Consider the following 69,704-nt stretch of genomic DNA (forward strand, 5'->3'; position numbering starts at 1 on the left):
TGGGAGGAAGAATTCTCACTGTATTCCCGTGGTGTCTTTTTTTAATTTTAGAACCATATGAATGTATTACCTACAGAAAAAAAAAAGGCACAGAGAAAGTTTTAAAATTAGTGTGTACATATGTGTATTTTTCTGAGGAGGATCAGAGCATTCATAAGGTCCTCAAAAGGGACCGTGATCCCAGAAAGCTTGACTATGCTTCCCTTGTGCGCTGTGTGGCTGTGGGAAAATGCCTTCCCCTCTCTCAGTGCCATCCATCAGAGGGAGGGTAACACTCGCTGCATACACGTTTCGAAGACGGACAGTGTACGGGAGGGTAAGGGCGTACAAACTGTGAGGTGCCTTAACGCCACCTCTCGTTCTCCCCACAGTCCCCTGAGGGTTCGGTTGCACCCCCTGTCCTCCCAGCAGCTCGGATGGAGGCCCTGGCTGGCCTCTGCCTTCCGCTGGGAGTCCTCCAGGCCTGAAGGCCCCTCTCTGATTGCCCTCCTTGCTCTCCCTCCTCCAGCCTCTACGTGCCCACCCCGTGCAGTGCCCAAGCTCATCTGGCTGAAACACCACCTGGCCCGTCACCCTTCCAAGCAGTGACGAGCCAACTCAGCTCCTGCTCCCCGTGTCCCCTGGGTGTCTAAGAGGCATCACAAACTCGGCATCGAGAAGACCCAGCCATCGCCCCCGCCTCCTTCTCCACCTCCCTCTGTGACCTCCCAGGGAGGGGTCCACTCAGCCTAGCGCCTGGGTGTCACCCTTCAACCCTCTCCAAAGCCAGCCGGCGTATCCGTGTCGTGTGCAACTAACATTTAGTGTTTGCTGTGGGCCGCGCGCCCCGGCCACTCCTCTGATCCTTGAGACCCTGGAAGGGGAGCCGCTATTTTCATCCCAGCTGAGGGCTCAGGAGCTCCCCTAGGCAGGAGAACCCCCAGGACTGGGGCCTGGACACTGGCCCCACACCCAGTCCATGCAGCCTGCAGAGGGCTCCCTGCTCTGAGCCACGTCACTACCGGACACTCCACCGCCTCCTCCTCCCTGCACCTGCTGCCTCCTCTCCCCCCGCAGCCCATCTCCACGGGCCGAGGACCCACGGTCTCCTCAGCTGAGAGCTGAGGGTCTTTCCTGCTCCTCTGACCTCAACCCTTCCACCCCCACCCCACCCCCAGCCACTCGGGCCTTTCTCCTTGTCCCTTGAACACCCCAAGTCCATCCCTAACTCTGGCTCTTTACACTGGCTGTCCCTTCTGGTTGGACTCCTCCAGGACTCCACCGCCCGCACCTTCGCACCATTCAGGTCTTGATTCAAAGCTGCCTCCTCCAAGAGACCCCCAGACGCTCTCCGTCTGTCTGTCTGTCCGTCTGCGTCCTGACCTCCTCACAGCACTGATCCCATTTCATTTGCAATCTCCTTAAGTGCAGGGACCTTGAATCTCTGCCTCACCCCTGAGCCCCAGACGCTTCATAAACATCTGATGACTGACAAAGAAACAAGATAATTTCAGTCCATCATGATTCCCACAAAGGCCCTACGCAGGGTGATGTGACAGAACGTGACCAAGCAGGAGCTATTTTTGTCACCGTAGCCAGGGAGAACCTCTCGACAAAGGTGGCCGCTGAGTGGAGACCAGAAGGAGACCTGCGACACTGGAGTGGGGACAGGACATCTGAGCCTCGGCCTCCGCCTCACCCTCCCGTGGACCACTGGCTTCTCCTCTGCTGACCCTCAGGTGTCCTCCCCGGGGGTGACCAGGGCATCTGGGCTTCGTACTCAGTGTCCTCGGCCCAAGAGACAAGCTCCAAGGACTGGCAGGGAGAGTGGCGCAGGGCCGAGCCGGTGCAGCCGGCCGCCTTAGGAGGGTCAGACAGCGGCAGGAACACTCAGCCTCCACTCCCACCCCAGCATTCCAGCTCACCCACAGCCAGGGGAGATGGCTGCTGTCAGAGTGCCCACTACGGGCAGCCAGGTGCGAGGGGCTTACTCATCATTTCTGCCCACCTGCCCATCTGGCTCCTGAAGCCAGAGACTCTGAGACTCCATTCATTCGTTCGTTCATTCATTCATTCATTCATCACCCTAAATATATGCTGAGCTGCAGTGGCATCTGCCCTCCTGCCTGGCACGTCTCTGGCAAAGCACAGTGCCTGGTCTCGGAGGGCACTCTATAAATCACTGTGGAATGAATGAACACCTACTGAGCACCTACTACGTGCTGGGGGAAGACACGTGGGCAAGGCTCAGCCCTGCTTTGCTGAGCTCCGAGTGTGAACACGTGAGGATAGGAAACGAAGGGTCTACACAGCAGAGGGCTTAGAGAGAAGGTCCCCAGGAAGATGTGGGGCAAGCAGGGAGCACAAAAGTGAAGCAGGGCTGGGCCAGGGCTGGGCTGGGCAGAGAGCAGGACCTAGGGCCTGGGGTGGGGGTGGGGGTTGACAGAAGGCTCCGGGCCTGGAGCTAAGTGGGCTGCTGGGCAAGGGATGGAAGGTCTGAGGACAGAATAGCCGCATCCTAGAATTCTCTGTGCTGATGTTTTTAGGAACGGAGTATCCTGGGAAAAAGGAATCTGCACCCCCTATCAGGGGCGACCCCAGGATTTCTATACAGAGCAGTAGCTTTTACGCTTTTTGACCAAAACCCAGAGTAAAAACAAACATATTGTACATTGCTATTCATTATATAATGTATAATTGAAAAGCTGAAACAAAACAAAAAAATAATACTTACTCTCACTACATGCAAAGTGCTTGCTATTTTGTTTTTTAAAAATAAGTAGTGAGCCCTTGCTGGTTTGGCTCAGTGAATAGAGCGTCGGCCTGCAGACTGAAAGGTCCCGGGTTCAATTCCGGTCAAGGGCACGTGCCTGGGTTGTGGGCTCGATCCCCAGTAGGAGACGTGCAGGAGGCGGCCAGTCAATGATTCTCTCTCATCTTTGATGTTTCTCTCTCTCCCTCTACATTCCTCTCTGAAATCAATAAAAATATATTTTAAAAAAATAAAAATAAGTAGTGAACTCACTAAGTCAATTTTATAACCACTGATGGGTCAGAACCTACATGCAACTTATTAATTTATTTATTTAAAATATTTTTTATTTTTTTAAATATGTGTTTATGATTTCAGAGAGGAAGGGAGAGGGAGAGGGAGATAGAAACATCAATGATGAGAGAGAATCATTGATTGGCTGCCTCCTGCATGCCCCCCACTGGGGATTGAGCCCACAACCCGGGCATGTGCCCTGATTGGGAACTGAACCGTGACCTCCTGGTTCATAGGTCAACGCTCAACCACTGAGCCACGCTTTTTATTGACTTTTAGAAAGAGAGGAAGGGAAAGGGAGAGAGAAACATCAATGTGAGAGAAACATCAACGGATCGAGCCACACCCTGAGCATGAGCCCTGACGGGGAATCAACCCGATGACCTTTCCATGCACGGATGACACGCAACCAACTGAGCCACACCGGCCAAGGCGGACCTGCAGGCGATTAGGAGCTGTGAGCAGATTGAAATGGGGATCTAGGGCTTGTCTTGAAGCCTTGACCAACTGTGCTCGGACCATGGGCTTCTGGGGGCACAACCACGGGAGGAGTTATTGGAGGTCACGGGGAGTCCTTGCAAGAACAGGCTGCTAGACCCTTAGGGTCACAGGATGGCTACGCTGTGGCCCAGGCAATGGGAACTCTGGGTTCTGGGTCCAATCCCTTCTCCTGAACCTGTGTGAAAACCTGCTGCTGCTCCCCTAACAGGGGCTACTCAGCAGTTGCTTGCACACCTCCAATGACAGGCAGCTCACCCTTCCTCAGGTAGACTTCTGGAGGGTAGGGAGTGAGGCTCTGCCATGCTACCACTGCAGCCGGTAACCGTAACTCTCTCCGTGGCTGGCTGTCCATTCCCTCCCCGTCTCCTGGCCTGTCATCTCAGGGACCCGGGCCAGCCCCGGCATGGCCCACTCGGTACCCCATCCGGTTCCTCTCTTCCCTGTGGCCCTGTTCCTGCCCCAGGTCTGGGGGGCGGTGGTGCTGAAACCCGCCAGAGGCTCTTTCCAAGGTCAAGTGGCGCAGGATCTGCAGCTGCAGGGCCTGGCGCTGGCGCTCAGCCAGCCCTCCCCCCACCCAGCAGGTCAGGAGGGCTGAGAGGGTACAGGGCAGGACTCATAGCCAGGAAAGCAGGATCTGAAGGTGCTGGCTGGGGAGTGTGGGGGCTGCAAGTCTGGAAATCTGCCAGGAGTTGCCACTGAGTGATCGGGCCACACAGCAGCTTGTCAACAACTGACCACTTTCCACACAGGCTCCTGAGATCTTCCCAGCAGATGCCAGGGCACAAGCCCACCCTCATGGCTCAGGGCAGGGAGGCTCAGAGGTGAAAGGCTGCCCAAGGCCACACAGACATTCAGGGGTGGAGCTGGACTGGCACCAGACCTTGTGTTTCCCACCCACAGGCCTCAGCGGGGATCACTAAGGGTGGAGGAGCTAGCCTGGGGGGCGGGGGGCAGGCGGAAGTGGCCACCCTTCCTCTCCAGAACAGGCTGGGTCCCTCAAGCCCCAGAGTGCAGAGCAGAGGCCAAAGTGGGAGGCAGGTACCAATGAGCAGAACCTTCTAGAGACAAGTGGGCTGCCCGTGACGACGGTGAGGTGTGGAGGGGTGTGGAGGGCCTGATGCCCATGTGTCAGCGTGCGACAGCCCCTCTGTCCCCCATGTCACCCATAGTAGCCAGGGCCACTCTAGTCTGTGCCTGCCGCCTCCCCTGTATGGCCTCATGGAGCTCCTGAATCACTGAACCCCACTCCATCTGTCCCCCAGGCTGAGCAGCACCTTAACTCTCACAGGGCAGAGGGCTCTGGGCTCTGAGGCCTGCGGTGGGGTTAGGAGAGGAGCTGCGGGTGGGGGTGGGGGTGGGTGGGGGAGAGACTGCTGAGAAGTCCCAGAGGCCAGCACCGAAACCTGACTCCACCACCAAGTCAAGGTTGAGCAAACTCCCTCCCCCACGCCTCAATCTCCCCATCAGGTGAGTGGGATCAGGCCATCACAGCGCATGTACCCCTCCTCCCCATCCTTGCAGGCCAGGGGAGCCAGGGCGGCTCTAAGAACAGGAGGAACAACAAAAGGAAAGAGCCAGGCACATCTCCCTGTCACCACCGTGGTCCAAGTTTCACACAGGAACTAAGAAAGGTTCTCAGGGGGACAGTGACCCCGTCAAGGTCGTGTGGGAAAAGTCAGTAGCTGCGCTGGGGTTCAGTTCCTAATTCAGCTGCACAGCTGCTGCCCCTTCCCCTCCTTCCATCTGGGGGTTTGCCCAGGAGAGGGGGCTGATGGGATTCAGCACTTCCCTTCCTCCTCCAAACCCGGCCATATAGGGCATGTCTGAGAGAGAGAGAGGGTGTCAGCAGCCCTGGGGGAGGAAGAGCTCTGGGTTCCAGTCCAGCCCCAGCTCTGCCGCCGCTGCTGGAACCCTGGGCAGTCACTGTGGTCTCTGGACTCAGTTGCTCCATCTCCCATCAGAGGCTGGAGAAGAAGCAGACGCAGGAGGAAATCGGGGCCACTGGGTAAAGCCGGGGAGAGTTTTCTCCATCGTCCCAGGCCCACGGGGTGCCTCTGCCCAACGCACCCCCTATGCCCTGCCCACTGGGCCACCCGAGCATGCCTAGACCAAAGCTCCCAGCTGCTAGGTCACCATGACAATGCCTTCACCCTACACAGCTCCAGCTGGGGTCTGGAACACCGAGGCCCACTTTTTCAGTGGCCCCTCTCCTTGACCTGCCAATGCCCCTCATGGCACCTCCCCTCCCCCTGCCCACTGAGGCCAGATGTTCCTGCTGCTCGACTAGGCTGGTCGACAAGTGGCCAGGTAGCCACGGGAAGAGGGGAACCCTCGCAGGGAGAGGAAGGGAGCCCCAGGCTAGAAGAGATGCACCTCCCCCCTCAGGAGGACAAATGGGTCCCAGAATGACCGGAACTGGGAGCACAGGTGGAACAAAGGGTATTTGGCCCCTTCTACCTGCGGGGCCTTGGAAGACCCTTGCTTCTCAGTTTATGTACTTATTTTATTTTTTTTTTAGAGAGAGAGAGAAGGGAGAAGGAGAGAGATATAGAAACATTAATGAGAGAGAAACATTGATTGGCTGCAACCTACATGCCCCCTACTGGGATCAAGCCCGCAACCAGGGCACGTGCCCGAGACCTCTTGGTTCATGGGTCAATGCTCAACCACTGAGCCACACCAGCCAGGCGAGCCTCAGCTTTTTCATCGGAAAAGTGGGAGTGATGGTCCTCAGAGCATGGCAGGGAGGATTACGTGAAATAATGAATATAAAGCCCAGCTCAGCCTGGCACACAGGGGGTCGTCCCCCACTCTGCAGCTGGGTCACCCAAAAACCTCTTTGTCACCCCAGCCACCCATCAATATCATCATCTAGCTGAGTAACTCGGGTGTGAGTGTGCGTGTGAGTGGGAAAGTGTGAGTGTGCAAGTATGAGCGTGTGAGCACATGACTGTGTGTGTGTGTTGGGAGGAGACAGGGCACGGCATACAAAGGGAAGGGAAGGGCCCCGCCCCCAGCATTCCTCCCACCCGTTTGCCTGGCTTGTGCGTCCTGGAAAGAATAGTGGTCTGAGAATCAGGCAAAACCCGCCAGTTCAAATCCAGTCCCAGCCGCTTTCTCCGTGTGCCCAGCCAGCCACTCCCCTGGCTGGACCTCAGTTTCCCCTGTAAATGGAGAGAACAGCTGAGGCCCAAGTCTAAGTCGCCACTGGGACCCGACAGTGGGCCACAGGGGTGGAACTGGTCCAGGCTTTTGGGAGTTGGGGGCGAGACCCAGAGCAACCTGGAGCGTGAGCCCCCCTACCCCCTGCGGTACCCCACCCACCACCCCGTGAGCGGTGTGCGCGCCTGCAGGAGCGTGCGCGCGTGTGTGACTCAAGGTCTATTCATAGCCGCGCTCCACCAGCTGCATCGTCACAAGCAGAGGGGCCTCAGCCCATATTATTATTTCAATTACCATCTGAATTAAAAGTTTGAGCAGCGATCAGCCCACGTAGCCAGGGGAAGAGGGAGCAGGAGAAGAATAAAGATGAAAAGGAGAAGAAGGGCTGGGCCTGGACATCCCCCCAGACCCCAAGGAGGGCTGAGGGGCTGAGGAAGATGCAAATACCAGCCCCCAGCTTCCTGCCCACCCCTTGCCCAGGGCCCAGGATCCCCGTGGGGACGGGAAGAGCACTTTGGGACAGCAGCCCAGCAGTGGCTGCTTTGTGGAAATAACTCATAAAACCTGATTCTCGGCCACACGGATGGGTGGACCAAACTAGAAAGGGCGAGAACCGACCTCAGGTCACACAGGAACCACACCCAAGGTTGCTGGCTCCACGACCCTCTCAGGCAGGCCCCGCCCCGTTTCCCTGGCCTCACCGGCTGTATGACACAGACCTCTGTGGGTGGCCCTAGGGCAGGACCAGGGAGGACAGAGGCGAACCTGCTGTCCCTGCTGTTCCCCTTCTTGTTCTCCGGCTTGATCCCCTCCCCACAGTCCTAGCCTCTCAGCCCTCTGCCAGACCACCCTGAAATCTCAGACCTCACACCAGCACCAGCCCAGATGCCCCTCCTCACCCACTGTTGCGGGGGACAGAGCCCTGGCCCACATCCAACTCTCTGGGTACTTTTTGGGCAGGCCATTCTGTTTCTGAATCCCAGTCTTCCCATTTGTAGAATGAGATCTCCCTTGGGCGTGTCTTCAGGATGGAGCCCCAGACAGTCCTTGAGGGGGTGTCACGCTATGGGGGCGACAGACCATCTCCTGCCAAGATCCAGGCCAGGGGAGGGACGTTCTCCACTCTTCCCAGACTGGCCTGGACTCAAATCCAGGCTCCTCCACTTCCCTGCTGTGTGACCTTGGGCCAGTCACATAGACTCTCTGAGCCATGGCTCCCCCATCTGTGACACTGGGACATCAATTCGACATTGTGGGGGTGCTGGGAAACGTAGAATGAGCAGGGATTTGCACAAGCTCCTGGCGACGATGTGTTTCCTTGCTGGAGAAACAGGTAACTGATGGAGCTGCTTCCCAGAACCTCCTGGGATTTTGGAGGTGGAGATGTCATTCAACCTCACCCAGAAAGCTGGGGTCACCGGGTCAGGATCCCTGGCTCGTACTCGTCTGGTTCTGCTGGAATAGCTCTGGTAGAGGGGTTGGGGAGCTCACTATTTCACAAAGCACCCACAGATGCTCCCCAGCTCTCTCCCTTCCACTCTGGGAATCTTCTGGAGGGGCCACAATCTCCCAGCTTCACCCCAGGGCAGCCTGCCCTGCCTGGGACTGCCTGCAACTGGCTTCTCAATGAACCTGAGAGGGAGCTTTTCAAATAGATCAAATGAGGGAGGGGTGGGATTAACGTCCAGGGATGGAGGGGGTGGGGCCAGGGAGCAGGAAGGGAGCCAAAGGAAGAACTGGGCCTTCAAAGCTCCTGGGTCCTGTCCGGGCGGCCACTGTGCTCCCTGGGGTTGGGCATCTGCCTGTCTATCTCCACGCAGGACTGGGAGCCAGGAGCCCCTGGTTCAGGCCCCGGTTCTGCTTCCTCCACCCCCTAAACCATCACTGTGACCTTGGGGGGCTCCACGTCCCTCTCCGGGCCTCGATTTCTAGTTCTGTGAAGTGGGGGCACCAGAGCAGTGATTTGAAGCACCAAGCCTTGTGTCTGAATGGCCACACTGTCCTTCTGCCCCGCCCCCCGCCTCGCATGCTAGGAGCACGGGGCCTCTGAGTGTCTATGGTTTCGGGGCCAGAGACCCTCTCTTTTCTCCCTGTACCCCTCTTGCACATCTAGTGCCGTTGCAGGTTCTGCTGTCCCCATTTCACAGGCGAAGAGATGGAGGGATAAGGAGGGAAAGTCACTTGCTCAAGGTCACAGAGAGCAATTCAAACTTCAGGACTCCTCGGTGCCCAGGAGAGCAGCAGAGCTCAAGGGCGTCTTCTTTCAGGAGAGTCACCAGGATTTTGAGTGGCCAGCTGTTCTCTATACAGATGTAGACTCTGCATGGGGTGGGGGCGGGGACTGCCCAAGGTCACACCGAGGCCATGAGAAACCAGGGTCCTGAACATAGGCTCGGGCTTCCCGGGCCCCACCTCGCCAGGGGCATGGCAGCATGTCTGACTCCTGCCTCAACCCTGGAGTCTCCCTAAATTAGAGCCCTTGCCCTGCCTCTAGGCTCCACCTGGCTGCTCCCAGAAGCCTCCAACCCCTGGGACTGAGGCAGGAGCGTGAGCAGGAAGTCAGGAAGGCAAGTTGCGGGGTGGCTGCCTGTCCCGGGCCCTCTGGCCCTCCCTCTCCTCTCCTCGTGCAGGAGAAGCTGCAGTGATGTAATGCACTCGGCTTTGGTCCTGGTGCCAATCTCAGAAGAGAGACGACAGATTGCGTGAGCCAAATTTGGCATCCTAGGGGGAGAGGCACGAAAAGTGGAGACGTGGAGGAGAGGAGCGGGGAGCCTGGGGAGGTGCAGGAGAAGCCCCCCTGCCCAGCAGACCCCAGAGGCGCTGGGCCTCCTCCCACTCCGGCCTCCCCCTCCCCAGCCCAACTGCACCGGAGGCCTCCCCTCCTGACTCAAGAGGCCCCTGCAGCCCTGGTGCTGCCAGTCCTGAGCCTCCCGGCCCAACACACCGTTCCAGCTCCGTTTCCCATCGCCGCTAGTCTCTTGGTTACCATGTTGCTGGTTGTCATGTCGCTTACATGTCCTCGTGACTCAGTGGTCCCTGCAGAGGGGCCCCCTCCTCCTCACACCCCCCTCAGCTCTCGCCCCCGCCTCCCCCAGATCCACATTAAGAACCAGCCCGCCCTGTAAGCCTACGCTGTTCCTCCTCCCCTTCCCTCTTATCCTAAGCTAAGAAATCTTTTCACAGCATCTCCTACCGCTACTTCATTCTCTTCCACAAACGTCTGTTAAGAGCCTACTATGCCCCAGGCTTGTGCAAGCTGCCTTCAGAGACATGGCATCGTCTGTAAATCACTCAGCAACCCACTGAAGTCACTACCATCATCCCCATTCTCCAGTTGAAGAAACTGAGGCTCAGAAAGGTCAAGACAGCTACCCAAGGTCACCCAGCAGAAACTCAAGGCCGGCGCTGTCTGTTCCCAGTGACGCCAAAGGTTTTTTGTTTTTTTTTTCTGGGGAAGGAGCTTCTTTTTCAAGGGTAACCCAAGGGACCCTGAGGAATAGTTCCCAAACCCCAGATCTTCCCTCTAATTCCTGGACCCTCCTCTCCTTGGTCAGCCCTCTATTTCCGGCCACATTTCCCCCTCTCCATTAGCTGTGCATTTTCCGAAAGGTCAAATGAATCCTTACTCCCACTTGCCCAGCCCATCCCCAGCCTGTGAACAGCCCTCGGCTCACTTCAGCCCAGGGGCCCTCCTTGGAGGTCAGCGGGGCAGATGCAGAAGTTGAGGGTCAAGGAGCAAGTGACTTATCCAGGGTGCCGGTTCCTCAACTAGCTAAGCTGGTTTCTAGGAGCCTGATTGGAGGACACGCAGGCCCACTACCCGGTGTAGAAAGCCCCAGAGAGAGCCCCTCCTCCCAGTAGAAAACAGTCGAATGTTCTAGGCTCAGTCTTCCAGGCTCTGGTTTGAATATGTATGGGTCATCTCTACCGCCAACAGCCTTTGCTCCTGCCATGTTGCACTCCGGTCCTTACCCCACTGCTCCCTTCAGCCCTTTGCTCCCCTCATCCCAGTCCAAGCCAGGGCCATATGGGGTTCTCAGGCCCCCAAAGTCCTGGCAACAGTCCCCCAAAGCCCTGGTGCTCTGGAGATCACAGAACTGGATGTGCAGGAGAAGCGGAATAGACATTTTACACGCATGCACACACACACACACACACACGCATGCACACACACGCACACATTCAGGGTACAGCTCCCTCTCCGGGCCTTGCCAGTGTGACCTCCTTCCCTAAATTGCCTTTCCCTTCAACCTGCTGCTTGACATCCGATTGCTCTTGAGGCCCCCACCTGCCAACGTGCCTCTGGTCCCTCCACCACACTCCTGCCTGCCCATCTCCCTGCATCCTTCCCCCATCCTGGAGCTGGGCACTGGGGCAGAAGTGAGTGATGCTGGTGGTGGGGACTCAGCATGTTGCAGGGGAAGTTTCCCGGCTCTGGGGTCCATCCAGACCTCTCTTTGCTCGGGGTTCCCCCTCTAGGGAGGAAAAGGCAGCCTGTGCTCTCCCCACAGCGGGTCTCTACACTGTGAGATGTGGAAATGCCTCATTTACTGGGTCCCTGTCCCCTCACCCGGGGTCGCCTGGCCCAGAGTCCGTGCTCAAGACCCGAGAAGTGGGATTTGTTCTGGGTCAGATGGAAGGGCCCTGGGCCAGCAGGCTGCGGTGGGATGAGGATCGCAGAGCTCCTCCGCCCCCTTGCCAAAGTCACCTGCCTCGGAACTCCTCTGGAACCCAGGGAGGCAGCTGGAGGTGGGTGGAGGCAGGGAAGGGTCGTGACCGGGGCAGGAGGTCAAGGCCCGTTCAGCTCCCCCACCCCCACCCCGTTCCTGCCATCCACCCAGACCTCGCCACTGCCGACAGACAGGACAGAGCTCGCCAGCTCCCGGGAATTCACAGGACCCCGGGTTGGGTCGTGGATCAGATACTGAGCGCACCGGCCGGAGCAGCCGGCCCAGGACACAGCCTCCCCCGGGGCGGGACCGACGACGGGCTGCGCCGGCGGAGCGCGGGCAGGCTTACCGCGGGCCGAGGTCCGATGGCGTCCGCGAGGCTGCGCGCCGGCTCTACATCCCACGGCGCTGGCGGCGGCGTCCCGGCGGGGAGAGGGGAGTCCCGGCGCCGTCTCCCCGCGAACCCGGCGGCCGGCCCCGGCCCCTCCCCGGCTGTCGGGGGGTCCTGTCCGCGAACCTCCGCGCGTCCGGCTCCGCGCGCCTCCGCACGGCCCGGCGCTCCCTGCCCGCCGCCAACTTTCAGCGCTGCCCCGCGCCGCGCCCTCCGCGCCGCCGGGGCGTCAGCATCGCGGGGCCCGGGCCGGGCTCAGCGCGGGCTCCGAGGGCCCATGGCTCCCGCCGCCGGTCGCCCCCCGCCCCCCGCGGCGCCTTCCCCGCGCTGCTCTCGGGCTGCCCCCCGCCCTGCGCCTCACTCCCGGCCCCGCTGCGCTCGCCTCCCGCCCGAGACCTCCGGGGCGGACGGCCGGGCTCCGCCGCCGCCTCCCCGCCGGCCCCGTCTCCGCCCCTCTCGGTCCCCGTCCCCCTCCGGCCCCGGTCTCTGTCTCCCGCGCTCTCGCCGTCTCTCCCTGCGGGTCTGTCTCCGTCCCGCCGTCCTCCCCGCCTCGCCCCTGCCGCCCCCTCTCTGCCCCGCGTCTCTCCCCTGCGCGTCTCAGCCGGTCTCCCGCCCCGTCTCTGTCCTTCTTCGTCTGTCTCTCCCTCGCGCTCTCGGCGCGCCCCGCCGTCTCGGACCCAGGCCCCGCCGCCGCTGCGTCCGCGGCTCGCCCGGGAGCCCGCGCTCCCGCCGCCCGCGGCGCCGAGAACTCCCAACTCGGCTCACGCCGCCCCGTTTGCGAGACTTTCGCCCCTCCTCGCACGTGACCCGCACCCCGCTGCGGGGGCTGCACCGCCGCCACCACCCCGCCAGCCCCGGAGCCCCGACGGCCCACGGGGCCCGGCCCGGCCCTTTCCCTCCGCCCTGGCGCGGGGGGCGTCAAACCCCCTCCCACCCGCCCGTCGCGCGGGGCTGGGGGCTGCGTGGCCCCGCTCCTGCCTCAGATCCGGTCCGGGTTTTCCTCCTGCCTCCCGGAGCGCTCCTCCCAGAACCCATTCCGATCTTCCGCTCCCGGGCTTTCCAGCCCCCCAGGGGCAGGTGGAGAGGGTTCCTGTGCCGGGAAGGGAGTGGGTGGGACAGGGTCGGTGCTGGGTTCCTGGGCGCCGGGCCGCTCCCCTCCTGAAGGACCCTATGCACCCCGCTCCTGCTGGAGGGGCCCTCACAATCGCCTAGGGCAGCACCGCCCATTTTACAGACTGGGAGACTGAGTACCGAGGTCACCAGCCTGCCACCCGGGGAGGCAGAGTGGTCCAGCCCCGTGTCTCTTGTTCTTTGCATCCTCATTACTTCAAAGTGTTTTCTATGGGAGGGTCGTGCTGTTCTCCTTACCGCCCTGACTGCGCCCCAGGTCTGGGTTCCACACACTCTGGACTGTGGGGGCAAGTCCCCAGCACCCCTGCCCCTGGGGAGCCAGCCGCTTCCCTGGCCATTCACCCCAGCCCTCCGAGGAAGCAGGTGGGAAGCGCTCCTCCAGGGCAGTGGGATGAGAGCACACCTGCAGTTAGACAGCCAGAGGAACTCCCCAGGAGCCGGGCCATCTCCGACCACCCCCAGTTGAGAGAGGGAGAGACTGAGGCACCCCGAAGTCGGACTGAGAACTTACTGAATATGAAATCTCCAGCTCCTTCAAGCTGACCCCGGAAGATGCAACCAGCACAGGAGCCACAACACATGAACCACCCTGACTGCTCCCCTGCCCCCAGACCCTCCCCACCCGAAAGGATCTAGTCCCGACTTCTGGGGTGATGCACAGCCAGGCCCCACTTTACCCCACCCCCATATACCTCCACGTACACCCTGATTCCCACAGATTCCAGAACACACCAGCTGCTTCCACACCTCTCTGCCTTTGCACATGCTGTTCTTCCTGACTGAAATGCCCTTCCTCCTCCTCGGCCCAGAGAATCCCTGCTCTTCTCCAGGCCCAGGCTCCATGCTACCTCCCCCAGGAAGGCCTCCTGACACCCCCTGCGGAAGTCACCCACCACCCCCTCATTCATTCACCCAGCACTGGGCACAAGTTTGGTTCTTGGTAAGTGAGCTTGGGAGTCAGGCCAACCTGGGCTCCAAAGCACTTCGGAACTTCACGACCTTGAGCAAGTGTTTTATTTAGCCTGTCTGTACAACAGGGGCCCTATCAGCCCCTCCCCTCAAAGGAGCAGATCCAGTGATAGATGCACAAGCATGCATAGCTCACAGCAGATGCTCAGTAAAAGTGACCATCCCCTCTCCGTCCTCCCTTCGCCACTGTGCAGACCTCCATGGTGCATGTCCCATCCCACGCCCGGCTCCCTCCGTGCCCAGCTGTGCTCTCATAGGCATGCAACCAGGACTGAAGTTCCGTTGAGTGCATCTTGGTATGTGAACGAATGGGCAAACTCGAGCCATCTGAATGCTGGTCCAGCAGCAGGCGTGTGCCTGGTACCCATCACACCTTTCCAGGGATTGAGAGTAGGAGAGTGCAGGTGAGGCAAATGGCCTGGCCTGGTGTTGGCCCTGAGAGTGTGGGGTGCAGGTGAAAGAGGGGGGGTGCAGGTAGAAGGGGGAGATGGAGACAGGGGTGTCTGTAGATCGAGAGCATGTGTTCCTAATATTAGGAACACAGTTTAAGGAGGGTGGGGACTTGCGGGCAGTGACTTTGGGGAGAAGGGAAGGGAGGCCTGGTGGCTGTGATGTCACAGGAGATGAGAAGACACATCTGATGGTGACCTTGCTGTCTGGGGCGCAGCCTGGCTCCCATTGCTCATCTCCTGTAAGGAGGGTCCTGTGGAGGCTGAGGGTGGACTGGGAGGAGGTGCGGAGAAGCAAAAAGGGCAGCTCTAGGCAGGAAAATATCATGGGCCCCAGGAAAGAGTCCCTTCTCCACCATCTAACCTTATGTGACTCCGGGCAGCGCACCTCTCCTCTCCAGCCCCGGTTTCCTCATATGTAAAGGGAGAGGGTAATGCCCCCTTTAAGGGCCTGTGCTGAGGATGATTAAAATCTAAAAGAGGAACTCACCACTGTTCAGCCCATTTTGAGTAGCTCTACAGCAGCGGTTCTCAACCTGTGGGTTGTGACCCCTTTGGCGGTCGAACGACCCTTTCACAGGGGTCGCCTAAGACCATCCTGCTTATCAGATATTTCCATGACGATTCATAACAGTAGCAACATGACAGTTATGAAGTAGCAACGAAAATAATTTTATGGTTGGGTCACAACATGAGGAACTGTATTTAAAGGGCCAGAGGGTGAGAACCACTGTTCTACAGGCAGAGGGTAGGGATGTGAGGCAGGTGTGCAGAGGCTGTAAGGGTGGGTGAGGGGTAGGCTTGGGTGTCAGAACCTGGGTGACCCTGGGCAAGTTGCTTGTCCTCTCTGGGCCTCAAAATATCATCTAACACAGAGGCATCCCCTTGGGTCGAGTCGAGGACAAGCACCCCTGATGCACACCATTCACCCGGCACTGTTCTAGGCGTTCACAGCCACTGCCTCCTTTAATCCTTACAGAACCCTGTGCCACAGGCACTGTTCCCGATGGGAAACTGAGGCACGGGCCCTAGTGTGACACGTGGTGTGGCCTGGGTGGCCAAGGACAGCGCTCTGGAAGGGTGAGACCTGTTGTGAAGTTTGGTGGAGAGTGATGGTAAAACCTTTATCTGTGTGGCCAGAGCTTCCTGCTCATCCTCCATTCTCATCTGAGCAGGGCGACCCTCTGAGGTAGAGACTATGACTAGCCCTGGTGCACGGGAGGAAGCTGGACTGCGACATGGGGAGGGAAGGGCCTTGCTCAGGGTCACTCAGGAAGTAAGCACCCGTCTGAGCCAGGATTTGAACCAGCTGCTAGCTTCTGGGGAAAGGCCATCCAGGCCAGCAGAGCACTGTCTAATGCTCACTCTGAGAGCCCAGTCAGGCCTCCCTGGTCCCACAGGGCCTGAGAGCACTGCAGAGGGCTGGGAGGACTGGAGAGGAGAGGCGCGCCAGGAAGGTGAGCCAACTGCGGAGGGAAGGGAAAGAGCACCTCAAAATGTCAGTCACAGAGCTTAGAGGTTCCTGGACTGGAGAGTTCCTTAAAGTCCGGCCAGCCTATTCTACAGATGGGGCAAACTGAGGCAGCTCAGCTGCTTAGATTAGAAATCAGAACAGGACACAGCTGGCCTATCTCAGGACTCTAAAGTCTGAGCAGCCTTGAAGGGCGAGGACCAGAGGCAGGGAAAGGGGATGTGGGGCCCAGGGGATCAGGGCCCATCCTAGCAGACTGTGCCCTGGGGGCAGAGGACTGTAGGGGTCTCTCCCACCCTCCGTTCCCACCCTCGCCTACCCCCCAGTACTCAGTAGTCACCAGGGTGGAATATTTTAGCACCTATAGGAAAACTGCCACAGACGGCCTGTGGCAGCTGTTGCTAAGGAGACGCTCCCAAAATAGCCCCCCTCCGCCAACCTTTCCCGCTGCTGCTCCTGCTGTGGGGAGGGAAGGAGGGTGGCACACAAGCCTTGGCCCCAGATTCACCCACCCACCCTGGCTCCCGGGGCCCACACCTGCCAAAAACCTGGGCAAGCCAAAGACCTGAGCAACCACCTGGTCTGCAGAGGGGGCGGGAGCGAGCCTGAGATGCCTGTGGCCTCAGCCACCGTCCTCAGCTGGGGGAAGAAGGTCACCCCATTGAAGTGAGCTGGGAAAGAAAAGAGCTGGCACCCCAGACCCCAAGCACACGCCTACACATACACAATCACAGAGCTCACAGTCTTACATGTCCACGGTGCACACCACCAGCACCACCCCACCAATGCCCACCTAGACACGCACATACACCATCAGAGACACAAATAGATGCATGGGTAAACACATATGCCACAAATACACAACACACACCTGCCAGCGCACACCACCCAGCCATAAACACACATTTACATACACATACACATACACAAATGTGTCTCAGGTACACACACCCTCCAACATATGCATGCCTCCAACACACACACACACACACACACACACACACACCAATGTATATGCACAGCCTCACAGCACAGGAACACACAATGTCCAAACATGATGTTTGGGTGATGTCTCTGAACCTCTCTAAGTGGATGGTCTGGGGACCAGAGGATCCCTGTGCCCAGGAGAGCTGCCTTGGGCCCATTCCTTGGGAACTGAAAAGTGTGTGTGGGGGGGGAGGGGGGAGACAGGGGGGCGGGGGGGGGGAGGGAGGGCTCTCACCTGAAGACTGGAAACCTCGGTGCATGGAGAGAGCTCTGAGCCCAGGTTCACTGTGCAGCTGGCTGGCAATGAGGCTGCAGTTGGGTTTGGGTGATGATGAGGGCAAGAAGGCAACACGGTGGCAAGGTGATGGTCGTTGACACGTGCAAAGCACTTCACAGTTTGTAAGGCGCTTTTACACATGGTATTTCACGTACTTGGTGAAAGCTACTCTGAGGGGTGCTGTTCCCATCTCCGAGACCCAGACGGGAGAGGGATTTCCAAGATCACACAGCAAGTTACTAGCAGAGCTGGAAGCGGAACCCAGGAGGCGCCAGCATCCAGCCCTACGTGCGTCCACCTGGCTGCGCTGTAGGAGCTGGGAGGCTTTGCCTCCTGTTCGCCCTGTAATCGTGGCAGCCACGCCAATGGGAAAGCTGAGAGTGAATGCCCAGGGCTGTTCAAGCCGCAGTTTGTGGCCACAGCCCGGGGCTGGGGAGCGGTGCCTGCCCGATGCCCTCGGAGTGCCCGCGCAAGGACGAAGAGCGCCTCGTCGCTCCCCTCCGCACTCGGTCAGCCGCGCTCCAGCGTGGCTCAGGTTCACGAATCCGGGTTCCGGGTCTTCGCCGGCGCCTCGTCACTCGGGAGACGCGGCGAGCGGCGTGCGGTTGCCTTGGGAACCTCGCCGGGGCCGCTGCGCCCGGGCGCACGGGCGCCTGACTTGCTGCGCGGGGCGCAGAGCCTGCGCCGCTCGCTGAGAGTGGCTTTTGGAACCGAGAGACACCTGTCGCCCTCGGGCAGGAGCGGGGGCGTTGTGCTAGGGTTGTTAGGGTTTTTCCTTTCCGTTTATTAGGGAATAACTTAATACATACATCTTAAGAGTGCAGATGGTTTTACAGATATAAAACCCATGTAACCACCACTCAGATAAGACACAAAACACTTCCAGCGCCCCAGGAATTTTTAATTGTCCTTAATTTTTAATTGTCGGCCACAGACTATTTTTAATTGTCCTTTTTGCACTTCTCCGGGAATAGGGAATAAACCGGCGAGGGAGGATCGCCTCCGAGGACACAAAATTTCTGTGTCCTCTCCCAGCGCTGCGCGGGCCTTGTCGGTGGTGCACAAAGCACGGTGGATACTGAGCTAACCTAACACCCTATGAAGTCAGTACTATACTTGGTTTACACCCAGGTTACCGATGAGAGCACCATGACTTATTGAATAAATTGTGTAAATAGTGGAGCTTGAGACGCCCAGGAAGGTCTTCCTCATCTAGATGTTTGTCTCCCCACTACCCTTCCCTAGTCGTTGGCCTCTTTTATTTTTTATTTAATCTTTTGGTCTTTTTAAAAAACATTTTTGTTGATTTCAAAGAGCAAGGGAGAGCCCTAACTGGTTTGGCTCAGTGGGTAGAGCATCGGCCTGCGGACTGTAGGGTCCCGGGTTTGACTCCAGTCAAGGGCATATGCCTGGGTTGCGGCTGGATCCCCAGTGGGGGGTGTGCAGGAGGCAGCCAATCAAGGATTCTCTCTCATCATTGATGTTTCTCTCTCTTCCTCTCCCTTCCTCTCTGAAAATCAATAAACATATATTTTTTAAAAAAGAGAGAGAGAAACATCAATGATGAGATCCTGCAACCCAAACCAGGGATATGCCCTTGAAAGGAATCAAACCCAGGAGCCTTCAGTCCGCAGGCCCATGTTCTACCCACTAAGCCAAACCAGCTAGGGCGGTTGGTGGCCTCTTTTAAAGAGTGATACAAATAAAATGCACTGGGCGCCCTGGCCGGTGGCTCAGTTGGTTGGACCGTCCTCCCATGCACCAAAAGGATGCGGGTTTGATTCCTGCTCAGGACACATACCTAGGTTACCGGTTCGATCCCCCGTGAGGCCCCTGCAGGATCAACTGATAGATGTTTCTCCCTCCTCTCTCTCTCTCTCTCTCTCTCTCCATCTCCCTTCATCTCTCTCTCTAAAAATCAATAAAACATTTTTTTTTTTTTTTACAAAATCGGTGGAAACATAGCCTCAGGTGAGGATTTTTTAAATGTGCTGGGAGAGCGGTTCGTATCATATCTCTGCGCAGTTGTGTGTGTAGTTCCTTCTACTTGGGACTCTACTCTCTTCCCCAGGTTTTGTCCTTGAGGCAAGCAAACTCCTACTCATCCTTCAAAACCCACCAGGGCATTCTCTGAAGCCTTCCTAACGGAAACCTTCCCTGGCGACTCCCCCCAACCCAGGGTAAGACTCTCTCCTCTGTGCTGCATCCAACACATGCACCAGCGCCCACCTCCCACCGTGTCCCAAGGGCTCCTCCTCCTCGAGGCGCCTCTAAGCTCAGCCCGCAAGGCGCCTGGCACACAGTGGGTCCTCAATAACTGTGCTTGGAACTGAAAGCGGAGAAGAGGTTTGGGACCCTTGGTTTCCCCTCTCTGTGCAAATGGGGCCGCCGGGGGCCCTGCCGCCTGTCACTCAAAAGGTGCTGAGCTTCGCGCGGACACCTGGGCAGGACGGCAGGAAGGGAAAGGCTGCCCTCAGCCCACCCCGGTTCAGGTAGGGAATGGACTCGCCCGCGCCTCGCGGGCTGCACCTCGGGGCTGCCTGGGGAGAGTTCATTCCCCCCACGGGGGAGCGGCCCCTCGCCGAGGCCAGAAGAACCTACAGCGGCCCCTGGGGACCCGGAGGGAGACCCGGGAGCCCGGGCCCACAGCGCCCCCTTCCCTCCAGGCCCCTCCCCTGCGAAAGGCACCGATTACGTGGAGGTGTGTCGTCAGGATGGTGACTGACGTTCCAGCCACGCTTTCCTTCCACACAACTGGAAGCACTTGACAGGATGTTGAATACGGTGGGAAAATATGCAAAGAGCGAGGACCAGGAAGGAAAAAAGATGGCACGCACTTCTTTTGTGTGTGTGTGTTTTTAATATTAAAAAAAAAACACAAAAGATTTTTTAAATATTAAAAACCAAAAGAAGTATTGTGATCTGACTTTGAACATATGTTTTGCTTTACTGATTATTTTTTAAAAAGAATCCTTGCCTTTGAGCTGAAGGAAATGTCCCTCTGGGCTTCCCCTCCATGGAGCTTTTACCGCAGACACATTTTAAGTGTCAGGAACGTGAGGCGCTGAGGGGTGAGGGACTTGCCTGGAACCACCTGGCAAAGGGGAAATCGTGTGTGATGTGCAGGTGGCTGGGGTGCCGGCATGGGCCACAGCCAAGGGCTTCTAATGAGGAGGCCTTTCCCTCTACTCCACGGAGAAGGGGGGGGGGGGTGTTTGAAAAATGCTCTACCTGGAAGATGGGCTGGATCTGAACAAGGCAGGGCTGATTACTAAGGACAGACAGGGTGGCAGAAGTGTGGGAAGAGATCTATGCGACCTGAGGAAGCAAGAGACAAGTTTGAGCCTCAGTTCCCTCATCTGTAAATTGGGGGAGATGAGCTCGAGGGCTTGAGACATAGGGAGTATCGATTCCATAGGGAAGACTAGATACAAAGAGGCCAAGGGACCAGTCAGCAGTACTTCTGTCTTCATTATCCCCTTTAACAGATGGGAAAGTTGAGGCCCAGAGAGGGGCCATGGCAGGCTCAAGGCCACTGCGGCCCTAAGATCTTGGCCCTGGGGCCATGCCGCCTGGGTTCTTTCCCCTCTGCCTCGCCCCTCAGACCTCCCCTGGCCTTGGCCTGTCCCTGGGGGCTCCCCTGGAGAAACAGGGAAGAGGAGGATCCTAGCCCTGCTCCCGCTCCTGCTGGCAGTGGGCGTTGCTGCTCGGGAGGACAGATGTTTCACCAAATGGCAAATGCACGTGCTTCCCTGGTTTGGGAGGAGGTGGGCGCTGAGAGGGAGATGCCAGCCGGCTGGGCAGAGAGAACTGTAGCCACACCTGAGGTACTTAAATAGTCACCGCCTTCTCTGGGCACCAGCAGGAGGCATCTGGGCGGGCAGGGCTGGGGGAGGGGGAGGGGACAGAGCAGCTCATTCAGAACCAGTCACAGCCCCAGGATGAGTGCCTGGATCCTCCCCCCCAGAGGGACTTGGACCACCCACCTGGTCTGCTGAGGCCTCAGTGGCCATCACCAGCAAGGTAAGGACTGAGAGCCTGTCACCGGTGCCTGCTGAGGCTGAATGGAGAGAACCTGGTTTACTACTTGACTGCTATTGTCATCTCAACCTCTGTGCCAGGGCAGGAGTCCCCACTGCAGCATCCCTGGCAAATGGGCCCTCACCCCCTGCCCCCCACCTCCCATGACCTGGAACTCATCACCTCCCACGAAGCCCACAGTGTGATGTGATGAGTCGATGGCATGACCCTGAAGTCAAACTGCGTGTTGGAATCCAGGCTCCACTGTTCAGTGTTTGTGGGACCTTAAGCAAACTACGTAACCTCTCCATGCCTCAGTTTCCCCAGTGCAAAGTGAGACTAATAACAGGACCTCCCTCGTGTTTAGATCAGTGCCTCCCAAGCTTTCCTGTGCACACAAACCACCCAGGGATCTAGTTTAACCAAAGATTCTGGTTCAGTAGGTCTGGGGTGGGGCCTGGGATGCTGCCTTCCCAGCAGGTGAAGCAGGTGTGCTGGTCCTTGGACCACAGTTTGAGTCTCCGAGGACTGTCTCGTACCAGAAGTCAGGATGAGGGGGCCATGAAGGGTCATGGGTAGAGGGGGTGGGAGGCCAGTAATTTAGGGAGAGATGAAGGTCTCCAGGGGGAGAAGGGAAAGGGGTGTGTGGTAAGGCCCCTTGGCTCAGGTGGTTCACTCCTACAGAGGCAGAGACCAAGGCCCAGAGAGGGTGGCTGACCTGCTCATGCCACACAGCACCGGGAGGACTCCTGCCCACCTGTGGTCATTCCTCCACCGCCCCGCCCCTCCCAGCTCTCTGGCCAACAGCCCCCAGCCCTGGAGTCTCTTCTGGCCTGTGCTCCTGTGTTCAGCTTGTCATACCAAGAAGGAAACATTAGTGAGGTCAACCTGACTCCAAATCTAAGAGCGGTTAGATACCATTGTCCTCGCCAACGGGTCAGGCCAAGGTGGCTACTCAAATAAACAAGTGTGTGTGCGGAGGGGCAGGCTCCTCACCCCAGCAGGCCCAAGGAGGAGGTGTTCAACCCCGGGTGATGACAACAATAGCCGTGGGTCACAATAGATGGGGTGCCTCCAACCCGAGAGGCTCAGGCCAGCACTGGCGTGAAGCCTCATGTTAGGGCTGGAGAGCAACACAGTCCTCAGGCCATTTGTGCGCTTCCGGCCACAGGAGAACCAGGAGCAGGAAGAACTTGTGGACACCAGGAGTCAGACCTTATAAGGAACGGAAACTGCCCTAAAGACACCCGATCGCACACCTGCATCCACCCCACCCCCAGCCCAGCTCAGCCCCCAGACCACAGGCGACAAGGGCTTCCGGCCAGCGACTGCACCTAAGGATGGACTCCTGCTCCTGGCGGGGCCATCATCCACCCCATGGCCCCTTGGCCAGGTGCTGGGTAGCCCTCCCTTTGGAGATCCCATCCCCCAGCCCCTTTCCCTTAAATAAATTCAAATTTTCTTAAACCACCACCCGAGATGGTTCTTTAGCCTGCCCGCGTGCACCACCCCCTTTAACCTCTCGCTCCCGGCCCCGGGGTCACTAGGGGCCACTGGCCTGCCCACGGCCACCTCCTGGGGGACCCCGGGTTCTGGGAAGGCGGAGCCCGGACTCGGCGGCCACCTCCCGGGGCCTCGGCGGCGCGGAGCCCTCGTGGGCCCAGAGCGGAAGCCCCCGGCCGGCCGGGCCGCACCGCCCGCGGGAGCCCAGGCTCGGGGGCCGGGCCGGGGGCGGGACGTCGGGCGGCGGCGCTTCCTGGCTCCCGGGCGGCGGCCCCGCCACGTCACCGGCCGGCAGAGCGCGCTGCGGAGCGGGCCGGGCCGGGCCGAGCGGCGGCGGAGGCGGACGGCGCGCGGGACCGAGGGCCGCCGGGGACGTGGCAGCCGCCTCGCCCGCCAGAAAGTTTCCCGGAGTCGGCGGCGCGCGGGAGCGGGCCGGGCGCGCCGCGCCATGAACGTGTTCCGCATCCTCGGCGACCTGAGCCACCTCCTGGCCATGATCCTGCTGCTGGGGAAGATCTGGAGGTCCAAGAGCTGCGCGGGTGAGGGGTCCGGGCGGCGGGGCCCGAGGGGGGCCCGGTCCGGCTCAGGGTGGGGACTTGGGCTGGGGGTGGAAGAGTTTCCGGAGCTCAGCTTCCAAAGATACTGCCAAGTTGTCCCTGTCAAAGGGCGCCCGGGAGGTGATGGAGGGAGGGTGGGCTCGCGCCTTCACACGCCCCCCCCCCCATTGCCACTGCTAATTGGAAGAGGGGGGACAAGGGGGCGGTGACACCCCTCTCCCTCCAGGGATTCCCTCTGCTCCCGGAGCAGGGCGTCGAGGCCATTGTTCTCTCTGCCCTCGCTCAGGCGGGGGTGGGAGGGGAGGGTGGGGGCAGGAGGTTGGAACAGGGTGGCCCCCAACTCCGTCTCCTCTTTCCTTCTCCACCCCACTCTCTCCTGCCCCCTCCACCCCCTCCAGTGCCCCCCTGTCCCCGCACCCCGCCTGGGTGTGGCACAGGCGTCGGTGATGTGGCAGGAGGGCCCAAGCCCAGCCCAGGTGGCCACGGAGCTGCCCCTGAGCAGCAGCCTGCGGCGGGCAGGAGGGGCCGCTCTTTTGCCCTGTAGTCCGGCTGCCCTGCTGGAGGTTCGGAGGAGGTTCAGGGCTGGACTGGTGGTGGCCAAGCAGACCCAGTGCAGGAAGAGGCTGCCCAGGCCTCCTGCCGCCATCTTTGTCTGCTAGGGTCCTGCCGGCCCGCCCTGGGCTTGGCACTGGGGTGAGGAGATGCAGAGATGAGGGTGGGCTTCCTGTGGGGGCCTGGGGGGCAGAGGGCCAGCCCTGAAGGCTTCCTGAAGGTGCAGCTCTGTGCGGGGTCCTGGAGGACGGCAGTGTTACCAGGAAGGGTGTGCTGTGTGGGGGACACGGGGTGCAAAAGTCCAGAGGTCACAGAGGGCGGGCACATCCCTGGAGGGGCGAGCAGCCCAGTTGGGGGTGGTCTGGGAGGCGAGTCTGGAAGGAGGGTGGTTCATATGTGACAGAGTCTTGTTTGTCAAGCTAGTGAGTTGGTACTGGGGAGCCGTGGAAGGCTTGGGAGCAAGGGAGGGCGCTCAGAAGGGGACCTGAAAGCTGTGCAGAGGGTCCAAGAGTGGAGGCAGGGAGAGCAGCGTGGAGGCCACCAGCCTGGGAGGGGTGGGTGCTGATGGGAGGGTCACTGCAGAGGGAGGCATTCCGGACTGGGAGGCCATTCGGGTTTGGGGTTTCTGGAGAGATTGGCACTCACGGCTCGCACTCGGGGGGAAGGGGGCCAGGAATGCTGAGAGGGGAGTTTGGGGTCAGAAGGTGTCAGTGATGGGAAGAACCAAGCTTGGACTTGTCCCTGCACTTCCGTGGAGGTCTCTGGGCTGGGTGTGCAACCATGACCAGGGCGGGGGCGCTGTTCTCCAGCCCATTCTGCCCGGCACTGTGCTAGGTCCCTGGCATACAGCACGGGCTCGGGCTGGATCCTGGGCTGAGGAAGCGGACTTTCTAGCTGTGGGACCACCAATAAGCAACAGTAGCGACTGAGTAAATGACCCGGTCTGTTAGGGGAGAGAAAGGACAGCCTGTGCGCGCCAGAGAGTGTGTGAGGGTGAGGTGCCCCCATCCCAGCCCTGTCAGCCCTGAGAGCATGGCCCGGTGTGACTTCGCTGACTCAGCCCTGGAGGCAGAGGAGACGGGCTCGATTCTTGTCTGCCCCTGACTCAGGGTGTGACCTTGAGACTCGGTTTTCCCATCTGTCGATTGGGAGGGAGGGCTGCACCTGGTCGGTGGCCCCACTGTGCTGAGGTGCCCTCAGGGACTCTGGCCAGGCCCTGACTCGGGCTCCATGCCCCGCTTGCTTTGGTGGAAATGACACACTGCTCTCAGAAGAGTGTGACAGCCATGGCATCCAGACCACCAGGGCCCCCAGCACTGCGGACAGTGTGATGCAGCCCAGGACCTAGCAGGCTGAGGATGGCGATAGGGGAGGGCTGGGGGAGGCCGTGTGAGCGGGGTGGCCAAGCACCCCCACCAGGCTGCTTCCTGGGCCTCCTAGTGGGGCTGAGCGCCTCCAGAAGGCCTCTGAGGGCTCAGTGAGATGGCTTAGCAACAGGCACAGCCCAGAGCTGTCAGTATCGCCTCCCCGGCGGGCTCGTTCCCACCCCGTTGCAGTGCCAGCCCCCCAGGAGGCACTCAGGTTCCCATTGAATCAGTCCTGCCTGTAGGTGTGAAGGCGCCCATTTTACAGATGGGGACTGTGAGGCCGGCCTGCCAGGCTGTGCTGGTAGGAAAGCTGGCACATGGGCTAAGTGCTCTCTGGAATGTTAGGAGCTTCAGCGGTGTTCATCCTCAGTCATTAAAAATATTCCTCTCGCCGGGCTGGCGTGGCTCAGTGGTTGAGCGTCAACCCACGAACCAGGAGGTCATGGTTCGATTCCCGGTCAGGGCACATGCCGAAGTTGCAGGTTTGATCCCCAGTGTGGGGCGAGCAGGAGGCAGCCAATCAATGATTCTCTCTCATCATTGATGTTTCTCTCTCTCCCTCTCCCTTCCTCTCTGAAATCAATAAAAATATATTCCTCTCGCCCTGCTGGTGTTGCTCAGTGGTTAGAGTGACAGCCCACTCACTGAAGGGTCACAGGTTCGATTCTTGGTCAAGGGCATGTACCTGGCTGAATTGCAGGTTTGATCCCCAGCTCCAGGGGCACATGTGGGGATCAAAGGCAACCAATCGATGTTTCTTTCTCTCTCTCTCTTTCCCTCCCTTCCACTCTCTTTTAAAAAATCAAAGAAAAAAATATCCTCAGGTGAGGATTAACAAATATATATATCTCCCTCTCTCCGAATTGTCCATCACCAGAGGAACAGTCAGATCAGGCACATTCAGGCGCAGGAAGGAACCAGAGCCTGAATCAGGTAATGTCACTTCTCGGTGCCCGACACCCCAGTTGTTCCATTACATTTAGGATAAAATCCACAAGTGTCACCGTGGCTGGAGGGAGGGAACGAGGAGGAGAGATCAGATGTGGGGCCAGGGAGGCGGCCCGGCAGGCCCTCCTGAGCCATGATGAGGATTTGGTTCTTTATTTGAAGGGCTCTGAGGGCTGGCTAAGCAGTTGGGGGTCACTGAGGCGGGGGCCTGGCTGAGTGAGGGGCAGGGAATGGGAGCCGTGGAGCTCAGAAGCAGGGAGGCGGGGGACCAAGGGGAGAGAGACTGCAGGCTGGGCTCCTGGTTTTCTGGCTGGAGCGTGGAGGGATGTGGTGGCATTATGAAGGGGAAACAGGAAAAGGAGGGGCTCCCGGGGAGACGATGAATTTGGTCAGGCGGGAATACATAGGTCAGAACTCGGAAGAGTCCGAAGCGGGAGTGTCCCTGCCATGGGGGACGGGACGGGATGGGAAAGGGACAGAGAGGAGAGGGGGGGTGGCAAGGCTAAGGTGGGAGGAGGACAGGAGCAGCCAGAGCCGGTGAGAAGCCAGCGGGGCGGACAGTGATTCAGGGTGGACGTGGTTCAGGATAGAGTGGGAGAGTGGACAGACTTGACCTTTGGATGCAGAAAGGTGGGCCCGTGGACGGGTGTGCTGTGGTGGGCTCCACACTGGTGTGGGCTTGAGAGAGCGAGGGAAAAGGGGGGCCGGGCTCCTGCTCCCCTGGTTCTGGAACCGTCTCCAGGACGTACCAAAAGTGGCCCATAGGGGCCCAGGAAGCACGCCAGCTTCGGTTCCTGGATCGGATCCCGGAACAGAGGACGGGGTCCGTGTGAAAACGCTGAGATCCAGATAGAGCCTGGAGTTTAGTCGGTGCTCCCCCAGCGTGAATGTCTTCGCTTCAGTCAAGCTCTGTGGTTATGCAAGATGCAAGCACGGGAGGAAGCCGGGGAAGGGTGTGCGGGAACTCTGGCCCTGCCTTCCAGCTCTTCTGGAGATCTGAGATTATTTTTAAAATAAAAAGCTCAAAGCAAAGAGGCCGAAGCAGGTGAGGAAACAGCATAGAAAGTGGGACTCCAGTTTTGTCCCCTCGGTGCACCTGTGCGTGTCCTGTGTGTGCACAACACAGGAGCCGAGAAAGGCAGGCGGAGGATTTGGGACGCAGGTGACGGCTGCCTTTTAGCTTACAGCTTTGTGTACATGCTGATCTTTGTTTTACAAAGAGTAAAAATAGTCCTAACGTTTACGACGGGAGAAAAACAGGCTTTTTTCACATTTTTGGATTTGGAAAAATAAATAGAATGTTCCCCTGGCCCCGTGCCTTCCCCCACCTGCTCTGGTCTCCCTGGCGAATCAACCTTGTCGAGTCAGTGAGTTGTTCTTCAACAGACAGCGCTTTGGGGATTGTCCGTGGGGCTCTGGGGGTGGAGCACAGAGAATCCTCGGGGCCCCCTCCTTGCCCTCCCCCACCCGTCCCCCTCACACCACCGACACCGTTTCCAGAGCAAGAACCAAGGCAGGCCCACTCGGGCACTGGGGACTCAGTGTTCAGTCTCTTTGGAGGTTGGGAGACAGATTGCAACCTAATGAAAGGAACAGAGACGCAGGTGACCCGGCAGGCAGGGTGTTTCCCGCTCTCCGGAGAGCACAGCGCCTGCACAGGGCGTCTGCACCAAAGGAGACGGGTCACTCTGGAGGCCTCTCCAGCTCAGGCTCGGGCTTCTCGGGTGCACGTGGGCCTAGACGTCTGTGTCCTCACGGTCTCCTGTCCCCCTCCGACCACAGGCATCTCTGGGAAGAGCCAGATCCTTTTCGCGCTCGTCTTCACTACCAGGTACCTGGACCTGTTCACCAACTTCATCTCCATCTACAACACAGTCATGAAGGTGAGGGGGGTGGGGGGCCATGGGGGTGCCTGCGGAGGCCCCCCACACCATGGGACTACGCTGGGGAACTCAGGCTCTGGAGCCAGGCAGACCCGATTTGAGTCCTGTCTTAGGAAGAAAGGCGTCGTGGGAGGGAATCCTCCCTTATCTGGCAGGGCTACTGTGAAGATGACATGAGAGAGCATATGTAAAGTGCCTAAAAACCACAAGCTATTTAAGCAAGGTGAGTTCCCTTTCTCCTCCATCATCAGAGATGCCCCTTTGGGATCCCAGGCATCTTGTTCCTAGGACTGGGGGAGGAGCCTGCTGTGGGTGCGAACTTGAGTGTGAGGGCCTGAAATCACTGTCTCTTTAAATTCAACACACAAGTGGTGCCGTTTCTTCTCTGCCCAAGGGTCTGACTTGTGCCCTGCAGACCAGCCCTTAGCATGGCTCCTGAGGTCTAGGAACTGTGAAGAGGTCAGGTTCCACATTTTTGTGACACGAAGAAGTGATCACCTACCCTAGCTGGTTTGGCTCAGTGGCCAGAGCGTCGGCCTGCGGACCAAAGGATCTAAGTTCGATTCCGGCCAAGGGCACGTGCCTGGGTTGCAGGCTCCTCCCTGGCCAGGGCCCTGGTTGGGGCGTGTGCAGGAGGCAACCAATCGATGTGTTTCTCTCACATCGATATTTCTCTCTGTTTTTCCCTCTCTTCCACTCTCCCTAAAAAAAAATCAATGGAAAAATATCCTCGGGTGAGGTTTGGAAAAAAAAGAAAAAAGAAGTGATCACCACGTCCGTGATTCGTTCGCTCATTCCAGCTTTTGTTTTGTGCTGGGTCCTGAGTTAGGGGCTGGGAATTCAGAAGTCAGCAGGAGCCCTAACCGGTTTGGCTCAGTGGATAGAGCGTCAGCCTGTGGACTCAAGGGTCCCAGGTTCGATTCCGGTCAAGGGCATGTACCTTGGTTGCGGGCACATGCCCAGTAGGGAGTGTGCAGGAGGCAGCTGATCGATGTTTCTCTCTCATCGATGTTTCTAACTCTCTATCCCTCACCCTTCCTCTCTGTAAAAAATCAATAAAATATATTAAAAAAAAAAAAAAGAAGTCAGCAGGACCCTCTTATAGGAATTCCCTCCTAGGGAAGACACTGTTACACAGACATTTACAGAACATATGATCATGGGCAGCAGTTAGTATTTTTAGCTATGGTGACAGAGTATGTGTGCCTCATTCTGGTGAGAAAAGACTTCAATGAAATAACCTGAGTTGTTTTTTTTTGTTTATTTTTAAACCTCACCCAAGGATATTTCTTCCATTGCTTTTTAGAGAGTGGAAGGGAGGTGGGGAGGGAGGGAGGGGTAGAGAGAGAGAAACATTGATGTGAGAGAGACACATAGATTGGTTGCCTCCTGCACAGCCCCAACCGAAACCTGAGGTCAAACCTGTGACCTTTTTGTGCCCAGGCTGACACTCTTAATTATTTTTATTGATTTCAGAGAGGGAGAGGGAGAGAAACATCAATGATGAGAATCGTCAATCGGCTGCCTCCTGCACGCCCCCTGGTGGGGAATCCAGCCTGCAGTCCAGCAATGTGCCTTGATGGTGAATTGAACTGTGACCTCCTGGTTCATGGGTTGACGCTGGACCACGGAGCCACACCAGTCGGGCACTAGAAATAACCCTTTAGGCCAGTGTAGTCCCAGACCAGCAGCAGCAGCAGCGTCACATAGAAACTTGCTAGAAATTTAGACCCTCAGGCCCACTCAGACCTACTGAAGCAGAAACGGCAGTGAAGGGGCAGTCAACTAAGTGATTTTGATGCATCTCCAAGTTTGAGAACCTCTGGCCTAGAAGGTTTGAGGCCAGATCCTACAATCATTACATGCTGGAGGACAGGTGCTGCTAATTAGAAAGAGAACGTTTCCAAAGGCGCAGTGACCAATGGGCTCAGGGGATGTTAGTCCTTGTGGAAGAATGCTCACAAGTCACTGATGCGCACCTAAAAAGCTCTGGTTTTAAAAGAGCCCTGTGATGCCACTGAGGAATCCTCCTGCAAAGACCAGTCCTGGCCTTTTGCCTGGGCACCTCTGGGTCCTCACCGTAGCACTATCAGTCCCAATTAGAAGCATGAAGTTACTTACAAGGGTCATTAGCTTCAGGTTCTAGGCTACTGGACCGAAGAGAAATTGCAAACACATTTCACCTCTTCCACCTTAAGGCAGAGCACTAGCCATGAGGCTGGGTAGGTCCCAGCTCAGGGTGGCTTTGAAGCCAAGTGGCTGGGAAATGACTTCATCGATGCCCCTGTGTCTCTCCCCCTTTGCAGCTGGTTTTTCTCCTCTGCGCCTATGTCACAGTGTACATGATCTACGGAAAATTTCGGAAAACGTTTGACAGTGAGAATGACACGTTTCGCCTGGAGTTTCTTCTGGTCCCAGTCATTGGCCTCTCCTTCCTTGAGAACTATAGTTTCACTCCCCTGGAGGTAAGCAAGGGGCCCCGGGGACTAATTCTCAAAGGTAAACATGCGCCCAATGTCCTGCCCTCTGGACTCGTGTCTGGGCCTGTTTTATTACTCATATTGTTCAGCGGGAGGTTTAGAAATGAGCAACAAGCTGTCCATACCGCCCCATTTGAAAACGGCACATTTCCCGTGGTGTTCAGGCACAAAGCCTCACAGCACCACCTAAGGCCCAGCGGGTGGTTAGTGGGCACCAGAGCACAGCCCAGGCCAAGGTTTCAACTCTGTAGTCTGAGCTGTAGCCCAACAACCTGGGGCAGCAAGCACCTCGCGAGATTCTGATGCTGGTGTTCTCAGTCTACATTTTGAGAAGCCATGGCCTCGATCAAGGAGAGTTTATACAATAAAATTCTGCAGTTAAAAATACTGAGCTATAGAAATGTTCACGCTGTTGGGGGGAAAAAGCTTCTTTAAAGAGGTTGAATGATATATATTAAAAATTATTAAGAACATGATTTTTTACTTCACTGTATTCTCTCCAGTAAACATATTTTAGAAATTCCTTTAAAGAGATGGGCCTCTTCTTGGTCTTGACCAACCTCCTCTGGACACTTATCTCGTTGGCTCAGATCCTCTGGACTTTCTCCATCTACCTGGAGTCGGTGGCCATCCTGCCCCAGCTCTTCATGATCAGCAAGACTGGAGAGGCTGAGACCATTACTACCCACTACCTGTTCTTTCTGGGCCTGTACCGGGCACTCTACCTAGCTAACTGGATCAGGCGGTACCAGACCGAGGGTTTCTATGACCAAATTGCAGTGGTGTCTGGAGTGGTACAAACCATCTTCTACTGTGACTTCTTCTACTTGTATGTGACCAAAGGTAGGTGTTGGGAGAACACAGCAGTGTTGCTGGCACCTGCCATTCGTATTTGAGTGGGTATGGAAATGTGAACAGAGGCAAGTCTCTGCCCCTCATGGTGCTTATTTTAATGGGAAGACATATATTTTCAGGAAATGGTGCTATGAAAAAAATAGTACAAAGGGGATATGCTGTATGTACATTGCTAACCCTGTGTATAGGGAAGACCGCTATGAAGCAAGTTTGGAAAATAAGGAACAGCTTATATATCCTATATAAGCCCCAAGGCAAGAATCTGCTTAGGGAGAGACCAAGATGGCGGCGTAGGTAAACACCGGAGACCGCTGCCGCAAACAACCATTTCAAAAATACAACTAAAAGACGGAACGGACATCACCCAGAACCACAGGGAGGCTGGCTGAAGAGAGACTCTACAACTAGAAGGAAAGAGAACAGCAAACCGAGGCTCAGAGGAGGCGCAGTGTGGAAAATACAAAGGTACCGAGGTGCGCGCGAAAGCGGGCTGGTGGCTGAGGGCGCGGTTGTCGTTTTCGGTCGGGAGTGAGTCTCAGACTCTGGGCTCCAGATCCGGGCGAGTCTCTAGGGACCCAGACTCAAACGGGAGAAGCGGGATTATCCGGCATCAGTTGGAACCTGAGGGCAGCTTTCTCTCCGAGGTTTGCAGCGGCTGCCGGGGTTCTGAGAAGCAGAGCCTCTGGGAACGGGACTGAGAGCGGCCATAACTGCTCCCTCCGCCCGCCCTGTTGAGCCCGCCCCGCCCAAACCCTGCGCACAGCCATTTGCCGATCGCCTCAGGCAAAGGCTGGATTAGCGCCTCCCCAGAAGGCAGACGTTTTCCACACAGCTGATTCCTACAGCCAGTCGGCCTGGTGGTCAAATCCCTCTAGTGTTAACTACAACAATTAAGGCTTGGCTAGAACAAGACTGCGCACAAAGACCACAAGGGGGTGCACCAAGAAAGCATAAAAGATGCGGAGACAAAAAAACATGACAGAAATGGAGGATATGGAGCTAAGAATCGCAATTTTGAGGGCTTGCTATAAACTTGAGCAGAGCCTCACGAAAACTAATGAGACCCTCGATGCTACGATAAAGAAATTAGAAAGTAAGCATACACGGACTGAAATAAAGAATATTATACCAAATAGCAGACCAGAGGAGCACAAGAATCAAACCAAAGATTCGACAAAAAACACCCAACTGGAAAAGCAAAATGAAAAAAGAATCCGAAAGTGTGAAGATAGTGTAAGGAGCCTCTGGGACAGCTTCAAGCGCACTAATATCAGAATAATAGGGGTGCCAGAAGATGAGAGACAGCAAGATATTGAAAACCTATTTGAAGAAATAATGGCAGAAAACTTCCCCCACCTGGTGAAAGAAATGGACTTACAGGTCCAAGAAGCGCAGAGAACCCCAAACAAAAGGAATCCAAAGAGGACCACACCAAGACACATCATCATTAAAATGCCAAGAGCAAAAGACAAAGAGAGAATCTTAAAAGCAGCAAGAGAAAGAGACTCAATTACCTACAAGGGAATACCCATACGACTGTCAGCTGATTTCTCAACAGAAACTTTGCAGGCCAGAAGGGAATGGCAAGAAATATTCAAAGTGCTGAATACCAAGAACCTACAATCAAGATTACTTTATCCAGCAAAGCTATCATTCAGAATTGAAGGTCAGATAAAGAGCTTCACAGATAAGGAAAAGCTAAAGGACTTCATCACCACTAAACCAGTATTATACGAAATGCTGAAAGGTTTCCTTTAAGAAGAGGAAGAAAAAGGTAAAGATACAAATTGTGAACAACAAACATGCATCTATCAACAAGTGAATCTAAGAATCAAGTGAATAAATAATCTGATGTACAGAATGAACTGGTGATTACAATGAATCAGGGACATAGAAGAGGAATGGACTGACTATTCTTGGGGGGGGGGGGGGGAAGGGGAATGGGAGATGCAGGAAGAGAATGGACAAAAATCGTGCACCTATGGATGAGGACAGTGGGTGGGGAGTGACGGCGGAGGGTGGGGTGGGAACTGGGAGAAGGGGAGTTATGGGAAAAAAAGAGGAACAAATGTAATCAGAACAATAAAGATTTAAAAAAAAAATTACAGGCATGAAGACATAAAAAAAAAAAAAAAAGAATCTGCTTAGTACAAAAAGGCTAGTGGGGTCCAGATCTATAAACTTGGGGATGTCAGAGGTCAAGTGTGTCAGTCACACAGGGACATATAGGCCAGGGTGAGGGGTTTGCTGTGCATTCTGATTACAAAGGGCTGCTGTTGGAGTCACTTAAACCAGCGGTCGCCAACCTTTCAGACCTCATGGACCACCAGTTGGCAACCACTGATTTAAACCGATCCACCAGCTGCCAAAGCGGGATAGTTTAGGGGCAATTGCAATGGTTGGGAAGAAGTCATCAGTGGAGAGAAGTGGACAGTTCTCTTGGGAGTAGAATGAGGGGCTGCTGATGGACTGTTTGAGATGTGGACTAAAGGAATCAGGTGCTAAACTTAATGGCATAGGGGAGTGGTGGTGGGAGTATCAGAAACCAAGATGGGGGGGTCAGTGAGATGTAGTTAACTTGCAGTGAAGTTCCCCTCTTGGCTTTTTCATCTGAACAGCTGTGAACTGGGCATTAGAGATACTAAGATTATGCACAAAGTTATAAAGGAGTCCTCTCATCAGTATGTGTTTTTTTTTTCCTGAAAGAACATAATATTCCATCTCTCTTATTTTCTTCTAGTCCTTAAAGGAAAGAAGTTAAGTCTTCCAATGCCAATTTGAGGGCCCTCAAAGAACAAGGATATGAAGCCAACTATTTGAGATGTTCTACCGAGCAACTTAATACAGGACTCAGACCAAATGTTAAAATTAAAGCCAGAAAACTGCTCAGTGTGCATGGATTTCAGCAAAGCACTGATCATTCTATCTAGAAGACCTCATCAATAATACCTCCCTTACAGAGGTAACACAACACTTGGGCCAATTACATAAAAATGGTGCCATACAATGTCAACAGGAATATCAAACCTTAGTTGGCCAACTCACAGATGGGTCAAATAAACTACGGCCTCTCAGGCCCTCGTGTGAGGCATGCTACGGCAATCCCAATCTGGAAAGATGTCCCTCTGAGTACAAAGCACCAAATTTACAAGCTCTGGCAAGACTTAGTTTCACGCTCGCCTTTAAAATCAACTCAGGTCTTACTGTGGCTCATTGTAGTTCCACACCCAGCATACTTTAACGCAGTTACAATCTTAGGTCAGTACTGTTGGCACGACGACCATTTACTGATGAGGAAACATACCCAAGCCCTTTACCCTACTAGGTCTTGTTTTTTGCTTTGTGACTCAAATTTGCATTAACACCAATCAATCCCACCTCCCTCTCACATTTTTAGGTGCTAATAACTAAGGCAATTTCCATCCCCAACCCGTCTTGAAGCAAATAAAAAAATGTTAAGAGGACCACCATTGGCTATAGTCACAATTTTTAAGTAATAAAAAGCTCACACTTTATTGTCAACAGTGTTTATTTATACCTACAAAAGAAAACAAGATGGTATCAAAAGGACAATTTACAAACTAAGAATAGTAACATAGCTCTTAGCATCCTGTGCCTGGACATCACACATCTACAATCTTTCAAGTCTTAACGCAACAGGAATGTGTTCAGAGACCAGCAAGGACATGAATAGAGAGCACTGATCCCAAGCAAAAGCCACCAACCTTTGAGATGACAGAACTCCACACAATGAACTGTTGAGGGATTGGGGAGAAGCAGCCCCATAGCTTAATGTTGAAATCCTTTCCCTAAGTGAGTTTAACCATGACCGCAAACCTAGCATCAAATGAGATCCTGTTGCCTGTGCTCTGAAGCTAAGGCTGACCCTGAATTGTGAGCATCAGGCATAGAGACAGAAGGTTACTCTGGATTACAGGAACAACCCTGCTAGGTTCCAGCTGTGCTCAGGCCACAACAGCTTTTGGGATTTGGAACATGCTATTTTGACTATGTGATTACAATATCCCTGGTGAAAAAAAGGGAGGCAAGCAACAGACAAACTATTTATTGCTTGCTTGCCCAGAAACCTTTCCTAAAAAGGGACGCTTCTCAGACCTGCAAGTGAGTATGACAGCCCCTCTGGTGGCACCTGTTTTGCAAAAAAAAAAAAAAAAAAAAAAAATCAGAATTCTCATGTAGAAATACCTACGATCGACTGGTCAGTGCTTAAACAAAAATATTTTTTTTAGGAGGGCAAGAAGAAAACACTTTGGTTTAAAAGCACAGAGCAGTTTTGCCATGTTTCTCCTGTGCCTACTACCCTCTTTCGGCCTCAACTTCTATTAAGGGGGGAAAAAAGAAGTTAAGAAAAAAGAAAGGAGTAGGGGAGAGGTGTAGGGGTGGGCAAAGATCTCACATGCATCTATTTCAACTTATGCTCACAACCTACCTGTACGTTGTATATTCAACCATATTTTCAGAACCTCTCAGAAACAAAACCCTTCTCTCTCCCTTAATTTCAAAAGGAAAACAAAAAACCTCAAGTATTTAGATATTTGGATCTTACAAATGAGCACGCACTCAGGCCTTAGCCAAAAATGCAGTGGCCCCTTCCCCCTTCAACTACACTGTGAATGAGCAATACTGATGACAGCATTAATTACGTCTTACACTAGATGACAGGTTTCTGACTCTGTCTGATCTCCCTGTACTGTTCTAGTGAACACGAGCGCAGAAAAGTCTTTCCAGGCCTATTACAGGTAGTCTCAGTGAAACAGTCAATGTTATTATGAAGGGGACAAACTCACCTACCTTCAGATGGAGGAAAAGGAAAAGGACTTAGGTTATAGTCCTCGGTACCTTTTTGTAAGCACTACCTACCTGTAGAAAGCTGAGTGCAAAAGGATGTCAAGGAAAATTTGCACCCAGAGCTGTTACAAAGCACAGCAGACAACAGAGTATGAAGAGAGTAAGAGTTCTTTCTTAATAAACCCTTAAGATTCTTTATTCAAGATAACTTGGCCAAAAGGGCTGAGTAGCTGGCAAAGAGTTGCTTTTATTCTAGCTCTATAGTTAAAAAAAAAGAAAAAATTGCCCACTGAGTATACTGTTTATAATTAAAGGTGGTTTTTACACTGCAGGTGAATGCACTTAACTGGTTAATAAAGTAAATTTCCAGTGAGCATTTATGTTCATTCTGCGAACAGCAGCTATCTGGTTGAAAAATGAATTTCACAGATGGTCCCTGTTTATATGGGGAAGAAAAATAGGCAGCTTCCACCCAGATGCTGAGATGCTCCTTTTAGCCATTGCAATAAACACTTGGGTTTTTAATTTAAAAGATACACTTAAAATACTCAAACTTGGCAATTCAATTTCTAACCTGACACTAAAATGATTATTTTTTAGTCAGTGGGAAGGGGGAGGCCAGATTGGGAGACAAAACCAATTAGGAATTTTTCAAAACTGTGAATGCACTTAAAAAGCAATCAGCCAAAAGGACAATGGCAAAGCACTGTCTTAAAAACTCATCAGGCCTGAGGAAGCCTGTTCCAGCTTGGGAGACATTAAAACCGCTCATGGAAAACACGCCGGGAACTCTCTCTTGGTTTAACTCAGTAATAGGAACAATTTGAAGCACAGACGCCATCTTCTTCTGCAGAATTCAACCCTTTACCCTCCCCACCCACCCCCAACTCAGGACAACAAAAAGGACTCCCATAAAAAGGGCCTAATACCTTGCTTTTTCTTTTAAGATGAAAAATAGCTCAAATATCCTCAACATGCAAGTTGTTGGAGGGGGGGGGATCTCTTCCAGTCAGCTATATATATGTATTTTTTACAAAAACTATTACAGACTGGATCAATTTGGCGGGCAGAAGAAACCTGGCAGTGAATTCTAACTAATCTGCATAAAAGACAAACCACAATGGTTGGGGGCGGGGGGGGGGGGGGGGGGGTTTAAAAAGAGAAGGGGAACAGAAAAAAAGGGAAAGACAGCGTTCCTTTAAATGTAGTAAGTCTGCACAAGTCACTACCACTTGAGTGGTTTCATTTACGTGAAGGAGGAGGGGGAGGAGGAGGAGGAGGGTACTGGTAGGCAGTCTGCCCCATGTAACCTATCATACTGGTAGCTCCAGGAGGCTGTGCAAACTGCTGTGACATCAGTGGCTGTGGCTGCTGCCCAGACCGGCCTAGCCCACTAAACTGCTGGCTAGAGCTCTGTGAACTTCTCCCAGCTGAGGTGGTGCCACTAGCCCCGTAAGTGCCAGCGCCATATTCCTGGGCTGTATAGCCACTGGTGCCATAAGCAGCTGCACCATAGGTGCCTTGAGCATAGGTGTATTGGCCTGCTTGTGCTCCAAAGGCAGAATTTGGACTTCCATAGCCACTGCCGTTAGCATAACCAGCTCTATCGGTTTCACTACGATCCCGATAACTTGCAGAGTCTCTCCGGCCACCATCCTTTACTCCTCGAAGCCTCCGGTCACACTCATCCTGATACATCAGATTGGGGTTATTGGCTGAAGAAGCGGTCCGGTATCGAGAACGACCTCCTGATGAAGGATACAATGAATTTTTAATGCCAGACTTATGATGAAAACATCACCACATATAAATGTTCTACTAGGTACAAAAGTATTCAACATTCTTTCTTGATATTTAACTAGCTCAGTCTCCAAATCAGTACTTTAATTTGAATCTTTAATGATACATATTCAAAAGAATGGTAAACATAAAGAATTCAACTTCCTATCCATTTAGAAACTGTATTTACTTGAGGATTACCAAGAAGCAAAATCTTAAAAATGTAGGAACAATGGCAAAGAGGTATGTGACCTACCATAGTATTAAAAAAAAGACAAGCAGCTAAGCTCATACCACCATGAAAGAAGGGACCCTCTACTAGTGCACAGTGGTTCTCAAGAATTGCTTTATGGTCCTAACTGCATCAGAAGCACCTCACAAGCTTTAGGAAAGATGCTCAGGTTCCTAGCTCAATTCTAAAGCTCAAAAACCTGTATATATAAACCTCTCAGGTAATCCCAATGTAGAGCTTAAATATGCATGCAATAAGCTGGGGGGGGGGGGGGGGGGGCCAGATACCAAAATGGTAGTCAGGAGGTGTAGATTCTAGTATATTTTGCAACTAATTTTTAGATCCAATAACTTTGCCTGCTCTACCACCACACAATGGTGTAAAATTAGGTGTTAAAGTAGCCATAATTCAGCTTAATTTTGAACATACACCAGGTACTTAAAAATACAAAGGTCAATTTTATATTATCTACAGAAATAATATGCTGGAAATGTAGGACCATCACACTGACTTACTCAGAAGAGATTATAAAAACTATTAAGCACCGTCCTTTGTTATTGAGCAGCCTACTTAATTAAAGCCTTCACAGAACTAAAAAAGCAAAGCACAATGAATACAAAAAGATACCTTGGTAGTACCTGGAAAACTCCAGGACTTACCCTTACCCCCTCCTCCGCCGCCTCCTCTGTGGTCCACCAGTTGCATCAGTTTGGGATTGATAGCCTGATTAGCTTCTTCCAGCACTTTGATCAACTCTCTGGCCTGCTTGAGGTTTCCTGGGGTGAAGAAGGTGTAGGCAGTGCCCTTGTTGGTGCTACGGGCTGTTCGGCCAATGCGGTGCACATAATCCTCGGAGCTGTTTGGATAGTCATAGTTGATCACAAACTTGACATCTTCCACATCTTCAAAGCCAACGGTGAGTCAGTGTGTAGGTGGACGTGGCAGGGAAAGAGAAGGTAAAGGACATGCCAACAACAGGTGGAAAGCACAATGCAGATGACAGCAAGAGGAGAGAAGATTAAGTTAGTAACCACTCTGAACAGGAACAAAAAAAGACTCATCCCAACAGAGTAAAAGAGGATTAATGATTCTTGGGACATGCACAAGAAGTGGCATCTTTATCAGCTGTAAAATCCTAAGGGAATCCCATCCAACCATCCAAACTCCTGCCTCTTCTGTCTGTATTTTAACCAATATACTGACAGAAGTCACACCAAATTCCAGCTCTATATTTTTCAAAACTGGAATGAAGAAAGTGGTACCACCATTAAGTTAAAAGGCCAAATCACTTCTACTCTGTTGGGAGAAGCCTGTCAAAATCTACAAGAAATATAACAAACTTACCTTTAAACCAGTCACAGAGCACAATGAAAAAACAAAACAAACAAAAAAACAAAACAAAACAAAAAAACCTCCATATATTTTATTACATTTTAAGGAGACTTAATAAAAATATTTTAAAATCTTTTGCTCTTATATTTTAAAAAACCAACCAGAGCCCAAGTATACATCTAGTTTCCTTTGCAGAAACATCCAAATTATCTTTCCCTTTCAATTACAAGAGCACATTACACTAAAATTTCACTGTACTACCAAGCCCAGCTCTGCCAAATGAAGGTATTTTTGCTCAACTCAAGGTTATTTTAACTCAATACTTGCTTCAATTGATCAAAGATTGTCTATGTAACCTGGGAAATTAAATAGCCAGAGTGTGGGAAAAACCATGAAACCTTGAGATACAAGTTTAATGTTCTGTCCACTGCTGGGAATTGAGTTGAATAACCTCCTAATGCTTAAAGTATGTAAATGTTAGTGTAATGCTTTCAGCTAAATGTACCTTTTTTTTTTAAACCTACTTAAACAAAAACAAATTTAAGAATATAACAAAGAATCCTAATGTTTTGTGGAAAAAATCTGCATTTTACAAAGAATATTCAGAAAATATCCTAGATAAAACACAGATTTTTGTGATATAAATAATTAAAAAACATTCTCTGTTTGTTACCAGACCGATGCACACTCCCTCCTCCTTTGGGAAACCGCTGCAGCCGATCCCGTCTCTTTGCCTTTTATTTTTGGCGGCCTCCTTTCGAAAACTCCGCCTTCTGACACGGGACCACTGGAGCGCGGGGAGCATGCATCAAGGGTCCGTGGCAGTGAGAAGTCCCCACACACGCTCGCTCTGTGAACTGGCTTAGATGCTTCTCTGTAGCCCCATTTGGTTGCCAAGCGCCGGAGAACCTGGGTTCGGGTAAAAATTTCAGGTCCTCCAACGCCTCCCCCAAGGATAATTGGGGTGATTGTAGAAAAAAAATAATTAATAAAAAAATGTAAGTTACATCCAAAGGGTCAGACTGCATCTATTGCCCAGACTGGATTAATTTCAGGGGGAAGGGGTAAAGATTAAAAAAAAAAAAAAAAAATCAGCTATTGTTAAAGGGCCTGTGAAGAAAGGGGCATTATGTCTGTTTCTTATTACAATAAAGGCTCCTCAGTCTTTACTGACCCCTAAAGTCCTGAAATCACACCAGAAAGACGAGAAGGCAGTCATCACAGGGGGCAGCGTGAGTCTCCGGCTAGGGTCGTTGATGCAATAAAGGAAAAACAAAAATTTACAGGGCCAGGACGGATGTGAGGTGGGGATGGGAAATTAGCTCCATGATCACATCTTCAGAGATAGGATAATGCTCCTTAGTCAATCCCATTGTGTCTGACCATGGGCAGCAGAGCAAGCTGAGCTACTGCACGGGATGTCCAGACGTGTGCTTTCCTAGCAGAAAGCACTGGGGACTGAAGTCAACGGTTCAGATACTAATACTTGGGAGTATTTCTGGAGGGGTTCAATAGGGGGCAGACATGGTGCAAGTTCTTCATACTAGAAAGGTGTCCTGTACGTGCACAGAGCTGGCTGAGGACACGTAAGAGCAAGCGCAGAATTTGATTTTCTCCAGTCAAGCCTGCCCTCATGTTATTTGTGCACGGCCACAATATTATCTTGCTGCCTTTAGAGAAGATGCTGTAGCAGGGTGAGAAATTGAAAAGTTAATGTTTGGCCAACTGCCTAGGGTAATAGCTTTTTGTTTGACAAGCCCTATAACATGGCCTGAATCTCCAATCACTAACTGGGTGGGACAGACTAGCCAATAGGCTCATCTAGAGCTGCTTCGGGCCAATGTAGATTTGCCTCAGCCATGTACTGAGTGATCTGCAGCTGATATCAAAGCTTCTGTTAAAAAACAAAACAAAATAAATTCAATACTTTTAGCTTAACAGCATGTAGTTTAAACAAAAAATGGAAAAATCAAAAAATATCTAAGTGGGAAGGGAGTAATAAATAGTGATTTCCTGAGGATATTATAACATTATGGGAATCAAAGAACTTACCTGAAGGGAACATTTAAGAGGCCATCGCTGGACAGGAAGTGAAAAAAGGCCTGGTGACTCAGCTGAAAATTGCACCCCTGTCTATGAGGTAGAAGCCTTCACTTTCCAGGATCTTGTAGGACCTTGGTCAGCATTCTGCCATTTTGGTGGGTTTTCCCTCCTTTTGATTTTTACAAGGCAGCAAACAAAGGGGCCCAAAACAAGCACTGATGTTGAGTAACAAGAAACAGACTCGGGTTATCTTCCCTCTCCCCGCACTTGGATGAGTCGGGGTGGGATGAAGAGTCTTAAGTTATTCTAATGGCAGCCAATTGATTTGGTTTAGAAATGCAGGGGGACAGGGAACCAGTATTTTTAAATGTCTAGGCAAGATGCACAAAGAAGCTACCAGCACATAGCAAGCCTGTTTAAAAACCACCATCCCTGAAAGCTTTCCTGGAACTGCTTTCAGGCCTCAGCCTCTTCTCCCAACAGGCCCAGTTCTAAGCGCACAGATCCAGACATGACCTCAGAGGGCAGAGGCAGTTTCAGTCATGGCTGCAGGTCACCACCTCTGAAGGAGGGAATGATGGTGCAATGTATAGTCTTCATTACTTTTGTATTCCAGTTAACTGAACAGCTGCTCCCTTTGCTAAATATTATGAGGGAATATGGTACTTCTCACCTTACTGGGCAAGAAATTAGGTACCAACCAATAATTTAAAAGTTATCTTTGTGACAGAAATAATACCTTTTTTAATGTAAAAGTTTTGAGTTATCCCTGTTTAAGCTCAGAATAGGCTAAAATACAAAGTATCTGTTTATCTTAAATCATAACAAGTCACAAACTCCAGGGAAAAAAGCTTCAAATTAAGTTTTTAAATTGGAAGACGGCATGTCAATGATATAAGGATCAGTAGGAGGGGATGAATAAAATAGTTCCCATAATAATTTTACCTCAGTAAATAAAGTTGGGCAATGGAAATTTAATTGCAGAATGATATCATGTTTACAGACTTTTAAATCCCAAGAATATATTGTGTTAGCATTCGTGGAATTGGACCTCTCTCATACAGCACAGACTGGTATAAGGAAAAGAGGAAATGGAAAACTAGTTTCCAACAGCGAGGTGCCATCGGGCTCCTTCCACCCAGACAACAGAAGCTGAGCTGTTTAACTGAACGTCTCCGCTCCCTCTAACTGTATGAACAGTCATGCCTAGGCCTTGCTGCAGACCAAAGCCTGTTTGTCAGGAGCAGGAAGAGACTTGGAAAATAAAAACCAAGAACAAAAATGCCAAGGTTAAAAAAAACTGTGGGGGTAAAATAAAAAATTAGGCTTGTATATTCCTTTCCTTTAAATATTTATCTAAATACACATATATACAACTCTAATTTGAAATGACAAATCTTTAAACCAAAAGATACATATACCATTGATAGAGACACCCATCTATACAAACCTAGCCCACGGGAGGCTACATCTGTGGCGATGAGGATGGGCGCCTTCCCAGAACGGAACTCTGCAGAACAAAAACGACACCGTGAAAACCAAGCTGCGCACTCAAGACAATGTCAAGTGATGGTGTCAGACCATGCCTAGGTCTTTTACATTGAAGAGAAATAGTAATTCTTTTGAAAATCTTTATTACATTCCCTTTTAGCAGAGCAGCCAGAACAGTAATAGACTAAGTTACCTCTAATAAGGGCCACACACACGCCATTAGAAGCTTCGAGCTTTCAGGCCCACCCCCTCATGCTTGGAGAAGGGAAAAGGGGCTGGAGATTGAGTTAATGATCAATCATGACTACACAGTAAAGCCTCTATAAAAATCTCAAAAAAATACGAGGTTTGGAAAGCTTCTGGGCTGGTGAGCATATCTATAAAGACAAGAACTTATTACATAGAGGAAGGATGGCACAGGTTGTACAAAAGTGCGAAGAGCCAGCATTACTGACCGTAAAGGACAGCAAAGATATGCCAAAAATGCCCCCAAATTCCACTAACTAGAGCAATGCCAGGCAAACTCCAGCCTGCAGGTCAAATGGCACAATGCCTATTTTTGCAAATAAAGACTTGTTAGAACACAGCAAGGCTGTTTCTTACATATTGTGTCTGACCATTTTTGTGCTACCAGAGCAGAACTAATAGGCATGACACAAACCGTCCTACAGCCTGCAAAGCCTAAAATATTTACTGTCTGGTCCTTTTACAGAAAGTGTGTCAGTCCCTGAAATAGAGTATGAACGATGCTGTTTTGAACTCACCATTAAGTACCCAATCTCTTTCTGGTTGACTCTTGTCTCCATGGATACACATAGCTGGCCAACTGTCAGAAGAAAAGTGACCAATATTTTAGAAATCTTTTTTTAAAACGGAGGAAAACTAAGCTTTAAAAAAAAGTGCAACCATATGGAATTATGAAGGTTTATTATAGACTACATAAGAAGACGACTATGTCCATTTAAAGAGCAAAGGCATTATTAAACTATCATACAACATTCACAACACCAATCGAGAAATTCCTACTGAACTATAAAACCCAAAACTAATCAATTACTTCGGTTCTGCACTCACCCATCTCTGCGCATCCTTCGAGTGAGGTCATCACAGCGTCTCTTTGTCTCTACAAATATTATTGTCTTATTTTCCTTTTCAGCCATTATTTCCTCCATGAGTTGGATCAACCTGAAAACAAGACCAGCAACAGTGCAGCCATTCAGAGACCTCCCTACACATTACGCAGAAGCTATGTCTGCAACATCAACCCCCTACAGCACTTTCTCTTCACATTACTTTCTATACAGCTGATAATTATCAGAGCTGGGATTTAAATCCAAGGATCCAGAATCCTTTGCCTTTAACCACAACAAATGACATGAAGGATAGATTGTTGGAAAGTTAGCAATGTTTTAAGTGTTTTCAGACCTCAAAAAAAAAAAAAGTTTCTCCAATGCTTTAATTTTGGAGGATTATTAAGGAAAGGTTGATCAGAATAGGGAAACAGTGCAATCACTCATACTTGTGGTCTTTTTCACTTTCCATGCAGACATCCACGATCTGGAGGATGTTGTGGTTGGCACTCAGCTCCAGGTTGCCCACGTTGATCTGGGTGTAATCGCGAAGGAAGTCCTCCGCAAGCTGTCGCACTTCCTTTGGCCAGGTCGCACTCCACATCAGTGTCTGCCTATCAGGCTGTAAGGAAAGGAAAGGCTTTCTCAGGCTAAGGAACTTCGACAGGCAAAGGGTATAAATAGAGCGTATTACCAGCTTTACACACCCTGATTTGGTCAACAATTTTACGGATCTGGGGTTCAAAACCCATATCAAGCATTCTGTCAGCCTCATCCAGTACAAGGTAAGTACATCGGCGAAGATTTGTCTTTCCTGACTCCAGGAAATCTATCAGGCGCCCAGGAGTAGCTATACAGATCTCAACACCTGTAAAACAAAACCGAAGATCTAGCAACTAAGAATCTTTTTTTTTCTTTAAAGCCTCACCCAAGGGTTATGTATGTTTTTTAAATTGATTTTTAGAGAGAGGGGGTAGGGAAGAGAGAAAAACATCAATGTGAGAAACAGCGATCGGTTGCCTCCAATTCGCGCCCTGACTGGGGATTGAACCTGCAACCTTTTGGAGTACGGGACAATGCTCCAACCAGCGGAGCCACCTGGCCAGGGCAATTAAGAATCTTTACACACTGTCCAAGCCTTGGCAAACTAATAAGCACCGATTCTGGTGGTGGTACTCCATGCTGCAGAGAACTAGCTAGCTACATTTTAACTTACTACCTGGAAAAGCACGTTGTAAGAATTTAGGCATAATCATCAAATCTACACAAAGTGTACGTAAGTCTCTAGCCATGTTGAACTTTCCCAAAGTAGTATTTTAACCATACCTAAAAATTTTAAGCTACTGAAATTTTTTCACAAGAACCCTCTATTTTAGTCTTAAATTTCATTCATAGAAATTGACAAAATGAGAAATTAATAATTCGTATATGCTAATTTTAAAAAATTACCTCGTTCCAAGTCTCGAATCTGGGGACCTTTAGGAGCACCTCCATAAATGCAAGTACTCTTCAATTTTGAACATTTGCCATAGTCATCAGCCACCTGCTGTACCTGCTGGGCAAGCTCTCTTGTAGGAGCCAGAACTAGACACTGGAACAAACAAACAAAATACTTGAAACACATATCCCAAGTTTTTTTTTTTAAAAAGTACAAAAGGCTATCTATCTAATTCTTTTTCTACTGTCTAATTTGGTACTTCAAAATATGTAATGGGGTGGGAGGATGATAGTTTACTTTTGACATATGGTTCATTACTGTTCATATATGCTATTTAAGTGGATTTACAGATTATATTACCTAGCTTTAACTAAAGAACTTCCACAAAATGAACAAATGGCTTTAAAAAGATACCTTTGATTAAGTATTAGCGAAAAATAAATGAGCCCTGGCCGGCACGGCTCAGTGATGAGAGCATCAGCCTGCTCACCAAAGGGTAAAGGGTCGTGGGTTTGATCCCCAGCCCGATCAGGGCACCTGTGGGAGGCAACCAATCAACGTGTCTCTCCACATCGATGTGTTTCTCCCATCCCACCCCCTGCCACAGGCTTCTAGTTTAAGCTCTCAGCCAGGCACCTGAGGCAAAAACAATGACTTATACACAATCTGATAAGTAGTTGGCCAAAATGATACAAAATTAAGACACTCTGAAACAGGTATATACACTGTTAACAATGAATCTTCCTCTTTACTGATCCATCAGATACTAGCTAATGATAATAAAGCTAACGCAGCCACATGGAATACATTACATATTACATAATGCAAAGTAATGTTATTTCTTTTTGTGGATATTAAGACATACTGCAATGACGTACATATTAATATAGCAAGTACGAGCTCAATTTAAAAAAAAAGCACAGCCCTGGACACTGTGGATCCGTTGGTTGGGCGTCACCAAAAGGTCCCAGTCCAGACACCTGCCTGGGTTTTGGCCTCAATTCCCAGTAGGGGTGTACAGGAGGCAGCCCATCTATGGTTCTCTCCCTTTCCCTTTCTCTCTCTCTCAAATCAATAAAAAACATTTTAAAAAACAACAGATACAAATGTATTCAAAATGTTTAAAGACCACTACTTGAACTTATAGGAAACAGCCTGAGTGAAAAGAATCAAAAAAGAAAATCATGCTGCCCTATAAACATTAACAAACCTGTTACTCAGCCACAAAGAATATACATCCCAAACCTGACTTAAATCCAGAGCAGGGACCTCATTTCTCTCCTCTTTTGTAGCCCCCAGAGAATCACTGAGCAATTAAGAACTGCACGTGAACTAATGCCTATATATGAAGGTAGTATGCACAGTGCTTAGGAGTAATATTGACTCAAATTTAAGCTCAATTATTTATAGCTGTATGACCTTGGACAGGTCATTTAATTGCACTCTCTAAAATTTATCAGTAAGATGGGGATAATATCACTTCCAGATATGGAGGGTAGAGATGAGAATGAAATCTGAAAAAGTATGCAAAGCACAGTGCCTAAACACAATAATCTTTAAATTAGTTATTCTTAGAATTATAAGCAAAATGAAACACACTTACGATTGGACCATCTCCCCTTTCCAAGTATGGCTGATGGTTAATATGAACAATTGCAGGCAGCAAATACTGAGGGAGAAAAAGAATAAGTCTTGTAAGAAAACTGAGCCATTATCTTAACAGTTCTAAATTATCACAGTAGTTGACAACATCCAACTAGGAAAATGAAAACAGTACAACTGTTGACCAATATGTGCAATGCAAATTTAAACAACAAAATGCTTCCATCTATCTCATATAGCTAATAAAGCTAAAATATTACTACCTACACAATATAAATTAAAATTTTATAAAGAACTGAGAAATATATATATTTAGAATAGCAAAATAAGTCACCACAATGTTGAAAATCTTCCCATGCCGGTACGTACCGCTAATGTCTTCCCAGAGCCAGTCTGAGCAATGCCCACCATATCCCGGCCACTAAGAGCCAATGGAAATCCCTGGCACTGAATCGGAGTTGGTTCTGTGAAATGCTGATCCATCAATACATCCATTACATATTCTGTAAGAGGATAAATATTAATGCTTTTAGTAAAACTAAACACACAGCCAAAAGAATTCTTTTTTAAAAATACTTTTATTGATTTCAGAGAGTAAGGGAAAGGGGGAGAAAGAGAAACATCAATGATGAGAGGGAATCACTGACTGACTGCCTCCTGCATACCCTCTACTGGGGGATCGAGCCAGCAACCCAGGCATGTGCCCTTGACTAGAATCGCACCCGGGACCCTTCAGGCCTCAGGCTGAGGCTCTATCCACTGAGCCAAACCAGCTAAGGCCAAAAAAATTCTAAAGCACTGTTTTTGGCAAATTTACCCAGCTTTACCTCTCTCCATGAGAGGTGTTTTTTTCTTTAGTTACTAAATCCCTGATTTTCTAACTACTACCTTTCAGAGAGCTGCTGCCAGAGCCATTTACCTTTCCCTTAAAAAACTTGAAAACCACTGCCCTCAAGTATCTTAACAAGGCACTGGCACATCGTAATCACTTATTGTTCCCCAAATTCAAATTATATCCAGCTAGAAAGCAATTCCATTCTGCTGGTTTTTTTAACAGGTAGAGGCAAAACCCCTAGGGCAGCGATTTTCAACCAGTGTTCCACAAGCATTTTTAAAACCTGCAATACCTGACTATCCAGTCAGGGAGACGGACCTCTTTTCCTTAGATAGTCAAATAGAAAAATGACAACAGCCAGCCAGTGTGCTTGGCAGAAAATGTATGTATTTTTGGTGGCCACAGAATTTTAATAATTAGTGTATGTGTTCCAAGGCTGAAAATCACTGCCCTGGGGGAAGAGGAAACTCTAGTTCTAAATCAGAAAATAGATGAGCATTAAAAAAAATCCCTCCTATGTAATAATATATTATTTAATTCTGGCCTTGAGGTTTTAAAAAGTAAAAAAAATTTACAATTACTTTAAAAACATTTTTTAATTGATTTCAGAGAAGGAAGAGGGAGATAGAAGCATTAATGATGAGAATCATTGATCAGCTGCCTTCTGCACACCCTACACTAGTTCATAGGTTGACACTCAACCACTTAGCCATACCGCCAGGCCATAATTACTTTGGTGAAAAGTATTCTACTTGGGTTTTCAACAAAGTGACGAGTATGGTTCAAAACCTTTAAACAATCTATTACCCATGTTTACCATTCAACCCAAATTAACAATGAAGATCCTGGTGAGAATACTTACGTGGGAAGTTAGCATGATGGAAGGCAAAAACAGGTTTAGGACAAACATCTCCCCCTCTCACTGTAATCTCCTTCTTACGGCGTAGTTCATCAACCTCATACTATGGAAGACCATGAAGAAAGACAAATTAATAAACAAGTTATTTTAAACATAAAAAAAACCTTATATAGCAATCTAGTTGAACAATTATCATCCAATTTGAAATCAAAATGAAAAACGATTGAGGAGTCACCCAACTTTGTGAGTCAATAAAGCAGGTGATAAGAGTTCCATTTTCCACACGAGAAAACAGATACTCAGAAATGTTAAGTAGCTTGCCCAAAATCAGAACTAGGAAGAGGGAGAAAATGTAATCCTATCCTATATAATAAAAGCCTAATATGCTAAGGGTCCGACCCGTCGCTGACCACCAGGGAGCAGGCGCTCCAACTGGTAGGTTATCTTGCTGCTGGGGTCCAGCCTATTGGAACTGGCAACACAGGCCAGACATACCCTGGAGCCCTCCCACGGTCCCTCCCCAGCCTTGATTGTGCACCAGTGGGGTCCCTCAGCCTGGCCTCGCCTGAACCCTCTCGCAATCTGGGACCCTTCAGGGGATGCTGAAAAGCCAGTTTCGGCCCAATCCCCGCAGGCCAGGCAGAGGGACCCCAACGGTGCATGAATCCATGCACTGAGCCCCTAGTAATGAGCTTAAAAACCAGGAGTATGCAATGCTTAATATTTTAAATTTATATAACTTACTTTATAGATGAAAAAACATGACCTCATATACAGATAAAGCCATGTATGACAAATTGGTTGAAAGCATAACCAACAAATGAGAACCAAGCAATCAACACAAAAGTACATATTTAAACTAGTTTCTCTTATGAGTGCTAGCAGTTTTAATAAGAACCTAAGGAAGTACCACTGCACTAAAATAAAACATATAACAGCAATAGCAATGTATGTATAAATTCTGGTTACTATGTCTACTTAGTTCATTATTGTGTATAAAAAAGGTAAATAAATAAATATACCCCACCCCCTCCAGAACTCACTGGAGTCAGCCTTGCCACTTCTGGATGTTCCACATAAAAGTTCTTCTCAAACTTGGGGAGCTCACTCAAATCCCACTTCTTTTTACGTAAACGCTCCCCAGGATTACCAAATTTCTTTGGGGGAAGGCCACCACCACCTCTTGCTCCAAATCTGGAAATAGCAAAAATTTTAGCTGTTAGTATTTTAAAAGAAATATACCTTAGGTGCCATAAAAGATGCAAAAGATAGGGTACAGTTATAATAGGTGAAAAATTAAAAATTATTAATATATCACGAGGATTTCAACCAGATTCTGAAATTCAAAAGAGTCTGAATTTTAATTCTGCCAATTACAAGGTGATTTTGAGCAAATTATTTAACTTCTCTGTCCCTCGGTTTCTTATGCAAAGTAGAAATACCACTTATTTCAGAAGTTGCTGTAAAGACTAAATGAGCAGGTATAAAAGTGCTTAAAACAGTATCTTGTACAGTAAGCACTTAGCACAAGTTAGCATTCAATCAATACTTCCTGGGTATCCCTATATCACAGGTACTGTTTGAAGAGGTCAAGATATTAAAGTGAATAAAACAAGTCTCTACTCTTTTGTAATTAATATTCAGACAAGTAGGTAAGGGAAAACATTAGTTTAAGCTTAAGGGTAAGACTGTGATAGGTTGTACTGACTATTTTAAAAGGTCTTAATTTCCTGGATTTCAAGAAATTCTTGAAACTCTGGCTTAAAAACCTAGCTAGACATGTCTCTAAATACAAATAGATATAAAGATTGTTGGCAGGAAATTTTCTTGGAGCCACTGAATACCTACATTCAATAGACAGAACTCAGTCAATTGCATTTATACTACTGCTCAGCTGGCAAGAGAAACCAGGAACCAAAACAGGAAAAGCATAAAGCATACAGATACATGTATCAAAGGTAAAACATCTGTGACATTTTCAATATGCTTGCAGGTCCAAAAACCATCTGGACCAGCCCCCCTCCCCCCCCCCCACACATTTGTAAATGAACCAACACAATTTTAGTAACAGAAAAGCCAAGTCTCTAAACAGTCTTGTAAAGAAAGTAAAAATAAGCAAAGACCAACTTTTAGAGATTGTCAGTATAGTTTATGTAAATTTATGTGGTTCCTAGAAGGTGCCACTTCAATGCTGCTGCATTCCAATGTAACCAAGACCTTAAATAAGGAATTAGAACAACTTTTCAACAGTAAGGTTACTGTTAAGGTTTATAAAAAAGAACCCCTTATTTTATTAAATAAAAATGTTTTTTCCTTTCTCCTTAATACCTTGGCTAATTATCCAAGACATACCATCCTACACTAATGATATAATTTGAAACATGGGGTTCTTTATAAATATGCTGTCCTCTACCTTTATAATTAATGCTGATTTCAATATATATTCAAGAGAGCCATTACCTTTGCAGAATTTCATAGCAAATTCATACCATCCTTTAAAGATGCATGTGTCCTAATTACCCTGGCATACTGTGCTGCTCATTAAATGCTTTATTGAGCATTAACAGTTTAATCTGGCTCTACATACCAACATGCAAAACCATGCTAGTTAAAATGAACAATGCACACTTTGGACCGTACAAGTACACTGACCTCACTCATTCCCCTTTGAAAATAATAACCCATTTCAGCTCTGTAACACAGTTAAGGACAAAACAATAGCAATTCAAAACATGAAAAAAAAATTCATAGTGGGCAACCCACTTGGGTCCCCTCCCTGCTAGAGGGAGTCTGTCTCTCAATAAACTTTGCTTTCGCTTAAACATTTTTTTCATAGTAAATGTAGTTAGGGCACATATTTTGAGTGTCACTTTGCTCGAAATGAATAATTTTTAAAGCGTTTAAAAAATGCCATCTGATACTAAAGAGTCAATATGGGATAAACTAAATATGGATCAGTAATTCACTTTTCAAATTTTATTACTAAAGCATATATATGATGCAATGAAATATTAAGTCAAACAGGCAATAGGACATTTACCTGTACGTTGGTAGCCTCTGTATGCCTATTTCAAATTTACAACACCCATCATAACGACCTCGAGTGTTAAACATTCCCTTGCTTTTTATAGTCTTGCCATGTTTGTAGGTATCCTTCTGTGCATTATCCTACCACATCTTGCTTTTCTCTTTTGTATTCTACTGTGTGAGCACCCACTACTTATCCAGTCGTTCATTTCCAATATTGTCACGAATGATGCGGGTACAAACCTGTCTGTACATGAATGCTGGACAGATGTGCAAGGATTCCTAGGCCTTAGAGCTTAGGGGAGAAAGCTTGAGAGGAATTACCGGACCACTTAACTTTAGCGGGAAATCTTCTTTTTCCTAAGGTTGTAAACTTAGGAAATTCACTTCTAAACTTAGTTATACTAGGAAACACTTAGCAAACGGCTCACTTCTAGTCCTCCCAACTTCTAAGGTAAAATATTTTCCTTCCGAACAAGGCATCAATCAAAATAACCCTTTTTTTTAGTTTGTAAATTAAGGGATCACTGAGGTGCTTGTGACTGGTAGACCTGATGCTCGTATATCTGAACCCAAAGGACAAGTCCGGAGACAACAATGGCCCGAACACCTACCGCCGAGAGGCAATTACGAGCAGGACTCTCAACCCCAGAGGACAATGCACACAGAAGGCGAGTTTTATGACAAAAAAAAAAGAACCGGCACAAAGCAGCATGGACCTCTCCCTTCCGCAACTTTTCCGTTTCGTCGACGTTAAGATTTGCATTTCAGTGCCCGAAGGACTTCAGTTTCAAACCTGCTAACTTCCCACCCGGTGGTCGTGGCGTCACAGCGAAAACTTTCCGGCCAGGCCGAGACATGAAGGCTCCGGCCCAATTACAGAACATAAAGCCCGAAACAGGGAAGGGGAAAAAAACAAAACAAAACAAAAACCCTACAAAAACCAAACAAAAAGCCCCTCCCTACGCAAACACGCCCCTGAGATGGCAATGCCAAGGCTTTGTATCCCGGTGCGCGTCCTTGCAATTCCCTAAGAACGACTAATGGCGACTTTAAAGCGAGAAGGCGGCCTCTGGGCTCAGGCCAGGCTTCCAGTTCCGCTGACAGCGTCTCCGGCGACAAACCGCCCGAGAGGAGCCCTTCCGCGCTGATTTCCCGGCGGAACCGGGCGACCCCGCTCTACTCCCCACAACATCCGCGCTGCAGACGGAGGAGGCCCCGAGGGATCAAGTGACCTGCCCAGGGCGACAGGCTCCAAGCGGGGAAGCCCGGCGAGGCCCAGGCCGCCCCTCCGCCCCCGATGGCCGCCACCCCTTCGCCGGGTCATCCGTGACCCCGCGGCCCAGGCCCTCTCACAGGCCGGACACTAGGTCGCTCTTCTGCCCCGAGTGCCTCGCTGGCTTCCCGGAGTCGGGCGCGTCGCTCCAGGGCCGGGGGCCCCACAGGAAGCACCCACTCCACCCCCCGCTCCACAGGCCTTTCCTCCTCGCCTTCCCCCTTACCCTCCACGGTCACGATCCCGGTCCCGGTCCCCAAAGCCGCCTCCGCGCATGGTCCCAAATGGGTAGAGGTCTGGGAGCGGGGCACGAATGGCCGCGCTCGGGAGGGCCTGCGGCTCCGGTCTGGTGACGACCGATGGCGGCGGCGCCTCCGCTGTTGGGGCGGCGGCAGGCGCGGCGCTCTCTCGCTCCGACGCGCTATCTCCCGTCGCAGACGCCACCGTCGCCGCCTCTCTCGTCGGAGACGGTAGCAAAACACAGAGAATCGGGGTGATAAAGTCAGTGGGCAGGTTTGGCTACGCTCAAACCCGGCAGGGCCGCGGTTTAGGCGTCTCCTTCCTTCCCGGCGACTGCACAAAATGGCGGCCGGCGCCGAGGCCGCTCCAGCTTAACGCGCCGTGCGTCGGAGGCGCTACGTAAATAGCGTGTCGGAATGGCCCCCGGGCTGCGCGCAGTACTGCGGGTATTCTTGGAAGCATTTTACGCCACTTGCGAAGAGGGGCGCGCTTTACGGTCGGTAGAAGGAAAACAAAATACGGAGCGGGCGTAGCGTTCTCGCGCCACCCGAACTGGAACGTGGGGCGGGTAGGTGGGGAGAGCCTCCGGCGCGACGTAACATTCTTTGCGTCGGGAGCCGGCCCACTGTTGCGGAGGTGCGCAGTCTGCGTAACGCATTCTCTGTGAAGAATAGAGGGTTTTGCCGAGTTCCACCGCGGGGCTTTGGCCGGGCTCGCTTTTGCAAATGCTTTTGCAAAGAGAATAACAGCCCTCCATGTTTCAGTCGCCAAGGTTCAGGGTCTGCAAGTGCCAGAAGCCCTGGACGGGCTGAAGGGTCCCTGGCTGGCTCTCTGGCCCCGCAGCCCTGGGCCTGCGGACACTGGCCGCCTGCCCCGGCGCCATTTCCTTTCGGCTGCCTTTCGCCGCGCTGTCGCCGGCAGCCATGACGGGCGCGCCGTTCTGTCCGGAGGCGGGTGGGCGGGTGGGCGGCGGAGTCCGGCTGGGTCACGCTAAGGAGCCTGTTCTCAGCAGAACGTGTACACGGCCCGGGCTGAGCACAGCGGACTCACAAAGAGGCAAGGTGGGGGAGCCCCCCAAGGCAGCCGCTGGGGTCCCCGACCCCCTCAAATGGCGCCGTCTCGGAGGCCCCTCGGCCGCCTGTAAACCGGTGCTCGGCGCTGCTCCCGCGGCCCGTCCCAGGCCCTTAGCGCTCTCCCAAGAGGAAGGGTTTAAAAGGGCTCTTCAGACAGAAAAGGTGAAGGGCTAAGTCATGTTTTTATTTTATTTTTAAAAAATACGTTTTTATTGGTTTCAGAGAGGAAGGGAGAGAGAGAGAAGCATCAATGATGAGAGATTCACCCACCAGCTGCCTCCCGCACGCCCTCCACTGGGGATGGAGCCCATACCCGGGCGAGTGGCCTGACTGGGAGTTGAACCCTGACCTCTGAGTTCATAGGTCATTGCTCGATCACTGAGCCAGGCCAGCCAGGTGATGGCATGTTTTAACCAGCCTGCACCGCGTTTCCCTTCCTTCTAAGCTCCCTTCTCCCTCAAAGGGCACTTTAAGGCCTCACTGGTCAGGTACAGTCACAGGTTGTCCAGCTCTTCTTTCTATAGTTTATAGTCGGATGTGCGTGGGGAGACTTGAGACCCGTGTTGTGGGCTGCTGTCTCCTACTCTTTCTAAGTGTTTCTAGAATTATTACAAGAACTAGAGGCCTGGTGCACAAAAATTTGTGCACTGGGGGGGAGTGGGGGTCCCCCAGCCCGGCCTGTGCCCTCTCGCAGTCTGGGACCCCTCCGGAGATAACGATCTGCTGGCTTAGGCCTGCTCCTGGGTGGCAGAGGGCAGGCCCAATCCCTAGGTGCAGCCCCTGGTCGGGCTCAGAGCAGGGCTGATTGGGGAGTTGGGGCACCGCCCCCTGTCATGCACAGAGCAGGGCGGATTGGGAGGTTGTGATGCCACCCTCAGTCACGCTCAGGGTAGACTGATTGGGGGGTTGGGGCACCGCCCCCTGTCACACTCAAGGCAGGGTCGATGGGGAGGTTGCGGTGTCACCCCCTGTCACTCACAGAGCAGGGCCGATCAGGGAGTTGGGGAGCTCCCCCCTGTCACTCACAGAGCAGGGCCAATCAGGGGATTGAGGAGCTCCCCCCTGTCACTCACAGAGTAGGGCCGATAGGGGAATTGGGGCACCACCCCCTGTCACACACAGAGCAGGGCGGATCAGGGAGTTGGGGCACTGCACCCTGTCACACTCAGGGCAGGGCCAATGGGGAGGTTATGGCTCTACCCTGTCACACACAGAGCAAGGCCCATGGAAGGGGGTTGGGGCGCCACCCTCTATCACCCACAGAGCAGGGCCGATCAGGGGGTTGGGGCGCTGCCATTGTCACACTCAGGGCAGGGCCGATGGAGAGGTTATGGCTCTACCCTGTCACACACAGAGCAGGGCCTGTGGGGGGGAGGGGTTGGGGCGCCGCACCCTGTCACACACAGAGCAGGGCCGATCAGGGGGTTGGTGCGCTGCACCCTGTCAAACACAGAGCCGCAGGGCAATCAGGGGATTGGGGAGCTCCCCCCTATCAGGCACAGAGCAGGGTTGATCAGGGGGTTGGGGTGCCTTCCCCTGTCATGAACAGAGGAGGGCGGTTAGGGAGGTTGTGGCCCCGCCCCCTGTCACTCACAGAGCCGCAGGGCGATCAGGGGGTTTGGGCGCTGACCCCTGTCACGCTGATCCCGGTGCCGGGAGCCTCACTGCTCCGCTGATCCCGGTGCTGGGAGGCATATTACCCTTTTACTATATAGGATAGAGGCCTGGTGCACAGGTGGGGGCCGGCTGGTTTGCCCTGAAGGATGTCCTGGATCAGGGTGGGGGTCCCCACTGGGGTGCCTGGCCAGTCTGGGTGAGCGGCTGAGGGCTGTTTTCTGGAAGCGAGTGACTGAAGCTCCCAACCGCTCCTTGTTTTCTTTTTCTTTTTTTATTCTGGGCCAGCTTTAGCTCTGAGGCCTCGCTGCTGAAAACATCGATACAATGTTGCGGTCTGGCTGGATGAATCCCGGCTGAATGAAAGCCGGTTTCTGGGGTTTTGTTTAGCTTCTTATTTGCAACATAGTACATAGTTGCTTAGAGTTGCAGCTGAGAGGCCAGCAAGTGAGGCGGGGAACGTTGGAGTCTGCAGTCACTGGAGCAAGCGAGCCTCCCTGCTCGCTTCAGTGCATGGCTGCTGGCCGCCATCTTGGCAGACAGTTAATTTGCATATACTCACTGATTAGCCAATGAAAAGGGTAGCGGTTGTACGCTAATTACCATGTTTCTCTTTTATTAGTATAGATAGCGTAAGGAAAGGAGCTTCCTGACTGGCCATCCAGATGTGCCTTGGGCCATAGGGACATCTATGAGTAATCAGATGAGTAATCAGGTTCACTGGGCAAATGAATGCCTCAAGGCCAAGCACTGTGCTAGGGAACGGGCACAGCAATGAGCGAACCAGGTACTGCACCCGTGGAGTTATAGTGGGGGACATGGGCACGTGTTTATATCAGGGTTGCTAACTAAAAAGAAAAAGCAGGAAACAGTGTATGCGTGCCCGTGGGGGAGGAGAGTGCTGTAACACAAGGTTGAACCTGGATCCTGGGCATCAGGTGACATAGAAGGAAGAGCAAGTGCAAAGGCCCTGAGACAGAATGCGGCTGGAGCCGATCGAGGAGGAAGGACAGGAGAGGACCAGATGGAGAAGGGCTTGCTGGCCACTGTTAAGGACTTTGTTTATTCCTTTCATTAAATTGGAAATCTCTAGAAAGGGTTAAGCAGGGTGAGGAAAGGACCCTATGGCTGCCGTGTGGGGAATAAATTGAGAGTGAGCAAGCAGGCGGATTAAATAGGCTAGTGCAGTTTCCCAGGCAAGAGATGATGGGGCTTGGTGCAGGTTGATAGCAACCAGTAAGGGAGAAATGGTCTGATTGAAGGCTGAGCTAATGACTTGCTAATGGTGGGATGTGAAAGAAGAGTCAAGGGTGAGTCTTGGAGGAGTTGGCCAGCAATTAAGCTCCTCCTGGGATTTAGACTGGATAGTCACTGAGGGAGTTTTCTGGACTAGTTTGTCTATTGTATATGCTAAGTAATTAAATCCGAGGCTCTCTATGTAATAAATAATTTATAAAGTAAGGTAGAGCCATTGAAATCCCCCTACATTGTGCCAGGGGAAAAATAATTCATATTTTGCTACTAGATCAGGTCCCTTTGTTACAGCATCTCATAACTCCTTTGTCTTCATAAAGCTTTCACAGTGTGTAACCATATATTTCTGTCATTTTTTTGCCCTCCAAAAAATAAACCTTTAGTCTTCCTTTGGCAGACAAGCTTCTGGCAGACAAGTAAGGATTATAAAGTGAATCCATAGTATGCATTTCTCATTCTTGATATATCTCTGTGTTTTCCTGCCAACGATGGTTGAAGCTTATTACATTTTCCTAAATACAGAGAAAGATTTTCATTCCAGAGAACCTGGGAATTTCATTAGTAACAGTCAAGACTGTTGGTAAAAATGAAAATATGCTTTTCTCAATTTTCCTTTTTTTGAAAAACCTAACAATATCTTAGCATATCATACCATCCAGCAATCACGCTCTTTGGTATTTACCAAAAGATTTGAAAACATATCCATACAAAAGCCTGCACAAGGATGGTTATAGCAGTTTTATTCATAATTTTCAAAACTTGGAAGCAATCAAAATGTCCTTTAGTTAGTGAGTGGATAACCTGTGGTACATTTAGACAGTGAAATATTATTAAGAGTTAAAAAGAATTTAGCTATTAACCCATGAAAAGACATGGAGGAACCTTAAATGCATTATTGCTAAGTGAAAGGAGCCAATCTGAAAAGGCTACCTATTGTATGATTCTACCTATATGACATTGTGGAAAAGGCAAAACTATGGAGACAATAAAAAGATCAATGGCTGCCAGGGGTTGAAGGGAGGAAGGGAGGTAGAGCACAGAGGATTTTTAGGGCAGTGAAAACTATTTTGTATCGTATAATGTTTATACGTGTCATTATACATTTCGCAAACACATAGAATGTACACCACCAACACTGAGCCCTAATGTAAACTATGGACTTGGGTGATTATGTGCCAATGTGGTTTCATTTATAGAAACAATGGGATGTTGATGGTGGGGGAAGCTGTGTGTGTGTGGAGGCAAGGATATATGGGAACTCTGTACATTCCACCCAAAAAATAGTCTTAAAAAATACCTAAGGACTGACAGCTATTGAGTGCTCATGCTCACCATGTTCCAGGCATGTGCTATGAGCTTTTGGTTTATTTTAGGAAAGTGAATAATTCTGTGAGAAAGAGATTCCATCCTAGAGGATATTTAAGTGTTTTCAATTGTATTGGTAATGTTTCATTTCACAAATATTGATTGTATTATTTTAAATCTTTTTATCTTAAATACTTCATAATACATTTAAAATATGAATGAATGAAAGAGAATAAATGCAACTTTAGCTTCACATGAACTTACTCACTGAGACAATGGGTTGTTAGATCAATCTTTACATCTGGTCTGCTTGACATTATATTTTATTCCTCAGTTTTACTGGTGTTCAGGTATACTCTCCTTGTGTGCTTAGACACACTAAGGCTGTGGTCGGCAAACTGCGGCTCGCGAGCCACCTGCTCTTTGGCCCCTTGAGTGTGGCTCTTCCTAAGCCTTAGGAGTACCCTAATTAAGTTAATAACAATGTACCTACCTATATAGTTTAAGTTTAAAAAATTTGGCTCTCAAAAGAAATTTCAATCGTTGTACTGTTGATATTTGGCTCTGTTGACTAATGAGTTTGCCGACCACTTTCTATAAATTAATACTGGGGACTAAACATACTGAAGACCAAGGGTGAAGACCTGACCCTGAGGCATGGAACATTCACACCATGTGAGAACTCTTGGGAAAAATCCAACTTGCCTTCACCAGCTGAAACCCCTTTCTTTGCCTGCCCTCAGACTTACCATAGTCTTAAAAATGTTATTTAAATACTAGAAACTTGTGCACTGGTAGGGTCCCTAGCAACTGCCAGCTGCTAGCCAGGTACTCCCTTCCTTCCCTTGGCAGGCCCACCCCCTGGTTGAACTCCTGGACGAACTCCCAGTTGAGGGGACAATTTGCATACTATGCTTTTATTATATAGGATTTAAATCCTGTGTTAATATTTTACTTCCCAAGACTTTGTGTCTTAAATATCCCTGACCATACTGTAATCTCTTGACGATATACTCTTCCTATCCCCAATGGACTCAACATAGAAGACGGTTATACTATAACTGTAGAAGATGGTTATACTGATGACCTCCAAGGAACCACGCCTCCTGGTACTCGAACACCTGTGTAATCCCCTCCCACAATGACTCCGGGTTTAGTGCATGACCTGCTTTGGCCAATAGAGGATTAGTAAGCATGAGGCAAGTAGAGGCTTGATAAGCACATGCCCTCTTGGAACCCAGCTGTATTGTAAAGAAAGAAGCTCAGGCTAGACTGCTGAATGACGACAGAGAGAAGTCCTACCCTTTCACAGATCCCTGCAAGATCCCAGATATATGGGTGAAGCCATCTTAGATCTGCCAGCCAACCCATGAGCTGGTTCCTTGCTCTGAAAAGAATGCCTCATCTTTTTTCTAGATGTTGTAATTTTAGGAGGTGAAGGTAGAACTTCTGTAGCCATCTTTTACCATGACTGGAGCTTCTGAAGAACAAAACCAGCACACTGAGAATGAGAAATTGGAGAGAAATAAAGAAAACCTGAGTCAGTGACAACATCATGGAGTTGCTGAGTTAATTGTGGAGCTAGTTGACTTCTGGACTTTTTATTACATAAGATAGCATATTTCCTCATTGTTTAAGTTACTTTGAGTTTTAAAAAATATATATTTTATTGATTTTTTACAGAGAGGAAGGGAGAGAGATAGTTAGAAACATTGATGAGAGAGAAACATCAATCAGCTGCCTCCTGCACACCTCCTACTGGGATGTGCCCACAACCAAGGTACATGTCCTTGACCAGAATCGAACCTGGGACCCTTCAGTCCACAAGCTGACGCTTTACCCACCGAGCCAAACCGGCTAAGCTGAGTTGATTTTCTTTGTTACTTGAGGCTGAAGGCATTCTAACTGATACATTCCTCAACCAGCTCCACTGAGACAAGTACAAAATGCCTGACCTACCTGCATAATATATAATAGACATTTAATAAGTTTGTCATTGCTGAGGAAATTTAAAAAATGTTTGTGGTGGAGATTGCTAATTGCTTACCCAACAACCATTCTCCTTTTCCTCCTTAATTACAGAACTTTGAATTTTAGCTGGGCATATTGCTGTCTAGAACAAAAGATTGTTTCCCTGCCTTCTTTGCATATAGATATGACCATGTAACTAAGTTCAGGCCAATGAGATGTAAGCAACAGTGTTGTGTGAAAGAGCGGATTTACAGGAGCTGACTCAGCTGGAAGGAACCTGTTTTTTGTCCCGATTTTCATCTTGCCTCCCCAACTTGGTTTCTCTGGCTAGAGATCTAGGCACCATTGAAGCCATGAACTGACATTGAGGATGGAAGCCAAGAGCTAGAATGGTCAAGCAGAAAGAAGCCTGGGGTCCTGATTGCTACCACCCCAGTTCGATTCTTCATCATCTCGCAATTGAATTGTAACTGTTTTTCTTTCTTTTTTAAATATATCTTTATTGATTTCAGAGAGGAAGGGAAAGGGAGAGAGAGATAGAAACATCAATGATGAGAGAGAATCATTGATTGGCTGCCTCCTGCACGTCCCCTACTGGGGATCAAGCCACAACCTAGGCATGTGCCCTTGACCAGAATTGAACCTGGGACCCTTCAGTCCGCAGGCTGATGCTCTATCCACTGAGCCAAACCAGCTAGGGCTATAACTGTTTTTAAAAAATGTCTCCCTGATGCCAGTGTTAGTTCCTTTACCCATTTTACTGTGTCTCTAATAGATTACCCCTCCAGCTTCCCATGCCAACAACATTCCATCATAGCATGCCTGGAACCTTTATTTTTCCACTATAAACGTTGCTATTACTCTGCCTGGCTTTGAGTCTCTACCAAATGAAAATGAAAGTCACCGATTCTCTTTCTGTACCAAACTAAATAAACACCTTCTGTTCTCATTTGGTGGTCTTTGTTTATTTCCGTAGAATGAATAATCTACGCAGGATCTAACTGTGTGGGATGTAAGCCTAGAGCTGTAAGTAGCACCTTGGCGACTGTGTAGGGAAAGCCTAAGAACAGTAGCAGCGTGGAGACAGGCAGAGCAGGACATGGAGGCAGGGAGAACAAGACGTGATGATGTGCTTTGAGTCTTGGCTCCAGCTGTGGCTAGAGTCAGCTCTACTGGATTTTGCCGTTTCATGGGCCAATGAATTCCTGTCTTGTGTTTGCTAGTTTGAGTTTCTGTAGCTTGCAACCAAGAGTCATGACAATAAAATCTTTCTTTTGAGCCCCTCCCAGCCTCTTAGAATAAGGGTCCACAGCAGTTTCCACCGTCTGGTGGAGAGGGAGAACCGGAAAGCCCACATGCTTTGGTCACTGATGACAAATGGAACCCTTACCTAGAAAAGTTCAGTGGGCACCGAACAGCGCTGTGCTGTCCCAAAGTTAGGCTCTAAGGTTACAGCTTTTAGTTCACATTCACAAGCTCAGCTACTATTCTCCAAAGTAGGACCTATTCGCGTGGCTGGACCTAGGGAGGTTTCTAGCCCAAGCCACATGGTATATTAAAACCAGCCCTCCTCACAGAACTGGAGGCCCTGTGTTGAGCCCTGGTTTATAACCCTAATGCCCACCTCTTGGTAAATTCTCCTGGTCTGGGGCAGGGGGCTACTCAGCTTAACCTAGAAAGATATTCTGAATTTCAACTCTTAGGAGTTTTATCCCCCCCCTCCCCGCCCTCCCCACCAAAAGGCCCTGAACTCCTATACAAATTAGTCCAGCCCCTCTCCAGAGCTCAGCATACAAGGGAATGGCTAGGAGATGCGCAGTTTTTCTCAAGTAACAAAACTTTCCCTTCCCCAGGACAAAAAGTATGTGTTTATATTTGTATTCTAAAAGAAGCCATTTCTTTTCTTTCTTTTCCTTCTTCTTCTTTGGAGGCTTTGGTTGTATTTACACTGTAAGACTGTTCTCTCCAGGGGTTGATTTATCTGAAATCAGCAAACATTCTATTTCTATAAAAGAAGCCATTTCTTAAATGGCCTTGCAGAATATAAAAAATCTGCTCTTAGATGACTTTATCTTTGTTTATTCAGGGGAGCAGTTCTGTGATTTAATAAATGTAAAATGAAAAAAAGCTCTAGTTTCCCAGTACCCCACACTGTGAACAATTCTGCTTGTTTGGTTGGTCTCTTGTTTCCAAATCCCGGCTTCTAACATGCTGTCCTGCAGGTTTTATCTTTGGAACCCTACAATCCAAGACCACACTATTGACTATATAATCATTTGCTCTCTCATTCTCCATAAACATTAGTCTTTTCTCTTAACTAGTGCACACATACTTTGAGAGCAGAAATCAGTTTCCCTGTCTATTCTTTATCACTTAGCATTCAATATGCAGTTAGGGAGTGAATGACAATGGATGATCAAGTATCTTTTGTAACAAATGGTACTTTCAAAGCTTGAATTAAAAAAATATATATATTTTATTGATTTCAGAAAGGGAGAGGGAGATAGAAACATCAATGATGAGAGAGAATCATCAATCAGCTGCCTCCTGCACCCCCCACACTGGGGAAAAAGCCCACAACCCAGGCATGTGCCCTGACCATGAATCAAACCTTGACCTCCTGGTTCATAGGTCATTGCTCAACCACTGAGCACGCAACGGGCCTTTTTTTTTTTTTTAATCTCTCCTTTCCTCTCTGAAATCAATAAAAAATAATATATAATATTAAAATGACATTCTTTAAAAGTAATTTCAACTTGTCAAAATGTCAAATGATTTAAAATCTAGCTTAGTTTAATGTTTCTTTTTTGTTGCTGTAAAGCTGAATGTGCTGTTTGATACTCCAAGTTAACAAAAAGCGTTTTGTGTGTGTCCTGTAAACTTTTCTTTCGCAAATGTCTCCCTCCTTTGGAAGGAACCTGATGGAGGGCGGACATTTCTGAGCTCCGGGACTTCCCTTCCGTAGTGGTTCCCTTTAAAAAGCTAACGTGAGAGGGGCGGGGCGGGGCGCTCGCGCCTGCGTGTCCCCTAGTAGTCGACGTCACGGCGCCGACGTCAGCTGACGGCACGTACGCCGCGGTCGCCACAGCCATTTACTCTACCGGACTGTGGTCTCTGCTGTCGCCGGGGCCCCGCCGCCGCCGTTGCCGCTACCGCCTCCGCTGCCTCTGCCGCCGCCGTTGCCTCTGCCGCCTCCGTTGTCGCTACCGCCTCCGTCTCCGCTGCTGCTTCCGTCTCCGTTGTCGCCATGGCTCAGTACAAGGGCGCCGCGAGCGAGGCGGGCCGCGCCATGCACCTGATGAAGAAGCGAGAGAAGCAGCGCGAGCAAATGGAGCAGATGAAGCAGCGGATCGCCGAGGAGAACATAATGAAATCCAACATTGACAAGAAGTTCTCTGCGCACTACGACGCCGTGGAGGCGGAGCTCAAGTCCAGCACCGTGGGGCTGGTGACCCTGAATGACATGAAGGCCAAGCAGGAGGCGCTGGTGAAGGAACGGGAGAAGCAGCTGGCCAAGAAGGAGCAGTCCAAGGAGCTGCAGCTGAAGCTGGAGAAGCTGCGCGAGAAGGAGCGCAAAAAGGAGGCCAAGCGGAAGATCTCCTGCCTGTCCTTCACGGTGGGTGAAGAGGAGGAGGTGAGCGAGGAGCTGGAGGAGGTGGCCCTGGATGAGGAGGAGCTGGAAAGGGAAGAGATCGCCACCAAGAAGAGGAAATTGGGGAAGAACCCCGATGTGGACACAAGCTTTTTGCCTGATCGCGACCGCGAGGAGGAGGAGAATCGGCTCCGGGAAGAGCTGCGGCAAGAGTGGGAAGCCAAGCAGGAGAAGATCAAGAGTGAGGAGATTGAAATCACCTTCAGTTACTGGGATGGCTCCGGGCACCGCCGGACAGTCAAGATGAAAAAAGGCAACACCATGCAGCAGTTCCTGCAGAAGGCGCTCGAGATCCTGCGCAAGGACTTCAGCGAGCTCAGGTCAGCGGGGGTGGAGCAGCTCATGTACATCAAGGAGGACCTAATCATACCCCACCACCACAGCTTCTACGATTTCATCGTCACCAAGGCACGAGGGAAGAGTGGCCCACTCTTTAATTTCGACGTTCATGATGATGTGCGGCTGCTCAGTGACGCCACTGTGGAGAAGGACGAGTCACATGCGGGCAAAGTGGTGCTGAGGAGCTGGTACGAGAAGAACAAGCACATCTTCCCCGCCAGCCGCTGGGAACCCTACGACCCCGAGAAGAAGTGGGACAAGTACACGATCCGGTGAATGCAGAGGTGGAGCAGGCTTGCTCCCCCAGTTCCCTCCAGTCTCCCCACTCCCCGTATCTCCAGGATTCCAGATGTCCAGCTTCCCCCCTCGTGACATGACTGATCATTCCCTGCCCCTGACGCTGTCATTTACTGCTTTTTTTCTTTTGTGATAAAGAAATGTACATGTTAGAATCAGACCACTGTGTTTTATTATTTAATTTTTAGATAAAATTCACATAACAAAAGTTCACCATTTTGGCCATTTGCAAGTGTACAATTCAAGAGGATTTAGTACATCGACAATGTTGTGCAACCATCACCTCTAGTTCCAGAATATTTCCAACACCCCAAAAGGAGACCCCTTACCCTTAGCAGTCTCTCCCCACAGGCCCTGGCACACACTAGTGTACTTTCTGTCTGTATGGATTTGCCTATTCTGGAAGTTTCACATAAATGGAATTACACAATTAAAAAAAAAAGCTAAAGTGAGAGAATCAGGTTCCCCTTCCCCAACTAGTTATTATTTTTTTAATCTTCACCAGAGGATATTTTTCTATTAGTTTTAGAGTGGAAGGGAAGTGGAGGAAAAAGAGAGGGAGAGAGAAACATCGATTGACTGCCTCCCACAAGTGTCCCTACTGGGCTGGGGATCAGGCTGGGGTATGGTGCTGGAGATTTTATTTTATTTTTTAAATATATTTTATTGATTTTTTACAGAGAGGAAGGGAGAGAGAGATAGAGAGTTAGAAACATCGATGAGAGAGAAACATCGATCAGCTGCCTCCTGCACATCTCCTACTGGGGATGTGCCCACAACCCAGGTACATGCCCTTGACCGGAATCGAACCTGGGACCTTTCAGTCCGCAGGCCGACGCTCCATCCACTGAGCCAAGTCGGTTTCGGCAAGCCCCAACTATTTTGATAGGTTTATTCATTCATATATATTCATGAATTGACATATAATGTAAAGTTATAAATCAAGAACTTTTTACATTTTTAGATAAATATGAGTTAAATCTCTTGCCAACTTTCCTTTAATAACATGTTGAAAAAACAAAATTCTTACATCAGATCTGAAATGTGAGACTGCTTTTCTATTTCTTCATCTCCTAATAAGCACTAAGAAGCAATTTGCATCAATTCACCACCTACTCCTTGGCATCCCCAATTCCTCCAGCAGTTATTGCGAAGGTGGCTTCATTTTCAGGCATCTCGGGGCTAACAGAATGCAAGGGAACAAGTTTATAAAAAGCTCTATTTCTATAAATACTATATTCATGTCACAGACATCATACTCCTTCAGTATGATTTTCCAGAGACATCTCAGAGTTGGTACAGCTAAATGTGGACTACAGAATTTACAAGTATCAACCCCTCAAACATTTATTGAGCAACTTATTTTTTTTCTCTAAATCTTATGAAAGTTTGAGCCAAATAGGACATGCTGGGAAGCAAGATCTCAAATGCTCCAGAACAACTTCTATATGTAAGATTCTGAACGTCAAGAAAAATTACCCCAAACTTAGAAATAGGCAAAAAGGATAACTGAATATTCTTTCAGTGTGCTATCAGGCATTGTGTAGCAGACGCTGAGGGACTTACCTGATTCTAAAGGGGTATGCACCTTTTATTGACTAGACCAAAGTATGGGAAAACTGAAAGACAAATGAACTAAAAGACTACTGAGTAACTTCAGTGGAAAAAACAGGTTGGCTAGCACATCTTTCCAGGTTATCCAATTCTATGAGAACTGTGTTTTTCATTGTCTTTGAGCTATTTTACAACTCTGTAAGTTGTAGAAAACTATGAGTTATATGAATTGTTCTTGTCCACAGAAATGTCAATTTTGAGGATGCATGTAATTGATTATTGACCTGTGGATACTGTAACCCAGTTCTTATCAATTTATAATTCATTTCAGCGTTCCTTATTTGATTGCATATGTGTGGTAATTTGCTTTTTCTTTTGATCTAGTTATAAAATTTTATTAGTTACTGCATTAATGAGTTGAATAAACTCTTTGATATTTTATATTTGTACATGAGTCATTGTGTGTTCTTTAAATTTTACTTTTTTATTCTGCAACTTTGTAGGAAGAGTTAATTTGTAGAACACTAATAGCAATGCAGATGATTCTTGTTTAAGAGCAATGCAGATTATTCCAGTCTATAGCACTGGAAATGAATTTCATTATGTAGAGAAGCAACTGATTTTCCTCCAGTAGAAAATATAACTTCATTTATTGATTTATTTTTTTAAGTATGTATTTTTTATTGATTTCAGAGAGGAAGGGAGAGAGAGAGAGAGAGAGAGAGAGAGAGAGAGAGAGAGAGAAACAACAATGATGAGAGTCATTCATTGGCTGCCTCCGGCATGCCCCACACTGGGGATCAAACCTGGGCATGTGCTCTAACCAGGAATCAAACCTTGACCTCCTGGTTCATAGATCAATGTTCAACCACTGAGCCAGGAAAGTGAGGCTGATTTTTTTTTTTTTTTTTTTTTTTTTTAGAGAAAGAGAGGAAGGAAGGAAGGAAGGAAGGAAGGAAGGAAGGAAGGAAGGAAGGGTGGGTGAAGGGGGGGGGGAGAGAGAGATTTGTTATTCTACTTATGGATGCATTCATTGGTTGATTCTTATAAATGCTCTGACTGGAAATCTAACCTTGGCGTATCTGGCCAATGCTCTAATTAACTGAGCTACCTGGCCAGAGCCAAAAAGACAGCTTAAAATATTATAATTTAGCCCTAGTCGGTTTGGCTCAGTGGATAGAGCATTGGTCCGCAGACTGAAGAGTCCTGGGTTTGGTTCCCATCAAGGGCACATACCATGTTTGCAGGTTCCCCCCTGGCCCTGGTCGGTGTGCGTGCAGGAAGCAACCAATTGATGTGTCTCTCTCACATCAATATTTCTCTCTGTCTCTCCCTCTCCCTTCCACTCTCTCCAAAAATCAATGGAAAAATATCCTCGGGTGAGGCTTAACAACAAAAAAATAAAATATTATGATTTTTAAAAAATATATATTTTATTGATTTTTTTTACAGAGAGGAAGGGAGAGGGATAGAGAGTTAGAAACATCGATGGGAGAGAAATATTGATCAACTGCCTCCTGCACACCTCTCACTGGGGATGTGCCCGCAACCAAGGTACATGCCCTTGACCGGAATCAAACCTGGGACCTTTCAGTCCGCAGGCCGACGCTCTATCCACTGAGCCAAACCGGTTAGGGCTAAAATATTATAATTTATTGCTGGTAGGATAGTAATCAATTTTGCATTTACTAGCAAATTCATTTCAGCATTCTTTTGACTGATTACATAAATCCCTGTCTCAAAATATCCTTTGAATTGGTGATTTCCTCATTAATTGCAGAGTTGAATAAAATCTTTGACACATTCATTTTATATTTATTTGCGAGAAAGTCACATTTTTAACTTTTTGAAAACCCTACTTTAGCATGTACTAGACCTTACAGATTTTACAAAAATGAGACAGGGTCCTTATTCTACAGAAGTCTAAAAGGTGAGCTATGACATATGACAAATAAACTGTTTCATAAAGTCAGTATATATGTTATAGAACTTTAAAGAAAGAAGACATTATGCTAGGTAGGTTAATTAGGAAAGACTTTATAGATAACATTTGAAGGGCTTTTGAGGTAGAAATGTGAATAATCCAGGTTAGAGGTAATAGCATAAATAAAAAACTGGGAATAGAGAGCTTGTTTTGGTATAAGAAAGAGGAAAAGAATAAGTTATGTTTAGATATGTTGCATTTGAGGTACTTCTGGAACATTCATGTAGAAGTGTTACGAAAGCAATTGGGAGAAAAATGTACACTTGAGGGTCAGCTATAGCTACTTATGGGAGTGGTTACTATGGTGATATTCTAGGAAATGGGCTGGGTTCCTTTTTGTGGTCATTTCTGTACATCTGGGAATTCTTCTGAGAACACTTTTCTGCTCAATTCTTGGGGAATTCTTTGTTTTAACAAGAAATGTCTTTCTCTTACATGCGTATAAGGTAGTAGTTGAAGACATGGGGGTGGCTATAGTAGACGAGCTATGACTACCCTAAATAGATCATCCCTAATAAACTAAGAAATGGTGTAATGATTAAAAGTGCAGACCCTAGATTTAGACAGCATAGATTCTAATCCTGATTGCATCCCTTACTGGTTGTGCGGTTTGGGGCAAGTCCATTCATATACTCATTTAGAAAATATTTATTGAGCATCTGCTATTATCCCTGTTGTACACACTTGAGATCTATAAGTAAAAAAAATAAAAATAGACGAATATCCCTGTCATTGTGGAACTTATACTTGGGGGGAGGGAGAGACAGACAATAAATAATGGACATAGTAAATATATTATTCGATATCTTAATTATGTGTTATGGGGAAAGAAAAAGTAGAGATAGCTAAGGGAGACAAAGTATGGAAATTGGGAGGAGGCTAGTTGTAATTTCAAATAGGGAGATCAAGGTAAGCATTGTGGGAAAGTAACATTTGACCAAAGACTTGAAGGGGCTGAGGGAGATACCCAGAGAGAGGGTAATGGGGGAAAGATTATTCCAGACAGCGAGAACAATAAACACGAAGGCCCTGAGGTAGGACTGCGCCTGACATGTATAGAACCAAGGTGCCCACTGAGGTTGGAGCACTGTGAGCAAGGGGAGAACAGGAAGAACAGGAACAGGGGGCCATTCATGTGCTCTGTAAACCACTGTAGAGATTTGGGCTTTTATTATGAATTAAGATGGGGAGCCATTGAAGGATTTTAAGCAGAGAATAGATATGATCTTAGTTTTACAAAGGATCGCTCTGACTTCTGTGTTTAAAATAGACGGTAGAGGAGCAATGGTTACCTAACTGCTTAGGGCCTTGGTTTCCTCATGTGTGAAATGGGGATACTGACCTCTGTCTCTAGGGTTGTTGTTATAAACAATGAAATAGATATAAAGCACTTGGCATGAGGCCTAGCACATAGTAGCCACTCAATGAGT

General features: G+C 49.9%; 4 protein-coding genes across 6 annotated transcripts in view; 2 read left to right on the forward strand and 2 right to left on the reverse strand.

Annotated features, from left to right (window-relative positions):
* The window catches only part of KCNJ4 (potassium inwardly rectifying channel subfamily J member 4), a 20,903-nt gene extending 8,873 nt beyond the window's left edge, over positions 1-12,030 (reverse strand). The window contains 1 exon segment of the mRNA XM_070407994.1: positions 11,708-12,030. The gene's annotated coding sequence lies outside the window, so the exon portion shown is untranslated.
* Positions 12,031-22,869: 10,839 nt separating this feature from the next.
* Positions 22,870-40,424, forward strand: KDELR3 (KDEL endoplasmic reticulum protein retention receptor 3). 2 transcript variants are annotated; one of them, XM_070411124.1, is made up of 5 exons: positions 22,870-23,095; positions 27,763-27,863; positions 30,170-30,328; positions 30,934-31,186; positions 40,027-40,424. In XM_070411124.1, exons 1-5 carry the CDS (start codon positions 23,005-23,007, stop codon positions 40,125-40,127), a joined length of 705 nt encoding a protein of 234 aa, XP_070267225.1. In that variant the 5' UTR covers positions 22,870-23,004; the 3' UTR covers positions 40,128-40,424. The 2 variants fall into 2 exon arrangements, with proteins under 2 accessions (XP_070267225.1, XP_070267224.1); XM_070411123.1 differs by lacking the exon at positions 40,027-40,424 and adding an exon at positions 33,939-35,576 and having other exon boundaries at positions 22,873-23,095.
* DDX17 (DEAD-box helicase 17) lies at positions 37,168-53,504 on the reverse strand. 2 transcript variants are annotated; one of them, XM_070411120.1, is made up of 13 exons: positions 53,218-53,504; positions 49,732-49,882; positions 48,692-48,791; positions 47,364-47,497; positions 46,996-47,061; positions 45,404-45,545; positions 44,662-44,822; positions 44,404-44,576; positions 43,959-44,069; positions 43,649-43,710; positions 42,844-42,903; positions 38,678-38,920; positions 37,168-37,755 (listed from the first exon to the last, which is right to left on the reverse strand). In XM_070411120.1, exons 1-13 carry the CDS (start codon positions 53,265-53,267, stop codon positions 37,250-37,252), a joined length of 1,959 nt encoding a protein of 652 aa, XP_070267221.1. In that variant the 5' UTR covers positions 53,268-53,504; the 3' UTR covers positions 37,168-37,249. The 2 variants fall into 2 exon arrangements, with proteins under 2 accessions (XP_070267221.1, XP_070267222.1); XM_070411121.1 differs by having other exon boundaries at positions 38,684-38,920; positions 53,218-53,503.
* Positions 53,505-63,521: 10,017 nt separating this feature from the next.
* FAM50A (family with sequence similarity 50 member A) lies at positions 63,522-66,731 on the forward strand. The gene has a single exon (XM_070411130.1). It carries the CDS (start codon positions 63,696-63,698, stop codon positions 64,713-64,715), a length of 1,020 nt encoding a protein of 339 aa, XP_070267231.1. The 5' UTR covers positions 63,522-63,695; the 3' UTR covers positions 64,716-66,731.
* Positions 66,732-69,704: the final 2,973 nt, after the last annotated feature.

This window comes from Myotis yumanensis, unplaced genomic scaffold (assembly GCF_028538775.1).
Source record: "Myotis yumanensis isolate MYYU_CA2020_CCGP unplaced genomic scaffold, mMyoYum1.0.hap1 SCAF_3, whole genome shotgun sequence".
Lineage (NCBI taxonomy): Eukaryota > Metazoa > Chordata > Mammalia > Chiroptera > Vespertilionidae > Myotis > Myotis yumanensis.

Excerpts from the sequence above, each read along its gene's own strand:
- KDELR3 (XM_070411124.1), top strand. The coding sequence starts at position 23,005 with ATGAACGTGTTCCGCATCCTCGGCGACCTGAGCCACCTCCTGGCCATG. Across the intron at positions 30,329-30,933 it reads ATAGTTTCACTCCCCTGGAG|ATCCTCTGGACTTTCTCCAT; the intron begins GTAAGCAAGGGG and ends TCGTTGGCTCAG. Across the intron at positions 31,187-40,026 it reads CTACTTGTATGTGACCAAAG|ACCGATGCACACTCCCTCCT; the intron begins GTAGGTGTTGGG and ends GTTTGTTACCAG.
- DDX17 (XM_070411120.1), bottom strand. The coding sequence starts at position 53,267 with ATGCGCGGAGGCGGCTTTGGGGACCGGGACCGGGATCGTGACCGTGGA. Across the intron at positions 47,498-48,691 it reads CCATCATGCTAACTTCCCAC|AATATGTAATGGATGTATTG; the intron begins GTAAGTATTCTC and ends ATCCTCTTACAG. Across the intron at positions 43,711-43,958 it reads CGAAGGATGCGCAGAGATGG|TTGGCCAGCTATGTGTATCC; the intron begins GTGAGTGCAGAA and ends TTCTTCTGACAG.
- FAM50A (XM_070411130.1), top strand. The coding sequence starts at position 63,696 with ATGGCTCAGTACAAGGGCGCCGCGAGCGAGGCGGGCCGCGCCATGCAC.